The following is a 72089-nucleotide window of genomic DNA, read 5'->3' on the forward strand; positions in this document are numbered from 1 at the left end:
TCTCCATCCCGGCAGTCATATCCAATTTCCCCGAGCTCTCGTCACTCCCCGGATTCCCGAGCACCTTCCCGTCCTATTGAGGCACCTTCAAGCCATTGGTACTGAGGTATTTGATCATTCTTTCAGGGTTTTATTTTAGTCTATAGGTTGCAAATAGCAAGGGCAGCCATGGCTTCAAACCCTTGAAGCTTATTCCCCTCATATTGTGCCTTACACCTATCAAGGCTCAAAGCTTGTCATAGGCCTTTGATAGGCCCTTCTTGAGCCCCCCATTACTCCCTTTCATCCCACGTGGAGCAGCAGCAAGTTCAGCACCAACATGACAGATTGCACCATTTTTCCAGGCTGTTAGCACTCGTCTACTTCAGCTCCACACTTGGTCATTGCTTGTTGCTCTCTACCTTAATCAAGAGGGCTATTAGACTTCATGTCTGATGTCATTGAAGCTGTGGGCATTGGTCTTGATCATTCGGGGCTGATTTCTTCAGATTTGGGACTGTCATAAACTGTCATAACAAGCTGAAAATAGGGCAGCAACATTGGCATTAGCATTTGTTGCTTACACTCCATTCCGGTTGTGCTATTTGATGCCCGTATATGCAGCCTACATGATGCCTAGTGCCTTGGGAATGTATGCACATGATTATGCCATGATTTTGGCTTGAAATATTGGCTGATTTGGGACTGCCATTTATTGTTATACAGTGCTGGAAATAGGGTAGCCACACTTGGCATTGGCATTTGATGCTTATACTCTACTTCGGTTACCTTGTTTGATGCTCGTATGCGGCCTACATGATGCCTAGTGCCTTGGGAATGTATGCACATGATTATGCCATGATTTTGGCCTGAAATATTGGCTGAAATTTCTCAGTTTTGACAGTCAAACTTGGTTGTAATAACAGTGGGCTGAAGGTACTTTGGATGCTTTATCACTTACCTATTGGTACCAGATGTATGCTTTGGGATTTTCCATCATGTATCTGACATTTGGGGATGACTTTGAGCTCATGTTTGGATCTATGGAATGTATTTGAGCTACATATAAGCTCCATCTTGGTTGGTATTCACTGGCATTTGGACCGACTTGGCATGCTCTTGGACCGCTTATGCCTCATGTCTATGCTTGACAGTTAGGCTTCATACATTACATGCTTTGGTTCATGATATATGCCACTTGGTTCGTCTATGCTTTACTGACATTGGGAGCTTTGCCTTGGATGTATTCGAGCATTTTTGACTCAGTTTGATCATTTACTTGGTTGCTATCAGATGTCATTGAGTTGACAGAGATCTTATTTTGGGATTATGTATTGCTCATTGATTGCTTCCATCAATTGCTTCATGTATGTCATGCTCTTGGGATGCGTATGACGCATTGACTTGGTCACTTGTCACTGGTACTTTGTCTTGGGTTGCTTGAGCCCTTAACTCGTTTGTACGCCTTTTGTGCGAGTGAGAGCATCTTGCATGCTTACTTGACCTTGAGCAGGGATTACATGCTATTGGAGCAGTTACATGTATTGGAGCAGTCTATGTCATTGAGCAGTTACAGATGTATTGAGACTTTGGGATTATACTCCGACAATTGGATGTTGTATTGAGTATATTTCTTGGTTCACAGGATGCTTATGAGCCGAGTCTCAGTTTTGGATCCGCTTTCTTTTGAGCAAACACCTATTTGTGTCAGGTTTTGGTAGTTGGTTCTACATTTTGCCTAGATTGTCTGGGGGTGTGCCTCTTACTGGCAGATGCTATTTGACATCTCTCCGTGTTATGCTCATGTATTTTCACTATCATTTGGCTTTTCTTTGTCCTCTTTATGCCGGCTTTGGACCTAGCATTGTTTAGTTGACATTAGATCCAGTTTTGGGACAGTTTGCTCTCATTATTGCAGTTCTAAAATTTATTACAGCAAGCATTTATTGGTGGACTGAGCAGTATTTTTTATGCTGAAATATCATGATTTGGTGTACCACCTAGTACTAAGTGGGCAGCAACTTTTGGCACACTTTTCTCGCCATTTGGAGCTCATTTCAGCGGAGTTTGAGCATTTTCTGCAGTAAAACAGCCAGCAGTTTTACATTGTGTGTGCATTTCCAGCCTACATTATGGCATCCTCTTCGACTAATAATGCCATATTTAACATCACAAAGTTTGATGGTACCAACTACTCTTATTAAAAGAGTCAAATTTGGCAGGTCTTGGTGCAGAAATCTCAGATTAAGCCACTTTGGTTGAGTGGGGAGCAGCCTGAAACTATGGACAATGACAAATGGCTTGAACTTGATGAGCTATGCAAGTCCACAATTGTATTGTCTCTCACTGAACACGTACATTATAATGTATTTGAGGAAGCACAGAGTGCATGGGATCTATGGGATAAGATCAAGAATCTTTATGATAAGAAAAGTCTGGCGAGTCAGATTGTAATATTTCCGTGTGATCGTACCGTAAATATTAACCTTGCGCACGCCATGTAAACCCTGCACAAAGGGTATCTCTTGCATTGAAATTCTTGACTGCGTAATGTGTGAGCCGCGCGCGTGAAATAGGGTCCACCGCTTTGGTAAAACAAGATCGGGAGATAAAAACCGCAAGAACCGCAAAAACACCCTCTTGGGAGGGGAAATTTAATTAAATTAATGCAATTTTTTTTATATTTATCCCTTCCCCCCAGCCGATGCATGGCTGGAGGAAAGGGAGTGTGGGGGGGAGGATGGCAAAGTGGGTGTTGCATGGGGAAGATCTCCACGTGGGTGGAGACCCCCTTCCCCACCCCCAAGAGCCTATAAAAACACCCCCCATCAAGGGGGTGTGCTTAGGAAGAGGAGAGAAGGGGAGGCTCTGTGAGAGAGGGAGAAGCCGTGAAGACGCCGCCGCCGTGCTGGTCGCCGCTAGCATCCCGCCGCCAGTCACTGCCGCCTGTCCGCCCAGCCACCAGCCTTCCGCGCCAGGCCGCTGACGTTGCCGCGAATCCTTCCACCACGTCGTCCACGACCCCCCTTTTTCCCACGTGGAGCTGAAGAAGCTCAGAAGCTTCTCTGGAAGCTTCTTTAGAAGCTTCCAAAGGGGGCCTCCATAACCCCCTTTCCCACCACCTGGCCCAAAAGGCACTTTTCCACCCTTTGTCCCAAAGACCCCTTTCCAAAGGTCCCTTCCCACCCCAATTCCGGGAAAAGCCCTTCATATCCCTCCCCGGGACTTCTGAGAGGAGACGGTGGAGCCATAAAGACCACCGCAAGATCCATCGTGTGATTTCCGCAAGAAGATTTAAGCCGCAAACCGTCCGAGGAGAAATACCGTGCCGAATTCGAGTTTTCTTGGAAGACTCCTAAGCTTTCGTCGCAAGCACCATCCCGAAGAGGAACCCTCCCGCACACAAGGATAAAGGCAGAGGTCGGAAGGCCGTACCCCGAAAGTCGTCACTCTCTAGACCCCTAAGACGAATCTGAAGTTGAATTTACGTTTACAATGGCTCCAAAAAGATCCCAAGAGGCGACCGCGGGAGGCTCGACTCCGAACGTGCAAGTGGACATCACCCCGACTCCACAAAGTCCAGGTTCTTCCGTGTTAATTCTGCATAAGGAAATGATTAGGTGCGCTTAGAAAGGAAATTGCATTTTTACGCTTAATATGCATACATAAATTGGAAAGAAATACATCTCTTGAACATTAGGTAAGATTGAAATTGTCATGAATTCGAACGATTAGAAGGTTAGATGCATGTAGTAGGTACCTTATCAAGGTAAGGAATCTAAACCTAAGCAAAGAAATGGAATTTATATGTGCATTATTTGTCGTCCTAGATATGGTAGAATAAGTGTATGCTGCACATTAGGTAACATACTTCTCGTAAAGGAATTCATAGGAAACGGTTAGCACCATAAGGTATTATCCCAAAAAGAATTAATAGAGTACCAAAGTGAACGTATGGACTTGCTAATAGTTGTAAGATGGAATAAAATAACACTAGTTTTGCATAAGTTTCATCGACGACTTCATGACTAGGAGAATGTTATAAATTGCGTGTCGTCATGAGAAAAAGGTTAATCATTAAGAGTCGTAATTAGGTGTAAAAGCATAAGATGCAAAAGGGTAAACAACAAGGTTGTAGGTACGACTATTGATGTAAGACCTAGAAGGTCCTAGGAAAAGCTGTAGCTAGATTATCGTGCACCAAGGAAAGATTGCATGGTTCGCCAATGCATAAGTTTCAAAAGCATAGACTACAAAGTAGTAGGCATGATAACTAGTAAACCCTAGGGAGACTTAGGAGAGTTAGCGTACAGATTAGCAAGTAATTTTACCTTACCAAGGAAACGGTAATCAATCGCATGTTTACGTGAATTGGATCCCATTAGATTTGGTTTATCACCCTAGAAGGATCATTCTTGTCACAGAACAAGCATAATTGAATTGACTAGGTAATATAAACATCAAGGATTCGTATAAACATGACTGAGTCAATATGATAGGAATCCTAAGAGATAATTAGGATTTACTGCAAGGATAATTCGACCCCGCTTAAGACAAAAACTGTAAATCTAAGGATCTTACACGCATTCACAAAATGTCGAAGCGATTGGTTGTTTATGCATGAAAGGATCTAAGGTTTTATCCTAAGGATCAGTCGTTTTAGTGAAGGAACTCCGACGGAGTTGCATAATCTAGAATCATGAGCCAAACCTAATTAGAAATGACTTGGAGGATACTTAATAAAAACCCTGTTACTCGGCTAGGGTTAAATTCCGTGATCGGGAAACGCTAAGCAATGGATAGACGGATTCCGTGGAATAGAGGCAGTACTTGTGCACATAGCTGCAATATTGAATAGAATTGGAATTTGTCCGCAAAGAGTCTTGTCATCTCTCGAAATGAGGTTGGCAAGTTATTGAAATAATGTAACTTACAAGAGGATGAGTAATCATCCTGTTAACTTACTTTTCTTGGGAGGTAATTGCCAAGGGAAAGGAAGATTAGGTGTTGCCTTGAAGCAAATGACCGACAATAAACTAAAGCGACATGGTCGCTGGATCCTGCCACAGCAAACCTAATGTATTGGAAGGGTATGACCCTAACCCAAGAATGATAGGAATCTTGCTAAGTTGCAATTGATTCCGGATCGAATGCGGGTTGCATTCGGAGGAAAAGGAGTTACTCCTTAACAGTTTGCCAGCCAAACGACCATTGGAATTTGATTGTGCTTGTAACAGTTAGAAAAGCACTGTTTGCATTGTTTGCTCAATGAACTAAAGGAGGAAAACATATCTAAATGCTTCAGGTTGAAGGCATGAAGGGAGAGGCAGCTTCAGTTACCCCCGACTGCCTGCCTAACCCTAACCAAGGGGGTTGTGAACCGCGCCGGGAACGTGGACCGAACCCGCCGTGAGAGGTCTCTCCGTTGAGTTCTGCTTGGAGCAGGAGGACTCTTGGGTGCCAGGGGGGGCTCTGGCTGTAAATCCCTCGCCTTCCGGGTCCTGCACAAGAGACTAACGTGACTCGGGATTGGATCTCGAGGCCCGCATACTAGTCTACGGGCGGAAACTTGGATTGGAAGTCCCTGGTGGATTCCTGGATAGCATTCGGGCGGATTATGAATACGCCTACGGGCAGGAAACTCCTTGTATTTCAAAGATAAAGGATAAAATGATAACAAAGAAGTTGTTTGACATTGTTTTCTTTATGTACTGTGATAAGATTACGTGAAGGAACCAGTGCTTAACAGGGTTAATCAAGGAAGCTGTTTGTTATATGTCAAACTAATGTGGTAGGTAATTACATAACTAAAACAAACTGAGGAAAGTGCGGAGGATGGACCATGGGTCCGTCCTACGGATGGGTGGTCCCGGTTAGCCGGGAACTTTTCTCAAGGTCTTCGACGGATAGAGGATGATCGTCATCACCGAAACAAGTAAGGAGAACGACGACTTGGAAAGACCAACTACCCGATTCAGGCTGTTTTAGGGGAACGGAATGGGACTATGCCTTTTGGCAGAGAGGTCGAGCCTTGCATCCCTCTCGTTTCCCATTCTCCTTGAACCAAGTGCAGCATGAATCCGCTTCAGACCGGGCGTTCTGCGTAAAGTAGTTCGATCAGGTCTGACGCTAGACGCTGTTAGCAAACAACCAAACAATTCCGTTCGATCCTAAGTGGAAAGCGCCCAGGACACTTCCGTTACGGGGCAGACGCGGAAAGTCCTAGATTACAAAACCCGCAATATTCCATGGGAGTGCCGGGTGGAGTCTTCTAGACAACCTTTCCGATGGACTGCTAAGACGTGTCCTAGAGGATGTTAGTGGACACGTTAGAGTTGGTATCAGAGCCGACTTACAATGGAATTGTTTTCATAAGATTTCATTAGAAGTGAAGTAAAGAATTTGTTCCTGTCCAAACATTTTCTCATCTTCAATACTGTCTTGCAGAATTACGAGGCGTGGAATAAGTTCTTGGTGTTCCGGATCATGTTCATGACTGCGATGCATTCTCCGCATTATAGGCAGAGAATTGAAATGATGAACATCTTGGAGCAGATTTATAACCCATCACCTCTATATATAGAGCGAAGATGGACTGGGTCTTCAGGAATCTACTACATAGCTGCCCACCGGTTCCCCTTATCTACAGACCAACTTGAAGAGGATCAAGTGGTTGGAAGATTTGAAAGTCGTGAAGCTGTTCATTTTTGTGGAAGCTCACCTGAATTCAACTTTGCATATTCGAGGTCGTAGAGTTGAATTAAACTCATATGTATACGAGGAAGTAACCCGTGTAATTCCAGCTGATAGAATTAAGGTATTGGGCCGCCATGGGAAGTATGGTTTCCAGCGGAAAGGATATCCCGAACTTCCGATGAGTTATCGGTTCCTAAAGATACATGACCCAAAACCCTATTACTACACAGTTCCTGTAGACAAATCCAATACTATGTTGTTCGCCCCAAACTAAATGTAATGACTGGATTATCATCACTCCAGATGTTGTATGAGGCTACGCCATATAAAGATAAATAAGGACTTCTTTTTATCACTATCCGATTGTGTATCAAAGTTGTTACAAAAAGTTAAGTTGCTTCATGAGTTACGAAATAGTTGAAATAAAGATAAGATAATGTCAATTATCATATAATAACGTTAAGAACTTTTACTCAGGCGCAAACCCAGGTACAAGTTCCAAATTCACCCCCTACATCAAGTACGACTGTGATCCAGGAGAAGAAGTTCCTCCTCAAACAGATTAAGCCACCCGAGTTTGACGAGAGAGGCAGATTCGTCCAGTCAGACGCTGAGATTTGGATTGAATCTATGGAGGACTACTTCGAAGCCGCTGGCACTGCACCTACCAATCAGGCCATGCTCGCCAAATTAAAACTCACCGGTGAAGCCAGACTATGGTGGAAGCAATGGTGCAGGGATCAAGGGATCTCAGAGGGTTCCGTTACCTGGGAGAAGTTAAAGCAAGCCGTACAAGGTAGATATTTGCCACCCGCATATCGTACTCAGAAAATGAATGAGTTTTATGAGTTAAAACAGTTAGGACTCACGCTGGACGCATACTACTCTAAGTTTGTCTCACTCTTGAAGTATGCGCCACAAATGGATACGACACAACAGGTGTCCAAATTTTGCGCAGGCTTAAATCCACCTGTAAATACTCGTCTCGAATCTATGAGACCATCAGATCTTCAGGATGCACTCATTCGAGCAGCACCTATAATCCAGGAAGTGCAAGCTAAACCAAGGAGTATTAAGAGCTAGACTTATAGCAATCCAAGCAGAGGAGCATTCAGACCTCAGGTTAAGAGAGTTCAAGGCCACAATGAGGGACAAAGGAAGAAAGCAAGGGCAAATAACATCAACAACTTTGTTCCTACTCACGGTAATGGCCAAAACATCCGATGTTTCCACTGCAATGAACTCGGTCACTACAGAAGGGAATGTCCCAAACTTAGCGAGGGACACCGTCAAGGTGTTGGCCGCGGAGAGGGAACCGCCAACCGTGGTAGAGGAAGAGCTGCCTGCATCACCCATAGGCAAAGAGGTAATGCAGAAGAAGAAGAAGACCCGACTATGGAAGCGGAATTCGAAAGAGCAACAGTCCATGCCGCTTTACACAGGAAGGGTCCGAATCGCCAATTTTCGGTAATTCAAACGCCGTCGGACTATCAAGGTAAAGGGTTCAAAACCTTGATTGATTGTGGTAGTACCCATTCTTTTATCTCACCAGCGTGTGCTAGGAGATTAGGAATAGCCACAGTAGAAGCACCTACCCTACTTGTGGAATTGGCAAACGGTCGTGAGGTAACTTGTGCTAGGAAAACTGCTAAGGAGGAGTTCTAACTGGGAGGAAAGAAAACCTCAGTCAAATTCAGAGTCATGAATTTGGGTATCCATGAGTGCCTACTCGGGATGGATTGGCTTAAGCCTAATGACGCTCACATCCACTGTGGAAAGGGTCAAGTTTCCTTTCGAAACTCTGACAGAGAGTTTGTTATGACTCAAGGTGAGGCAGGAGTGCCAAGAATCCAGTTAGCCAAGGTATCGCAGATCATAAAAGGGGTTAGGAAAGGATTACCCGTGTACTTGATCAAACTTAACAAGTTAGATCAAAAGCAAGAGGCTCATGAGGGACCCTCTTGGCTAAAAGAATACGCTGATGTGTTCCCTGAGGAATTAACTGAACTTCCACCGCCAAGAGAAGTTGATCATGAGATAAGGCTAATGCCCGGAGCTGCACCAATTGCAAAGAAACCTTATAGAATGTCCATTCCAGAGGCTATTGAGTTGAAGGATCAACTCAAGCAACTGTTAGACCAAGGCTACATCAGACCAAGCAATTCACCATGGGGAGCTCCAGTCCTATTCCAGAAAAAGAAAGATGGGACACTTCGACTATGTATTGATTACCGTGGGTTGAATCAATCAACAGTCAAGAACAAGTACCCTATTCCTAGAATAGATGAGCTTCTTGATCGCCTTCAAGGTGCAAAGATCTTCTCCAAAATTGATCTCAGGTCAGGCTACTATCAAATCAGGATCAAGGATGAGGATATTCCAAAAACGGCCTTCAATACAAGATATGGGCATTTTGAATTCTTGGTTATGTCATTCGGCCTTACAAATGCACCTGCCACCTTCAATAGGTTAATGCAAGTTATTTTTAGGCCATATCTTGATGACTTCATGCTTTTCTTCTTCGATGACATTTTAGTCTATTCTAAACAGGAAGAAGATCATGAACCCCAACTACGGATTGTGTTGGAGACGATGAGATCTCATAAGCTGTATGCAAAAATGAAGAAGTGTGCATTCTTCAAACGTCAGATTGAATATCTAGGATTCATAGTATCATCAGAAGGAATATCAGTGGATCCAGCCAAAGTCAGAGATGTGCTTGAATGGCCAATACCAGTATCTGTCAAAGAGATACGTAGTTTTCTTGGCTTGACAGGATGGTATATGATTTTTATCAAAAACTATGCTTTGATTGCAGCACCTCTTACCGACTTACTAAAGAAGCAAACTTCTATTACATGGTCAACTCCCGAGCAAAATAGCTTCGATCAATTGAAGCAATGTTTGGTATCAGCACCTATTCTGAAACTTCCTGATCTCAGTAAGGAGTTCGAGGTAGTAACTGATGCTAGCATTCTTGCATTGGGTTGTGTTCTTATGCAGGAAGGTCATCCAGTAGCGTATTCCTCAAGGGAATTGAAGAGTCACGAAAAGAATTATGCTACTCATGATCTAGAGTTATTAGCTGTCATCCTTGCTCTAAAGCTTTGGAGACACTATCTGTTGGGAAACAAGTTCACTCTAGTAACCGATCATAAGAGTCTCAAATGGATTTTTACCCAGAACGAGCTCAACATGAGGCAACGTCGATGGATTGAAGTATTGGAGGAATATGATTTTGAAATCAAGTATCGGCCAGGAAAGGAGAATGTGGTTGCCGACGCACTCAGTCGCAAGGCATTCCTAAACTCTCTAATCTTGCAGAATCCATCAACGGCCAGATCTCTGGCTACGAAAGTATCTATGCCAAGCAATCCCATACTCGAACTAGCTAGAGAGGAAGCATGCCATGACTTAGCCTACCAAGCAATGATAAAAGAAATATCTACCAAGGATTAGAATCTGAAGTTGCAGGCAAAGTATCATGAATTCTCTATTGACAATGGACTTATTTACTATAGAACAAGGCTATGTATACTAGCAAGCCAGTCACTTAAGCAGAAGATATTGTGGGAAGCTCATGATTCCCCTTTCGCCGGACATCCCGGCTATGCAAAGACTCTTAATGCAGTCAGGAAGAGCTATTATTGGGAGAGGCTCAAAGGTGACGTCCTCAAATATGTCACCGAATGTTTGTCTTGCCAACGTATCAAGGCTGAACATGTCATGATGCCAGGGAAATTGCAACCACTTGACATTCCCCAAATGAAATGGGAATTCATCAGTATGGATTTTGTGGTAGGCTTACCCCAAGTCCAAGGGGGATACAACTCCATTATGGTTGTAGTTGATATGCTTACTAAGGTTGCACACCTGATTCCAGTAAAGACAAACTATAAAGCTTTCGATATTGCAAGAGTGTTTATCAAGGAAATATTCAAGCTACATGGGTTACCTAGAAGGATCATTAGCGATCGAGATTCTCTTTTCACTTCTCACTTCTGGAGAGCTATTTTTGAAGCTATTGGGACCCAACTCTGTTTTAGCACCGCCTACCATCCCCAAACAGATGGACAAACAGAGCGAGTAAATCAAATCATTGAGGATATTCTTAGGGCTTACTGCTGTCGAGAGCCAAAGAGATGGATTCAATACTTACCATTAGTAGAATTTTCCTACAATGCTTCTTATCAGTAGAGCATTCAAATGACTCCTTTTCAGGCATTGTATGGTCATGATTGTCGAAGTCCTCTAAATTTTTTTGATCCTACCCTGAGAGTGGAAGCTTCAAGACAAATGTTGGAGGACATGGATGACCAAATAAGGTCAATAAGACAAGACATACAAGCAGCCAAAGATAGACAAAAGGCATATGCGGATTTGAAGCGCCAAGAGAGGATCTTCGAAGGAGACATGGTCTTCATTCGTGTACGCCCCAAGAAGAGTTCTTTATCTCTAGGTAAATGTAAGAAGCTAAGTCCAAGGTACTGTGGACCATATAAAATCCTCAAATGCCTAGGACCCAATGCTTATAAATTGCAGCTTCCTGATAACCTAAAAGTTCACAATGTATTCCATATTAGTCTCTTGAAAAAGTATGTACCCAACCCAAATCATATACTTGATGACCAACAAATTGTAATGCCTAGTCAAGGAATCCTTGAACTAAGGCCGGAAAAGATTTTAGATGTCAGGGAGAGACAGTTGAGATCTAGAACCTTGAGAGAATGCCTCGTCCAGTGGAAAGATTACCCCGAAGAGGATGCTACCTGGATGGATGAAAGCTCTCTCAATCTTCAATATCCCCAGTTTATCTCGAGATGAGGACATCTCGATTCTTTCAAGGGGGAGAGAATGTAATATTTCCGCGTGATCGTACCGTAAATATTAACCTTGCGCACGCCGTGTAAACCCTGCACAAAGGGTATCTCTTGCATTGAAATTCTTGACCGCGTAATGTGTAAGCCGCGCGCGTGAAATAGGGTCCACCGCTTTGGTAAAACAAGATCGGGAGATAAAAACCGCAAGAACCGCAAAAACACCCTCTTGGGAGGGGCAATTTAATTAAATTAATGCAAATTTTTTTATATTTATCCCTTCCCCCTAGCCGATGCATGGCTGGAGGAAAGGGAGTGTGGGGGGGAGGATGGCAAAGTGGGTGTTGCATGGGCAAGATCTCCACGTGGGTGGAGACCCCCTTCCCCACCCCCAAGAGCCTATAAAAACACCCCCCATCAAGGGGGTGTGCTCAGGAAGAGGAGAGAAGGGGAGGCTCTGTGAGAGAGGGAGAAGCCGTGAAGACGCCGCCGCCGTGCTGGTCGCCGCCAGTCACTGCCGCCTGTCCGCCCAGCCACCAGCCTTCCGCGCCAGGCCGCTGACGTTGCCGCCAATCCGTCCACCACGTCGTCCACGACCCCCCTTTTTCCCACGTGGAGCTGAAGAAGCTCAAAAGCTTCTCTGGAAGCTTCTTTAGAAGCTTCCAAAGGGGGCCTCCATAACCCCCTTTCCCACCACCTGGCCCAAAAGGCACTTTTCCACCCTTTGTCCCAAAGACCCCTTTCCAAAGGTCCCTTCCCACCCCAATTCCGGGAAAAGCCCTTCATATCCCTCCCCGGGACTTCTGAGAGGAGACGGTGGAGCCATAAAGACCACCGCAAGATCCATCGTGTGATTTCCGCAAGAAGATTTAAGCCGCAAACCGTCCGAGGAGAAATACCGTGCCGAATTCGAGTTTTCTTGGAAGACTCCTAAGCTTTCGTCGCAAGCACCATCCCGAAGAGGAACCCTCCCGCACACAAGGATAAAGGCAGAGGTCGGAAGGCCGTACCCCGAAAGTCGTCACTCTGTAGACCCCTAAGACGAATCTGAAGTTGAATTTACATCTACAATGGCTCCAAAAAGATCCCAAGAGGCGACCGCGGGAGGCTCGACTCCGAACGTGCAAGTGGACATCTCCCCGACTCCACAAAGTCCAGGTTCTTCCATGTTAATTCCGCATAAGGAAATGATTAGGCGCGCTTAGAAAGGAAATTGCATTTTTACGCTTAATATGCATACGTAAATTGGAAAAAAATACATCTCTTGAACATTAGGTAAGATTGAAATTGTCATGAATTCGAACGATTAGAAGGTTAGATGCATGTAGTTGGTACCTTATCAAGGTAAGGAATCTAAACCTAAGCAAAGAAATGGAATTTATATGTGCATTATTTGTCGTCCTAGATATGGTAGAATAAGTGTATGCTGCACATTAGGTAACATACTTCTCGTAAAGGAATTCATAGGAAACGGTTAGCACCATAAGGTATTATCCCAAAAAGAATTAATAGAGTACCAAAGTGAACGTATGGACTTGCTAATAGTTGTAAGATGGAATAAAATAACACCAGTTTTGCATAAGTTTCATCGACGACTTCATGACTAGGAGAATGTTATAAATTGCGTGTCGTCATGAGAAAAAGGTTAATCATTAAGAGTCGTAATTAGGTGTAAAAGCATAAGATGCAAAAGGGTAAACAACAAGGTTGTAGGTACGACTATTGATGTAAGACCTAGAAGGTCCTAGGAAAAGCTGTAGCTAGATTATCGTGCACCAAGGAAAGATTGCATGGTTCGCCAATGCATAAGTTTCGAAAGCATAGACTACAAAGTAGTAGGCATGATAACTAGTAAACCCTAGGGAGACTTAGGAGAGTTAGCGTACAGATTAGCAAGTAATTTTACCTTACCAAGGAAACGGCAATCAATCGCATGTTTACGCGAATTGGATCCCGTTAGATTTGGTTTATCACCCTAGAAGGATCATTCTTGTCGCAGAACAAGCATAATTGAATTGACTAGGTAATATAAACATCAAGGATTCGTATAAACATGACTGAGTCAATATGATAGGAATCCTAAGAGATAATTAGGATTTAGTGCAAGGATAATTCGACCCCGCTTAAGACAAAAACTGTAAATCTAAGGATCTTACACGCATTCACAAAATGTCGAAGCGATTGGTTGTTTATGCATGAAAGGATCTAAGGTTTTATCCTAAGGATCAGTCGTTTTAGTGAAGGAACTCCGACGAAGTTGCATAATCTAGAATCATGAGCCAAACCTAATTAGAAATGACTTGGAGGATACTTAATAAAAACCCTGTTACTCGGCTAGGGTTAAATTCCGTGATCGGGAAACGCTAAGCAATGGATAGACGGATTCCGTGGAATAGAGGCAGTACTTGTGCACATAGCTGCAATATTGAATAGAATTGGAATTTGTTCGCAAAGAGTCTTGTCATCTCTCAAAATGAGGTTGGCAAGTTATTGAAATAATGTAACTTACAAGAGGATGAGTAATCATCCTGTTAACTTACTTTTCTTGGGAGGTAATTGCCAAGGGAAAGGAAGATTAGGTGTTGCCTTGAAGCAAATGACCGACAATAAACTAAAGCGACATGGTCGCTGGATCCTGCCACAGCAAACCTAATGTATTGGAAGGGTATGACCCTAACCCAAGAATGATAGGAATCTTGCTAAGTTGCAATTGATTCCGGATCGAATGCGGGTTGCATTCGGAGGAAAAGGAGTTACTCCTTAACAGTTTGCCAGCCAAACGACCATTGGAATTTGATTGTGCTTGTAACAGTTAGAAAAGCACTGTTTGCATTGTTTGCTCAATGAACTAAAGGAGGAAAACATATCTAAATGCTTCAGGTTGAAGGCCTGAAGGGAGAGGCAGCTTCAGTTACCCCCGACTGCCTGCCTAACCCTAACCAAGGGGGTTGTGAACCGCGCCGGGAACGTGGACCGAACCCGCCGTGAGAGGTCTCTCCGTTGAGTTCTGCTTGGAGCAGGAGGACGCTTGGGTGCCAGGGGGGGCTCTGGCTGTAAATCCCTCGCCTTCCGGGTCCTGCACAAGAGACTAACGTGACTCGGGATTGGATCTCGAGGCCCGCATACTAGTCTACGGGCGGAAACTTGGATTGGAAGTCCCTGGTGGATTCTTGGATAGCATTCGGGCGGATTATGAATACGCCTACGGGCAGGAAACTCCTTGTATTTCAAAGATAAAGGATAAAATGATAACAAAGAAGTTGTTTGACATTGTTTTCTTTATGTACTGTGATAAGATTACGTGAAGGAACCAGTGCTTAACAGGGTTAATCAAGGAAGCTGTTTGTTATATGTCAAACTAATGTGGTAGGTAATTACATAACTAAAACAAACTGAGGAAAGTGCGGAGGATGGACCATGGGTCCGTCCTACGGATGGGTGGTCCCGGTTAGCCGGGAACTTTTCTCAAGGTCTTCGACGGATAGAGGATGATCGTCATCACCGAAACAAGTAAGGAGAACGATGACTTGGAAAGACCAACTACCCGATTCAGGCTGTTTTAGGGGAACGGAATGGGACTATGCCTTTTGGCAGAGAGGTCGAGCCTTGCATCCCTCTCGTTTCCCATTCTCCTTGAACCAAGTGCAGCATGAATCCGCTTCAGACCGGGCGTTCTGCGTAAAGTAGTTCGATCAGGTCTGACTCTAGACGCTGTTAGCAAACAACCAAACAATTCCGTTCGATCCTAAGTGGAAAGCGCCCAGGACACTTCCGTTACGGGGCAGACGCGGAAAGTCCTAGATTACAAAACCTGCAATATTCCATGGGAGTGCCGGGTGGAGTCTTCTAGACAACCTTTCCGATGGACTGCTAAGACGTGTCCTAGAGGATGTTAGTGGACACGTTACACAGATGTACTGGTTGAAGCAGCTTATGGATCTGCGCCGCATGAAGGATAATGCAACTATGTCTGCTCACTTGAGCCAGTTCCATGCTATACTGAAGAACCTAACTTCGCAGGATATCACCTTTGGAGAGGAAGTAACTCCTCTTTTCTTGCTTGGGAGTCTGAATGAGTCATGTGATGTATTCCGCACTGCCCTATGTGCCTCTAGTGCTACTCTGAAACTGAATGATGTTGAGAGTGCTCTTTTGCAGGAAGAGGTTAATCGCAAAAACTTGGATGCCTCTCGTGTTTCACATGCTTTGACAATTAGAGGCAGGAATGACAAGAATGATCATGGTCATGGCCGTGGCCATGACTCGCGTCATCATTGTGGGAAAAAGGGCCATATCAGACCACAGTGTCATGAGTTGCGCAATGAGAAGCGCAAGGATAAGGGGAAAGAGAAAGTGCAGGAGAAGTCCTCTGATCGCAGCATAGTACCTGCGAAGTCCAGCGTCAAGATTGAGGAAATTAATGTCACGCAGACCTAGGATTCCGATGGTGGTGATGAGTTCATACTTGTAGCTAGTTCTTCTGATGCCTCACACTTGACCAAGACAACTAGTATGTATGCACAGTGCTGGTTATTGGATTCAAGTGTGTCCTTCCATGTGACGCCTTACCGTGAGTGGTTTCACTCTTACCGTACTGTATCTGGATCAGTCAGACTTGGAGATGACAGGTCTCTTGATATTGTGGGCTGTGGAGATATTCAGTTGTAGTTTTCCACTGGCAGTTCCTTTTTTGCTCACGGATGTACGTCATGTACCTGCACTTACGCGCAGTCTTATGTCTGCAGGACAGTTGGATGATGCAGGGTTTCATGTCTGTTTTGGGGATTTTGCCTGGAAGATTACCAGAGGCAGACTTGTGCTTGCTAGAGACACCAAGGCTGGCAGCCTCTATCCTCTTGTTATATCTGGGTCTTCTGTAGACCATGTTTTGGTAGTGGGCTCTATCCCACATGTATCACTTTGGCATGCCCGTTTGGGGCATATGTCTTTGAAGGGAATGAAAATGTTATCTGGTTTGCAGTATCTTCTGCCTTTGGACTATGCATGTTTTGACTCGTGTGATCATTGTCTTTATCATAAGCAGAATAGGTCTACACATAAGAAATCGGGTAGGCCATGCATGATGAGCCCTTGGCTTTGGTGCATTCAGATGTTTGTGGGCCCATGCCGTGTATGTCTATGGGTGGCGCGAAGTACTTTGTTACCTTCATTGATGATTTTTCTAGGAAATTGTGGGCTTATCCCATAAAGTAAAAGTCCAATGTCTTGGCAGTCTTTCAGCGTTGGCTTGCTCTTGTTGAGAACCAGACTGGGTATAGGCTGAAATGCATTAGGACTAACAATGGGGGAGAATATGTCTCACGTGCTTTTGAGCAGTTTTGTGATGACAGGGGTATTAAGTGTCAGTTGACTGCCCCTTACACCCCCACCCAGAATGGTTTGGCTGAGCGCATGAACAAGATTATTCAGGAGCGTGTCCGCTCTACGCTTAGCCATGCAGGCCTACCACAGAGCTTTTGGGCTGAGGCAGTTAGTACGGCAGTGCATGTCATAAACCGATCGCCTTCTAGTGGATTGGATTTCCAGGTTGCAGAGGAAGTTTGGGGTGGTAAGCCACCCTCTTATGCGCATCTCCGTGTCTTTGGATGTCAGCCATTCTGCCATGTGCCCAAGGACAAGAGGAGTAAGTTGGATCCAAAGAGCATTAAATGCATCTTTCTTGGTTATGGTGATTCAGGAGAGATGGGCTATCGCCTATGGGATACGCAGGCGCGAAAAATAGTACGCAGCCATGATGTAGTCTTCCATCAAGACAAGATACATAGGCAGCTTGAGAAGGTGGTGAGATCCGCAAAGTGATCTTTCAAGAGGAGCCTAGAGCTCCTGCACAGCCAGCTGGATAGCCTACAGCTGCAGCAGATGCTCATGGTCAGGGTGTTGGATAGACAACTAGGTAGGCAGCAAAGCCTATAGTGAGACGGTCTGCTAGAGATAGATGTCCACCTGATAGATTTCAACCCTCTATGCATTATGTTTTGGTTACAGATGCAGGAGAGCCTTTCACTTACGATGAGGCTATGCGTAGGGGTGACAGTCACTCTTGGGAGAGGGCTATGCAGTCTGAGATTGACTCCTTGCATAAAAATGAGACTTGGGATTTGGTTGCCTTGCCTAAGGGCAAGAAGGCTTTGCCATGCAAGTGGGTGTACAAGCTGAAAAGTACCCCTGGATACCCCAAGCCGGCATACAAGGCTAGATTGGTTGCAAAGGGTTTTAAGCAAGAGCATGGTGTAGACTTTGATGAGGTCTTTTCTCCTGTGGTTAAGATGACCACCCTACGCATGGTCTTGGCTTTGGTTACTCAGCTTGACTTAGATCTATATCAGATTGATGTCAAGACGGATTTCTTACATGGGGACTTGCATGATGAGATCTATATGGAGCAGCCTGAGGGCTTTGCAGAACCTGGCAGGGAGCACCTAGTGTGCAAGTTGAAGAAAAGTCTTTATGGTTTGAAGCAGGCACCTAGGGAATGGTATCATAAGTCTGATGCCTTTATGCAGGCTACAACAGGAGTGCTATGGATCTGTGTCTTTACATGAAGAAAGCCCGTGATGGTTCATTGCTTATTTTGGTACTCTATGTGGATGATATGCTGATAGCAGGGAAAGCTCATGATGAGCTAGATGCTCTTAAATCTCAGCTCAAGAAGAGCTTTGAGATGAAGGATTTGGGACAGGCCTCTCACATACTTGGTATGCGCATTAGACGCGACAGGCATCAGGGACTCCACTTGTCACAGAGGGAGTATATTCATAAAGTCCTTGAGTGCTTCCACATGCAGGACGTAAAGCCTATTGGCTGTCCATGGCCTTCTTATGTGAAGGTATCACAGGCCGATTGTCCGCAGACAAATGAGCAGAGGGCCGAGATGGCTCAGATCCCTTATGGTTCAGCCCTAGGCAGTTTGATGTATGCCATGATAGCCACTCGTCCAGATATTGCCTTTGCAGTTGGTGTTGTGTCACGCTATATGGCTACACCTGGTAGGAAGCATTGGGATGCCATGAAGGGTATCATGAGGTACCTAAAGGGCACAACAGATATGTGTATTTGCTATGGCAGCCAGGATACAGGGGTCGTGGGGTACACTGACTCCGATTATGCAAGACATGCAAATAGTAGGAAGTCCACTTCTGGCTATGTATTCACCTATGCTGGAGGTGCTGTGTCTTGGATGTCCAGGGTTCAGAAGTGTACGGCTTTATCTACTACAGAGGCCGAGTATGTTGCAACCACTGAGGCTTGCAAGGAGGCCATATGGCTAGGCTGTCTAGTTGCTGACCTTGATGCTATACCTAACTACATTCGGATTCTATGAGTGCCATTCAGTTGGCTAAGAATTCGATCTTCCATGCAAAGACGAAACACATTGAGGTGAGGTATCACTTCACACGTGGTGTCGTGGAGGACAAGTCTGTTGACCTTGTGAAGATCTCCACTGACGAGAATCCTGCAGATCTGCTCACAAAAAGCCTCACTACTGAGCGCTTTGCCTTCCTCAGGAGATTGATGGGCGTTGGATGAGATGTTGCCTTTCCTCATCCCTTGTACCTATGTACAGTTGTACTATCTTTTTCTTTTCTTTTCTTTTTTCTCTCACTAGGGCAGATTCACCTTTAAGTGGGAGGTTGTTGGGGGTAAAGGCGCCTCCGTCGTGCCACCCCGTATATTACTGCACTGACAGTACCCACCACTGCACACTGTAAGTGGCGGGCACCCGTCATGTCACTTTATTCTTTACATTCATTTTAGTGACTAGTAAATAAAGGAAGGCGCGGTCACACATTGTGACTGTTGGAGCTCCCATTTCTTGTCTCTCTCTTTCTTGCTCTTGCTCTCCCGCCATAGCTCGCGTGCAAGCTTTGATCCTTCTCACTCACTATGTATGCACAGTGTTGGCTCTTGGACTCAAGTGTGTCCTTTCATGTGACACCTTGCAGAGAGTGGTTCCATTCATACCATTTTGTTTCGGGTTTTGTGTGCTTGGGTGATGACATGATGTTAAGTTGCAGTTTCCTTTTGGCAATAGTACCATGTCCACTGGATAGCTTGATGATGTAGGATATCATGCATCTTTTGGAGACTGTGCATGGAAGATTACTCGTGGTAGGCTTGTGCTTGCGAGAGATGCCAAGACTGGCAGCCTCTACCCCTTAGTTGTTTTTGGATCTACAATTGATTGTGCTTTCTCTATGGGGTCTTTAAATCATGTATCTCTTTGGCATGCCCGTTTGGGGCACATGTCTATCAAGGGAATGAAAATGCTTTCTAGTTTGCAGTACTTACTACCCCTTGACTATTCTCATTTTGATTCTTGTGATCATTGTTTATGCATAAGAATTTTGGTATGTCAGGCATAAGTGAGCCCTTGGCTTTGGTTCGTTTTGATATCTCTGGGCCCATGCCCTCTCAATCTTTGGGTGGTGTGAAGTATTTTGTTACCTTCATAGACAATTTTTCACGTAAGTTATGGGCTTATCCCATAAAGTAAAAGTTCAATGTCTTAGCGGTTTTTCAGAGATGGCTTGCTTTGGCATAGAAAACTAGTCTGGGCATAGGCTGAAATGACTTAGGAAAGATAATGGGGGTGAATATGTATCATGTGATTTTGAGAAATTATGTGATGAGAGGGGTATTAAGTGTTAGTTGATTGTCTCTTACACCCCTCCCCATAATGGTATGGCTAAATGGATGAATAGGACCATCTAGGAAAGGGTTTAGCCATGCAATCCTACTCCAACACTTTTGGGTTAAGGCAGTTACAATTGACATGCATATCATTAATAGATCGCCCTGTAGTGCCATTGATTTTTAGGTCTCAGAGGAGGTATGGACAGGAAAGCCTCCCTCTTATGTGCATTTATGTGTCTTTGGATGTGAGGCATTCTTCCATGTGCCCAAGGACAAGTATAACAAGTTGGATCCTAAGAGTGTTAAATGCATATTTCTTGGTAGGAGAGATGGGTTACCATCTATGGGATTTGCAGGTGCAAAAAGTCATCCGTATCCATGATGTAGTCTTCCATGAAGGAAATATGCATAGGCCTGAGAGAGTCATGGAGATACGTAGGGTTATAATTTAGGAGGAGCCACGAGCTTCTGTACAACCAGCTAGACAGCCTGCATTAGCAACAGATGCTCATGGCCAGGGTGTAGGATAGAATGTTGGGTAGGCAGCAAAGCATGTAGTAGTGTGGCATTCTATTAGAGATAGACACCCACTTGATAGATTTGAGCCCTCCATGCACTATGTCTTGGTTATAGATGCAGGAGAGCCTCTCACCTATGATGCGGGTATGCACAGGTGTGACAGCCACTCCTAGGAGAGGGCTATGTAGTTTGAGATAGAATCCTTGCATAAGAATATGACTTGGGATTTGGTTTCCTTTCCTACTTGCAAGAAGGCTCTGCCATGCAAGTGGATATACAAGCTGAAAAGAACCCCTAGACACCCCAAGCCAGCATACAAGGCTAGATTTGTATATCAAAGGGTTTTAAGTAGGAGCATGGTGTTGACTTTGATGAGGTCTTCTCTCCTATGGTTAAGATGACCACCCTGTGCTTAGTCTTGGCTTTGGTTCCACAGCTTGACTTGAACTTTTACCAAATGGATGTCAAGATGGCTTTCTTACATGGGGACTTGCATGATGGGATTTACATGGAGTAGCCTAAGGGCTTTGCAGAGCTTGGCAGGGAGCACCTAGTGTGCAAGTTGAAGAAAGTCTTTATGGCTTGAAGCAAGTACCTAGGGAATGGTATCATAAGTTTGATGCCTTTATGTAGTCACAGGGCTACACCTGTAGTGCTATGGATCCGTGCTTGTATGCAAAGAAAGCCCGTGATGGATCTTTGCTTATTTTGGTACTCTATATGGATGACATGCTATTAGTAGGGAAAGATCATGATGAGCTAGATGCTCTTAAGGCTTAGCTCAAGAAGAGCTTTGAGATGAAGGATTTGGGACAAAAGGCCTCTCACATACTTGGTATGCACATTAGAAGTGACAAGTATCAAGGAATCCCCTACTTGTCACAGAGGGAGTACATTCATAAAGTCCTTGAGCACTTTCACATGCAAGATGATGTGAAGCCTATTAGCTATCCATTGCCTTCTTATATGAAGTTATTACATGATGATTGTCTGCAGACAAATGAACAGAGGGTTGAGATGGCCAAGATTCCCTATGCATCCGTAGTGGGCAGTCTTATGTATGCCATGATAGCCACTCATCCAGATATTTCCTTTGCAATTGGTATTGTGGCATGCTATATGTCTACACCTGTCAAGAAGCATTAGGATGCCATGAAGGGTATCATGAGGTACCTAAAGGGCACTCTAGATATATGCATATGCTATGGCAACCAAGATACAGGAATCGTAGGGTACACTGACTCTGATTATGTAGGATATGCAGATAATAGGAAGTCCACTTCTGGCTATGTGTTCACCTATGCTCTGAAGGTGTTGTCTCTTGGATGTACAGGAGGGTGCACAAGTGTACGGATCTTTCTACCACACTGAGGCCAAGTATGTTGCAACCATTGAGGCTTGCAAGGAGGCCATATAGTTAGGCCATTTGGTTCATGACCTTGGTATTGATGCTATCCCTACACTGCATTTGGATTCTATGAGTGCTATTCAGTTAGTCAAGAATCCGGTCTTCCATGTAAAGAAAAAACACATTGAGGCGAGGTATCACTTCATACATGGGGTTATTGAGGACAAGTTCTATTGACCTTGTCAAGATCTCAACTAACCAAAATCCTACAGATTTGCTCACCAAAATCCTCTCTATGGAGCTCTTTGCCTTCCTCAAGAGATTGATGAGCATGGGATGAGATGACATCTTTCCTCATCCTATTGTACATGTGTACATGTTGTACTATCTTTTCTTTTTTTTTTTCACTCCTCACTAGGGTATATTTGCCTTTAAGTGGGAGGTTATTAGGGGTAAAGGCGCCTTCGCCTAGCTGCACTGTATTACTACACTAACAATACCCACACCTGCACACCGCACGCAACCAACACCCATCACTGTCACTTTATTCTTGATTCTTTTAGTGGCAGATGAATAAAGGGAAGGCCATTCACACATTGTGATTGTTGGAGTTCCCACATTGTGACTCTCTCTCTCTCTCTCTCTCTCTCTCTCTCTCTCTCTCTCTCTCTCTCTCTCTCTCTCTCTCTCTCTCTCTCTCTCTCTCTCTCTCTCTCTCTCTCTCTCTCTCTCTCTCTCTCTCTCTCTCGCCATAGCTCTCCCATGTAAGCTTTGATCCTTCTTACCTTTCAGATAGAATGGCTATTTCTTAGGTAAAAAAGAACTCAATAAGGCTTAACTAAGCCTTGGAAAGCTCCTCAATTATATTGGAATGAGTGTTACAGGTAGAGAAGCCAATGCATACCTCAAATGGATTGAAATGGGATTGCCATGAAAGCTGTAAGTCAAGCTCTCTTCCTGAGTTGAATGCAATATCAGTGAAGCTTCCCAAATGCCTCCTCTAATACTATTTGAAATATGGAGTAAGAATAGAACCATAAGCACAAGTAAGAAATAAGGAAAGTCTATGTCCGCTCAAGTAAGATAGAGCAAGATGATATATGGAAACTCCAATAATCACAAGGTGTGTATTACCTTCCCTTATTCTATTGCCACTAAAAGAATACAAAATAAAGTGATAGTGATAGGCACCTACCACTTGCAGTGTACAAGTGTATGTATACAATGTACAAGTAAATGTATGTGGCTAGGCCTATGTGGCCTTTAACCCCCAACACCATGGAGAATGATTTAGAGAGATGTACAATCCAAAGTCTCCAAGTTATGTGGAGACAGGGGATGGTACATCCCACCCCATTACTCATATTGAAAATGCTTCCTTAACTATGTAAGATGGTAAAACTTTGCTTGAGAAGGAGATCGAATTGCATATTAAATACCAAAGGTCAGATGGAGGGACAGGGTACTTTTTCAATGAGTTTTCTAATTTTTTGTAGAAAAATGTTGTTCAGAGGTAGTTTATATGAAGTTGTACTTATCGACTCATTCTTAGACCTAAATGTTACTTGTTGCAATAATGTGTTGAAGAAAAAACATTGAAATGAAAATTGATAAATCGTACTAATATTTTGTGACACTAGATGATGTTTCCATAATATCTTATAGATTATCTGCGAGATTAGCTGTAGATATACATTTGGTAATGTTGTAGTTTTTGTGATACTTGTAGAATGTTAGCTTTTCTAAGCATGATGGTGAGGTGCAATACTGTTGAGATGGCAAGCTCAACACGTGCGGACATTGATGATAGACTACCTCACTAGATGAGTCTGCACGTCTACACTTAGCACGTTGGTGGTCATTATGATACTCACATGGCCATTGACTTATCACTTATTATATTTAGTTTATTACACCTACCTACAGCTGGAAAAGATATAGCACCAGTCGATTAGTGTAGTCGATTATGAACTGTTTGACTTAGAAGGCCACTTTCATTTATGTTATATCTTAATTATACTTTGTATACATTGTATAGTGTGTGGAAGAAGAAGAAGAAACTAGCAAGAAAACGTTTTGGACTCCATCTCTCTTCTTGTGTTCTTGAGTGAGCTTCCTCTTGTGTATACAATGTGTATTTGGTGCAGTAGCTCAAGCACGTTACCCCATCATGAGATTCTTGATATAGTATCAGAGCCACGCCACTGAGAGAGGCTGATTTTGAAGGCTAAAGTAAAGGAGAAGAAGCAAGGTTCGAGCAAGAAAGCAACATGTAAGAAGCTCTCCCATTCTTCCACTCTCTCTCTCTCTCTTGGATAGTGCTTGTGGAGGCATCGGAAGCAGGGTCGAGCAAAAATCTCAGATTGCTGTGAGATTTCGTGTGCAAGTAGATCAGTGTATATTCTGCAGATGAGCCCTTCAAGGCTTTCCCGCAGCTATTTTGGGTGTCTGAGGCCATTTCAGGCCTCGTTTTAGAGCCGTAAGGTTGTGGGCAACAATTTCAAGGTACACTATGATTTCGATTGTATTGACCGAAAGTGGATGTGGAGGTTATAGATTGTGAATCTTTAATTTTTGAGGTGTTTGCAGGAAGTAAACATAAGGTTTATCTGAAAATAGGTTGCAGATTACATGTATTTTTGAGCAATCAGTGAAAAAGATTGCTTGGTGTATTGCTATGCACATGTTGTGAAAGTTTGCAAAAGACTAGCTTGTTGTGTTGTATCCTTGTTTGTGATAATGGCAGAGAACAGTGGAAATCCCATTATTGAGAACCTCGACAAGAAGAACTACCCTTCATGGAAGTACAATTTGACGAACTTCCTAATTGGAAAGGGCCTTTATGAGTATGTCTCAGGTGAAGAAAAGGAGCCAGAGCTGGGTATCCCTCTGACTGTAGATGAGTTAAAAGCATGGAAAGAGTGGAATACGAAAGACAAAAAGGTGATGTAATAGCAATCTGTAGTCATTGATAATACTATGCTGGGACATATCAGGAATGCAGAACTTCACATGTAGCTTGGATAAATTTTGAGAGCATGTTTTCAGTAAACGCAAAGGCACGAAAGATTCAACTCAAGCAAGAGTTGAATGCCTTGAAGAAAGGAAAAATATTTGTCAATGAGTATGTGTTGAAGGTGAGGATCATTGCATATGCTTTAGCAGTGATTGATGCAATGCCGGATGATGATGATTTGGTTTCATCCACTCTGAGTGGCCTTAACAATGAGAAGGCATGGAAATCATTTGTTACTTCAGTATATGTACGGAAGCCATTTCTAGATTTTGATGAGCTGATCTCTCTCATGATTACTGAAGAGATCAATATGCATGGTGATTCTTCTTAAAGAAATGGTGAACAGGTCCAAGCATTTTACTCGAGTTCAGGAAGGGGACATGATAGATCCTCTTCGAGAGGCCATGGTATCGGACATGCTGGCAATAACTAGCAAAACATGTTCAATCAACAGTTTGGTGAAATGCAAGTTTTTGGAGGCAAAGGAAACTTTAGAGGCAGGGGGAGCTCTAGAGGAAGAGGTGGATGGCAGAATAGAGGTTTTGGAAATTCTGCTATTGTTTGCCATTATTGTGGCAAAACATGTCATATTGCAACCCATCATTATGCAAAGAAGGATGATATTTGCAGTGGTAAATTGCAGCAAGGAAACTATGCATCGTCTTCACGATAGAATGAAGACAAAAATGAGCGTTTGTTTGTTATGCAGCATATGATGAATGGAGTTACAGGAAAGGGGACACATGATGATGTATGGTATGTTGATTCAGGTGCATCTAATCATATGATCAGTCATGTTGAATGGTTTGGAGAGATGCAAGACTTACAAAACCCAGGTTATGTGCAAACGGGTGATGATTCATGTCACCCAATTTCACACATTGAAAAGGTTCCCTTATCCTTGTATGATGGCCAGACAAAGAGTCTCACATATGTATTACATGTGCCATCAATTACAAAGAATCTAGTATCTATTGGCCAATGGGATATACCTGCAAGTAAATTGCCCTCTTCTGCCATCCCATGAGTCCAACAGACTCACTGAACTCACTAGAGAGGTACTCTCCCCCTTCTATTTAATCTTAAGCACTTCACTTTTAAGCCTATTTTTGTTTCAACAAAACTTGTGAAACAATTGAAGTGCTCAAAATACATCACTCTTTTCCTTCATGAAGTATACCCATAGCCTTCTTGAACAATGATCAATAAATGTGACAAAGTATTTGCTGCCACTAAGATATTTGTGTAGGCTCCCAAAAATCTGTATGTACTACATCAAGTATATTCATGCTCACTTCTCTATCATGCGAGACAACACTTCTCGCATGATAGAGAAGTGAGCATGAATATACTTGATGTAGTACATACAGATTTTTGGGAGCCTACACAGAATATATCTCTTAGTGGCAGCAAATACTTTGTCACATTTATTGATGATTGTTCAAGAAGGCTATGGGTATACTTCATGAAGGAAAAGAGTGATGTATTTGAGCACTTTAAATCTTTTAAGGCAGCTGTTGAAACAAAAATAGGCTTAAAAGTGAAGTGCTTAAGATTAGATGGAGGGGGAGAGTACCTCTCTAGTGAGTTCAGTGGCTTCTTGAGGACTCATGGGATAAAGAGGCAATTTACTTGCAGGTATATCCCACAGCAAAATGGTGTTGCAGAAAGAAAAAACAAGAATATTGCAGAAGTTGCACAAGCATTAATGGCTGAAAAAAATATGCCCAAACATTTTTGGTATGAGGCTGTCCATACTGTTGTCTACATTGTAAACAAAACTCCCACAGCTGCAATTCATGGGATGACTCCCGAAGAGTGCTTTACTGGCAAGAAGCCCAATGTATTGCACTTGAAGGTATTTGGATGTGTTGCATATGTTCATGTGCCAGATGAGCTATGGAAGAAGCTTGATCCAAAGACTAAAAAATGTATTTTTATTGGGTACTCTTTAGAGTAGAAAGAATATCACTGTTATAACCCTGTCACACGTGAGTTCAGAGTGAGTAGAGATGTTATCTTTGATGAGATGGGTAGTTGGTATGCACCTACTGGTGATGTATTGGATGATGATAATGATCACGACATTTATGTGCAAAGAGAAAAACAAGAATCACAGAGTCTTAGTGGACCAGAAACATCATCTGATACTATACCTACAACCCTTGGTTTGGGACACTAAGGAGTAGTCCCACATCTTCAGGTGGATCTATAAGTGTTGTAGGGGAGAAAGGACAAAGGAAAGAAGAAAGTGCTTGATGGTAATGATGCATCTACCAATCATTTGGGATTTGATGGAGATTCTAGTGGTTTGGAGAGTTTGGATGATGAGCTTGGCATTCGTTCAGTCAGGACACTAGGTATACAGAGAGCTCATAGTAATGTAAAGGCTCCATTGAGTGATCCAATGGTACGCAGATCTAGCAAGGTTAGATACCCTATTGAAAGATTTTTTTTTGAAGGTTATGGAGCTCACCATTATGCTTATATGGTGAAACTAATTGAGGATGTTGAGCCCACCTGTTTTGAGGATGCTATTGGTCATGCTCATTGGGATGCAGTAATGGATGAGGACATGGCTACATTAGAACCCAATAAGACTTGGGATTTGGTACCCTTACCTAAGGGTAAGAAAGCTATTGGCTGTAAGTGGGTTTACAAAGTCAAGCATAATGTAGGCAGTTCAGTTATTAGCAGGCATAAGGCTAGGCTGGTTGCAAAAGGCTATGCTTAAACATATGGCATAGATTATGACGAGACATTCAGTCCAGTTGCTAGGATGATAACTATTAGGTGTGTGATTGCCTTGGCAGCAACCAAAGGTTGGAGTTTGCAGCAAATGGATGTTAAGAATGCCTTCTTGTATGGTGAATTGCAAGAAGAAGTGTATATGGAGCAGCCAGCAGATATTAGGATTTAGAGCATCCCACATATGTGTGCAGGTTAAAGAAGGCACTCTATAGGCTGAAGCAAGCACCTAGAGCATGGTCTGACAATATTGGAGAGTATCTTGTCAATATTGAATTTTGTATTTTGATGCTAATCACTCACTTTATGTGAGAAAGGGAGATGCAGGGTTGGTCATCATAGTCATCTATGTGGATGACTTGATTATTACAGGTGACAGTGACAATGAGATTGCTGAAGTTAATGACTTCTTGAAGAAGAAGTTTGAGATGAAAGATTTGGGTGAGCTGAGTTACTTTCTTGGTATTGAGGTGATCAGATGTGATGATGGTATATGGCTATCCCAAAGGCAGTATGGCTTGGATATGTTATCCAAGTATGGTATAACATCATGTAAGTCTCTTTCAGTACCATTGGAGTAAAATGTGAAGCTGAGTGTTGATGTTGGGGATGAGATAGAAGACCCTACTATGTTCAGGAGGATAGTAGGGAGTTTGATTTACATGACTATCACAAGGCCAGACTTGAGCTATGTTGTTGGCCTTTTTAGTCAGTTTATGTAGATGCCTAGAAAGCCTCATTTGGATGTACTTAGACGTATATTGAGGTACATGAAGTCCACTTTACATTATGGACTTTTTTATGAGGCAGGTAAGGATGTACAGGTCTTTGGATACACAGATGCAGATTGGGCTGGTAGCATGTCAAATAGAATATCTACAAGTGGATTCATATTTTCCCTTAGTAGTGCCACAGTTACATTGAGCAGCAAAAAGCAACCTACTATTGCTTTATCGAGTACAGAGGCTGAGTATAGAGGTGCTGCTATGGTAGCATGTGAGGTGGTATGGTTGCAAAAGTTATTAGGTGATTTGGATGTGCAGGGAGATGGTCCAGTTGCTATTCATTGTGACAACATGAGCAGCATACACTTAGCTAGGAATCCAGTGTTCCATGCTAGGACAAAACACATTGAGGTGCACTACCACTTTGTGGGAGAGAAGAGGTACTTGTAGGAGAGATTGACTTGGTATACGTCAGCACACAGGATCACATAGCTGACATTTTCACAAAGGCATTGGGTGCAGAGAAGCTTCAAAAGTTTCGAAGCTTACTTGGAGTTGCAGAGATAGAGTTGAGCTTGAGGGGGAGTGTTGAGATGACAAGCTCAACACGTGCGGACATTGATGATGGACCGCCTGGCTAGATGAGTCTGCACGTCTACACTTAGCACGTTGGTGGTCATTATGATACTCACATGGCCACTGACTTATCACTTATTATATTTAGTTTGTTACACCTACCTATAGCTGGAAAAGATATAGCACTAGTAGTCGATTAGTGTAGTCGGTTATGCACTATTTGACTTAGAAGGCCACTTTCCTTTATGTTGTATCTTATCTATACTTTGTGTACATTGTATAGTGTGTGGAAGAAGAAAACGAAATCAGCAAGAAAACGTTTTGGCTTCCATCTCTCTTTGTGGGGGTAAAGGCGTCTCCACCTAGCCACCCCTGTATTACTACACTGATAGTCACCACCACTGCACACTGCAAGTGGCGGGCACCCGTCAACCGTCACTTTATTCTTTATTCTTTTAGTGATAGTTTGAATAAAGGAAGGCCCGGTCACACATTGTGACTATTAGAGTTCCCATTTCTTGTCTCTCTCTTTCTTGCTCTTACTCTCCCGCCATAGCTCTCAAGTGCAAGCTTCGATCCTTCTCACCTTTCAACTGGTATCAGAGCTTGGCTTTCGACTCTTGAGCTTGGCTCGTGGCATTCTCAGCTTCCCGTTGACTCCTCACTCGCATTGGGTCTCCTTCCCGCATAGCCATAGCTCATTTCGTTGAGCTCCCATCACTCCCTAGCTTCTTGAGCTTCTCCCTAGCGTATGGAGACACCATCAGGGCATTGACATTGAGGTATTGCTTCATTATTTTAGAGTTTTATTTCAGTTCACAGGTCTAGGTAAACTGGGTTTTCACAGGTTGTGGGTAGCCATAACTCACATCTCTTGGAGTTTCCTTCACTTGGATCTTGCTTCCAGCCTATCAAGGCTTGCTGAGGCTTGGTGTAGCCTCCTTGGGCCTCCATTTGTGCCCCATTGTTGACATGTGGGACATTAGACCCCCCATCTAGCTCACGTTTTTTTTGCACTTACTTCAAAATCTGGCCCAAAAATCACTCTTTTTGTCATATCTCTAGCATTCGGAACCCGATTCAGGAAAGGTAAGAGTCTAAGTTGGGTTTTGGCACACTACGGTCGCGATAATGATGTCAAATTTCCCAAATTCTATTGAGAGAATATTCTGCAATAGATTTCAAGTCTGAGACAGCATGTATTTGTATGCCTATGGCTTATGTGATGCTTCTCATGATGTCTATTGATACCGGATCACTTGTGGATGTTATGCCTCTTATGTGAGATGAATTTGGAGCTTATTTAGCTCAGCCATTGACTATTTTGAATAATCCTAGATTTGTCCAAAATAGGGCAGCCACCTGCTACTTCAATTTTATGCTTACAAGTCTTGGCATTTGATGCCCGATTATGCCCGATTGGTGCCTATACATACAGGAATGTATGCCTATGGTTTGCCTATGGATTTGAGATTGGATTGAGCACTGATTTTCTCAGTTTACAGAGGTTATATGCTACTAAAAACTTCAGCGCTGAAGCTATTTATGCTACAGTTGGATTATGCCTATTGGTCACGGGGTGCTCTCGGCTACTCGGTATGATGTCATGATGTATTTGGACTATGCCACATGTCTTGTTTATGCTCCGGAATTCTTTTAAGCTAAGATTAGAGCTCGATTTGGGTTTTACTGTCACTTCTTTGTAGCTGACATTTCATCTATGACATGATTTATGCCTAGGCTACCTAGTATGAGTTACGATGTCTTGGTGAATGCTTTATGATTTGGCTGTGGATGGCAGCAGCTGTTTGAGCTCATCTTCACATTCATTTGAGTATTCCCTTGAGCAGTTGGACATTGACTTGGATTTTTCCATTACAACTTGGCTTTTTCCATTATGACCTTGGATGCTATTGAGGCATTGTATTGGTTACCTGTCTTTGGTACTTTGACTTGGTTTGATTGAGCTGTTGAGCTCGTTTATCCGCCTTTTGTGCCAATGGGAGCATCTTGTATGCTTGACCGACATTGAGCAAGAGGTTTATGCTATTTGAGCATTTTGCAAATACTTGAGACTTTGGGATCTCTTACACTTACATGCTACATGGTTCACGCACTAATATCTTGGAGTTGCTTTTTGACTTGAGCTTGGGCTTTGCACTCTTGTCAGGTCTTGCCAGTGTTATCTATACTTTTCCCTACTGTCCACGGGATATACCTACTCATTGACAGATGCTTTGGTGACATGTTTGGTGTTTGCTCAGGGACTTAATTGTTGAGATTCAGCAATCACACTCACTAACAGCCTCTTTGTATGGAGCTTCAGGGCCAAGGACATGCAGGCTTACCTATCCCATATGCACAGTGGTGCCTACTGCAGTTTCCTACTTTCCTATAAAGCATTGTACTTGCTTCCTTTTCTTAATGCAATGATAGTACTCTTTTCCTTCCACTAAAGTGTTAGTATCATTGTCCATACAAAGATTGTGTTTATGAGTTCAAGTCTCAATCTTGAAACCTAATTCACTTGTGTGACAATCAGTGTCTAAGTCTATGTCTACATGAGTCTTCTTCCTGTCTTTGAACCACCATAGCCATGCTCTAGATCCATGTATTCTCACATGGTATCAGAGCTCAGATAAGCATGGCACTACCTCTCTAGTCTCATCTTACCTCTGATCATCTCTACCCAGCTCACTGTCAGCTCAGGACTTCATTTTCAACTTTACCCTTACTTGAGCTTCTTGTCTGCCATAGCCAAATCTGCACCCTGCCTCCTTGGAGCTTCTAGATCTCTCAAACCAGAGCATATCTTTGAGTACTTTATTTTGGAGAACTTCTCCTCTAGCCTGGCCACTCCTCTGTACCACATCAAAGTTTGACATTGCTCATCGTGTACTCCAGCATTGCATGAATACAAGCTCACTATCGAGACTACATCGTCTACTGTTCGTACGTCAAATTCCACCTGTACACATCGCAATGATGACGAAGATCATAGGTCCTTGATAGGCCTTGAAAAGAGCTACCTTTCCATAAAAAAAGTTTTGGAAATGATCAACCATAGCTCCTGCAATCTGCAAAAAACCAGGCCGCTGTCTGAAACCCTAAACTGTCAACCATAGCCAGTTTCATCAAAGCTCAAAAATCTCATCATTTTCTCTCTCCTGCCACCTGGAGCAACCCATTGCCACTCTGATCTATGGTCCTAGCACCAAATCAAGGAGGGAAAGGACTTGAGAAGATTGAAAAAGGATTGACGACCCCCAGCAAGGAAATTCAAGCTCAACATCAAGTCTCTACATAGTGTGTTTTCACAATACCATTACTTGTGTCTCTTGACACATTGTAATCTACTCCTTCACTTGTAACATCTGAGAATCTTGGAGCTGATTTGCTGCTGCTCTAGCCATCCAACATGGGAAAGGACTCTCCAAATGCTCGATTCAAGGGAGTTGGGTTTCACACCTAGCAAACCCGCATCAAGCTCATCCTAATGAAGAAGGGACTCTGGGCCATCACCAATGGCAAAGAAAAGAAACCTCGAGATACGGACCTTGCAGTTACTTGGCAGAAGAATGATGACAAGGCACAAGCCATCATTAAGTTGGAATTGGATGACAGCTACATCCATCATGTGGATGCTTGTGACATGTCCCATGACACTTCCGACAAATTGGATCCCTTGTTTGGTGCACAGTCAAAGTCATCTAACTATGGTCTATTGATTGAATTTTTCTAACTTGATATGAAGCCTCATACATCCCTAGCATCCCATCTGAACTACATGGAAAGCCGGCTTACTCAACTTGCAGGGATAAAGCTAAAAATGGATGAAGATGTTTGCATTGGTGTCTTGTTAAAAAGTCTGCCTCCTGCCTATGATAATGTATCAACCACTCTAACCAATATGCTTGATCCTAAACTTGTTGATACTAAAGCCTCTCTGCTAGAGGAAGAAAAGAAACTTAAAAGCAAAGAAGAGCCTAGCACTTCAAAGGATGAACAAATGTTATATGTAAACAACAGATACAAAGGTAAAAAGGAAACACTCTTCTATGACTTGTGCAAAAGGACCGGACACACTGAGAAGTTCTGTCATACTAGGAAGAGGTTTCAAAAGGCCTATCTTGTAGCTGTAAAAGAAGAAGAAGACCATGGACCAAAAGATGAAGATGAAGACCACCAGAAATGGAAGGACAAGCCTCATCAGTCCTTCTACACTCATTACTTTGATAGACTATTTTAAAAGCCTTGTATTTCCTTGCCCTAATGCTTCTTGTCATAAGCTTTGTAAAATCCTCATGTAACCTGGCACTACAGTCCCTGTACGCTTTGTGCGGCCCCTGTTACAGCCTCTAGATGTCCATCATGTTTTGGTGCCCACACTTATCCTTTTGTTGCGACAGCCTCTAGTGTCTACCATGTTTGTGGTGTGCCCACACTTTGCAGGTGGTTCTCATTACATCCTCTACACACTTTGTGCCTTTCTAGTTGTGATTGACGAGGGGTGTTGAGATTCAGCAATCACACTCACTAACAGCCTCTTTGTATGGAGCTTCAGGGCCAAGAACATGCAGGCTTACCTATCCCATATGCACAGTGGTGCCTACTGTAGTTTCCTACTTTCCTATAAAGCATTGTACTTGCTTCCTTTTCTTAATGCAATGATAGTACTTTTTTCCTTCCAGTAAAGTGTCAGTGTCATTGTCCACACACAAGATTGTGTTTATGAGTTCAAGTCTCAATCTTGAAACCTAATTCACTTGTGTGACAATCAGTGTCTAAGTCTATGTCTACATGAGTCTTTTTCCCGTCTTTGAACCACCATAGCCATGCTCTAGATCCATGTATTCTCACATTGATGACTGTTTGGTATTGATTTATGCCCGTTTATGGCTGGTCATGTCTTGGCTATCATTTATTGATTTGGTGTAGTGATTTGGTCAGCAATTGACTCTCACAGTACCTTGCTATCATTTATTACAGCAAGCATATAACTCTGGACTGACATGGATTTTTCATGCTGAAATATTCTGAAATGATGTACTTTCACTAGTACTTGGTGGGCAGAAGCTTTGGTTACAATTTTCTTGCCATTTTTCTCTCAATTTTGGTGATTTTTTACAGTAAATAGCAAGTAGTTTCAAACTGTATGCAGTCTTCCAGCCTTCATTATGGTGAGTTCGTCCATTGATCATGCTATTTTGAACACACTAAGCTTGATGGTATGAATTACTCTTATTGGAAGAGTCATATTTGGCAGGTGTTGGTGCAGAAATCGTCGATCAAACCTTTGAGGTTGAGCCGGCAACTATGCCAGATGAGGAATGGCTTGAGCTTGATGAGTTATGCAAGTCCACTATTGTATTATCTCTCACAGAACAAGTTCATTACAATGTATTTGAGGAAGAACAGAGTGCCTGGCAGTTGTGGGATAAAATCAAGAATCTCTATGACAAGAAAAGTCCAGCGAGTCAGATGTATTGGCTGAAGCAGCTTATGGATCTGGCATGAAAGAGAATGTGACTATGTCTGCTCACTTGAGCCAGTTCCATGCTATACTCAAGAACTTGACTTTGTAGGACATCACGTTTGTAGAGGATATCACCCCTCTTTTCTTGCTTGGTACTCTTAATGAGTCATGGGATGTATTCCACATTGCATTATGTGTCTCTACTGCTACCTTGAAATTATCTGATGTTGAGAGTACTCTTCTGCTGCAAGAAGAGGTTAACCATAAGAATTTGGATGCCTCTCGTGTGTCGCATGCTATGAAAGTCAGAGGCAAGAATGATGGATATGAAAAGCATGGCAATGGCAGTGGCCGTGGATAGGATTCTCAAAAATCTCGGTCCAAGTCTCGTGGAAAGTCATGTAGCGAATCTTGTGGCAGGAACGTAGATGTTACTTGTCACTATTGTGGGAAAAAGGGCCATATTAGGCCACAATGCCACAAACTATGCAATGAAAGGTGCAAAGATAAGGGGAAAGTCAAAGTGCAGGATAAGTCTTCTGATTGCAGCATAGTGCCTGCAAAGTCCAATGTTAAAATTGAAGAGATCAATGTTATGCAACCTGAGGATGTTGATGATGATGATTATATCCTTGCAGCTTCTTCTAGTGCTTCGCAGATGACTGAGATACACTCTATGTATGCACATTGTTGGCTCTTGGACTCAGATGTGTCCTTTCATGTGACACCTTGCCGAGAGTGGTTTCATTCATACCATACTGTTTCGGGTTCTATGTGCTTGGGTGATGATAGCTCTCTTGACATTGTGGACATTGGTGATGTTAGGCTGTAATTTCCTTCTGGCAGTAGTTTTGTTATGTAGGATATACATCATGTACCTGCTTTGACACACAGTCTCATGTTAGCTGGTGGACAGCTTGATGACACTACTTATCATGTATCTTTTGGAGACTCTGCATAGAAGATCACTCGTGGCAGACTTGTGATTGCGAGAGGTGCCAAGGCTGGCAGCCTCTATCCCTTAATTGTATCTGCTTCTTCCCTTGATCATGTTTTGTCTGTGGGTTCTATCCCACATGTATCTCTTTGGCATGCCTATTTGGGTCATATGTGTTTGAAGGAAATGAAAATGTTTTCTGGTTTGCAGTATTTACCGCCCCTTGATTATGCATGTTTCGATTCATGTGAGCATTGTTCAATTTGTAAATAACCCCTTTGTAGTACACCCTTCTGTATGAAAAAATGGTATAAAATGGTATTTTAAAAATACCTTATTTCGAACCCACATGATGCACACATATATTTATGAGTAACGTACCCGAGCTAGGAGCACATACCCAAGAGCCAATGGACTTGTGGTCACCTAGGACTCATTTCTTCACATTGCCCCCCAAGAGGGAGCAAATAAATGGAGTTAAGGCTGACCTGAGATGCACTGAGTGTGAAATCACTCACCTCTTTGTTGATTGCCCTAGGTGGAGGCCATCCTCTAGTTCAACAAATGAGTCATGGGTGGTTCCATTGGGGTTGGTTGGTGTCAAGACTCTCGATGGAGAGGCCACACCTATCCCATTGCATGTCATGACCCATGCACAAACGAAGTAGGCGGACATATCATTGCTAGCGCCTAGCAACCTCAACATAGCCTTAGTTGGAAAGAGGAGTTGGAGACGAAGGAAGAGAAGACCAGAGGCTAAGGTCACCCTCAAAACTGAAAGTGCCACAACACTACCTGTGCGGAGAAAAGTCATTGACACAGAGGAAGAAACATCATCGAAGCCATCAAGAAGGTGAAAGAATGGGTGAAGGAGGCCCAGGAGTACCTAAAAGATGCTGAGCCTATACTAGAAGATGAGATCAATGATCTCCCAAGCATGAGTATGCCAATCTCTCTCCCTCAACCAAAATCAAGGGAGGCGATGACACCCGAAGAAGGACCACCTAAAAAAGTCTAAATGCTCTAGGCCAGCAAACCAATCAAGACCATTGGCCAAGAACCCCTGACTTAGGAGACAAGCAAGTGACTAGCAGCCTCCTTAATACACTAGTGACCACCGTTGTAACTCTATACTTATGTGACCTGCTTAGGCACCATCCAACTCTATGGCTAGAGTTGAAGCAATGGGTTGAAGAACCAAATGCACCAATTACCATAGACTTGCTTGAGCCTGATGCAAAAACTCAAATACCAAGTCTGATGTTGCATTCCATGCCTAAATCCTTGCACGTCAATGCTTTTTGGGAAGGCATGGAAATGCATGTAGTCTTGCCAGTCCTAGCTCTGGGGGATGTCACAAGAAAGGGAATTGTAGACATGGGGGCAAGAGTGAGTGTGTTGAGCCATGCAGTACTCCATATTTGGGATAACCCATCAGTTGAGAATGCTAAGTTCAATGTCACTCTCGCTAATGGAATGAAGGTGAAACCATGTGGAGTATAGAAAAATTGGCCAATGAAGATTGCAGGAATCCAATTCTTGATTGACTTTATAGTCACGAAGGGAGTGGACTACGACATCTTGCTAGATCAACCTTGGATGTGCAATGCGAGATTCGTAGAAGATTGAGGCAATGGTCTTATCTTCTTAGGCAATCAAATATAGGTTGTGAGAGTAGATATGGACACTTGGAAGACTATGCCAATTGACCTAGATACTATCTCCACCATGATGAAGGGCGATGGATATATTAAGGGATCCTATGGGGCCCTTACCAAGTATATCCCGTGCCCTGAGGATGAGGAAGATTAGATGCATGTTCTTGCTACCTGTTCTCGGACACTGAGGAGTATGAACAAGCCAACAAGGAAACTAGCAAGTTCAAGGACACTTCTTTAGTGCCAGTCTGCATGATGAATGGAAGCCTACGTGGAAGACCCAACCCGAATGCATTCCAAGTCCCAAACAATAGGCGAGAGCTCTTGGATATCTTAGCATATCTAGCAGACAAATTGAATGGAAATCCAGCACAAATCTCAAACCACTCCAAGACCTCTTAGAGACAAGCTTGAATGGCAATGGTCCAAAGTGCATGATTTAAACTTGAAGTACAATTAGGCTTTAATCCTTGACCAGCAAGAAGAGATAGGTCAAAACCTGGAAAAGGATGAGCAATCAGACAAAGATAGATGTGATAGTGAATATGAGGACTGATGTTCCTTCAATCATGAGAGTAACAGGAAAATAGATACCTTGGAATATGACATTGGGGGTCGTATGATTGAGCAGATACAAGTAGACCCCAGACCATGCAAGCAAAGTGCTCTTAGAGTAGAGAAAGGAGTCCAATACAAGAAATGTGATCAAACTCACATAGGTGCAATTGATTACGAGCAGGCAGGCCTAGCCCTGCCAAGTGATGCAACACTGCTGCGAATGGACTCACCTTCTGAGCTATAACCACCAAGAGAGAGCGCCTCTTCTAGGGAAGACGGCGAGTTTGATTCTGAATTGGAAGTTAGATCAGATAGTGATCTTGAAATTCCTCGACCTCCCAAGACTAGACGCACTAAGGGGGACCTACCCATCCACCTATGACGCCAATGGTTAATAGAGGAATGATGGAAGCTACCTAAAGAAACACAGATAGAAGAACACCAAAAATCGCAAGACTTGCCAAAACGATTCACAAAGTTTGAAAAGGGAGATAGGGTGGTAATCTTGTTGGGAGCCAAACGACAAGGGTAAGCAAGCAAACCAATCAAGGGACCCGCCAAGGTTAAAGAGATCAATTTAGCCAGGGAAGGGGAGATCCCACAACCTATCTTCATAGCCGATGAATTGGTAGAGCAAGATGAAGCAAGTCTCATTACTCTCTTGCGGGAGTATATAGAGGTCTTTTCTTGGACCCTAGAAGAGCTCAAAGGGGTGGACCCGAGTGTTGTGACCCAAAACATACCCATGACACCTAATGCAATGCCGGTCAAGTAGTGACCATATCCCATGAATCCAAAGCATGTCCATGCTGTCAAGGAAGAAAGCGACAAGCTAATGAGAGCAAGATTCATCTACAAAATTGAATACACAGACTGGGTTTCCCCCATAGTCATTGTAAGAAGAATGGAAAGATTAGAGTGTGTGTCAATTAGAAGAAAGTAAACGCAGCTAAAAAGAGAGATAACTACCCATCGCCATACACCAAGCATATGTTAGAGAGAGTGGCTCGCAAATTGGCCTATAGTTTCCAAGAGGACTTCTCTGGATACAATTAGGTGCAAGTACATCCTAACGATAGGCATAAAACCGCATTCGCCACGGAATGGGGCATCTTTGCCTACATAGTTATGTCTCTTGGGTTGACTAACATGCCAGCCACCTTCCAACAACTAATGTTGTATACAATATTCAAAGACATGCTGAGGAAGGAGCTAGAGGTCTTCATAGATGACTTGTGTGTTCACTTTACCTAGCAAGAACACTTAGACAGACTCTGAGTGGTCTTTGAACGATGCCGACTATACCGTCTCTCCTTGAACCCCTTGAAGTGCCATTTTTGGTTGAAGCATGGATGTATCCTAGGACACATGGTATCAAAGAATGGCATTGCGACCAATTTCTCAAAGATCAAGATCATTGTCGATCTTCAACCCCCATCATCTGATTTCAAGGGTGTTCAGTGCTTATTAGGATATACATGGTATTATCGACAGTTTGTGTTGAGCTATGCATTGATTGCCAGACCTCTATACAAGATATGGATCGTATTCAAATGGACTGAGGAATGCCAACGCGCTTATGAGGAACTAAAAAAGGCTCTGACCACATCACCAATTCTATGAGCCCTAGATTGGACACTCAAGTTTCATGTGCACATCGATGCCTCAAGATTCACCGTAGGAGCTATACTGTGCCAACCTGGTGAGCATAACCTGGATTACCCAATGAGATTTGCTAGTAGACAACTCACTAAAACCAAAATAAATTACTCAACAATGGAGAGAGAGAGCTTGGCCATGGTGTTTGCTGTAAAGAAATTTTCTTTTGGCTATGCCTTTTACTTTCTTTGTTGACCATCAATCCTTGCTATATCTTGTTAACAACCATGCACTACAAGACACATCGCTAGATGACTTCTTCTGCTTTTGGAATTTAAATTCTCCATGGTAGTGCGTAAAGGGAAGCAACATTACATGGCTGACCATCATTCTCGTATCTCCACAGGAGAAGCAACTGGAAAAGGCATCGTGGATGAATTTCCAGACACACATCTCTTCCTCTTATCCAACAAAAAATATTTTTTTAGAGCTGACATGATGCCGTATTGGGCAGATGATATAGTTCAAGTGCTTGAGTATGGACTACCAAAATGACCAATAGAAAAGGCCCATTTAGACAGCTCATCCTGAAGATCCAACCCTATCAGTTGATAGCAGGCCAACTCTACAGGCTGGGGCAAGATAGGTTACTACACACAGATGTGTGTGTGAGCATGAGATGCATGGCGTGTTGCTAGAGACACATGGTGGAATTGCAAGAGGTCATTTCAGTGGAGACTCAACAGCCCGCAAAGTGTTGTGGTCCTAGCTGTGGTGGCCTACCCTCTTCCGAGATGTGGCATGATTGGTGAAGCATTGTGATGAATGCCAGAGAACTAAAGTTTCAATTCATAAGTATCACATGGAACTAACCCCAATTATTGTATGACAACCTTTTGAGAAATGGAGAATTGACTTCATCAGACCCATTAGTCCTATGGCACAATATTCACAAGCCAAATACATCATTGTGGCTATTGATTATCTAGCAAAATGGGCAGAAACACTAGCTATCAGAAAGAATGATGCTTGCACCACTGCTAAGTTTCTATGGGAGCAAGTAATCTCACATTCAACTGCCCTATCAAACTAGTTAGCAACCAAAGCCGCACACACTTCATCAATGAAGTGATAGCTCACCTCTTGTCCTCCTTTCTAATCATCCATTGGAAATCCTCACCCTATTACCCTTAAGCAAATGGCCACGCTGAATCCACAAATACAATCTTAGTAAACATCTTGAACAAAGTCATATCTTCTTCGTATAATGATTGGGATAACAAGCTCATGGCAACCTTATGGGCCTACCACACAGCTTACAAGATAGTTGTTGGTCAAACCCCCTTTAGATTGCCATATGGTGCAAAGGCAATCCTTCCCTTGGAATTCCTTGTTGAGATATCGAGCTCCACTCGTGATATGCTAGGGTGACCGTTGTGCATTTATGTCACCGACTTGTCAGTGCAGATGTGGTTGGTACACCACCCATGAATAATAGCTAGATGACAGCTATCCTTATCTACTCTAGTTCTTGGCTCAGTTAGTATGCCACCTTAGTTAGTTGAGTTTGGCTTGAGACCAATATATAGGGTTCTTCTATTTCTATGTACTTGAGTTCTTTTGGCTTACACAACTAAGAAGAGGAAACTGTTTTCAGCCTCCACCTTTGTGTGTATTCCCCCATTGTGCAAGCAAGAAAGCTACAAGTGAGACTCCTTCCTTCTCTCCCACAATCTTGACATGGTATCAGAGCCTTGTTCGTGGTAAGGAGCTCTGAGAGCGGAATTTAGGTGACGGGAAGTGCTTAAAAATAGCAAAAAATTATGAATATCAAGGGAAAAATATTCACCGTCAAAGGCGGCGGCTCGATCTAGGACGATTTTAAGCATCAGCAGTCGACGGGCGCCCAAGTGACAACTCTGGATTTTTAGTAATTTTTCTGTCAGTCAGGACAAGATGTGGGAGTTGCATGCCTGTCCGGGATGCCGAGAGGGATGCCTAGAAATTTACAGCACGTCAATCACAGCTCGTATGCGGAAATTTGAAATTCTAAAGGGTGTGAAGAAGGGGGGGGTGACCTTTAGCACCCCCAAAGGTCACCCCCCCTCTCAAAAAAATGTGATGTAGCGGGGGGGGGGGGGGGGGGCTGTTTTTCAGCCGCTGAAAAAAACGCGCCCCCCCCCCCCCCCCCTTCCCCCCCAATTGAGAGATGGTGGCTACACATAAGCCAGGGAGATGAAGGCACAACCGATCTACAGCATGATTTCGCTCTCCATTGCCGCCCTTTGCGCGAGATATGGTGGACTGTGCAGGAAGCCCCATTTTCAGTCTTTCTCTCTCCTCCTCCTCTCTCCTCTTAAACCCCGTTCGTGCGTAGAAGGATAGAATGGAAATGGACGGTCGGACGGATGCCGATTCTTGACAAGATTGAAGGGCAATGCCAAATCATTATAGATTGCTGATTCCAAGCAGAATTCATGGCTGGAAATCAATCATGGGACGCGTCAAATGAAATGGAAAAAACCCACAAGTCATGGTAATAATCGTTTTTTCAAAGGAAATGGTCTCTTTATGCAAATTTGGTTGACAAAAATGTGTTCATATGGATTGAGTTTTGATTATGTCGTGGTTTGAGTTGTTTTCTGTCCCTTCATCATTAAAAATCAGAAAAAACATGTGTCGGGTGGCAGAAAACAATAAACCGAAACACGAAAAAGCATAAAAATGAAGGAAAAATGGGTTTTTTAGGGCTAAAAATGATGAAATAAATTAATCCACATATACTGAAATTCTAGTCTTGCTGAAATGAACTAAGGGCCACAGCCCATAACCTGTTTTGAATTTTCAGTAATTAAAAATTGCAGGAAAATAAGGGAAAATACAAGAAAAGGGTGGAAAAAACCCTAAAAATAGGGGAAAAATACATTTTGGGTTGCGAAAAATAAGGATAAATAAGAGCAATGTTTGTGAATGTTTGTGGGGACTGAAGCATGAGGATTTTCCTCAGTTCAACCCCACCTTCTTGTTCTAGTGTGTCTTTTTCCACTTTTTCCACATAAAATGATATCAAAATGCCCATAAACCTATCCAACGACACAATATTTAAACAAGGAAGGGTAGAGGAGTTGAAATATGTCTAAATGCCGTGTGAGATGATGGGAAAGTTGCTGATTTCTATGCATAGCATTTAGGATGGATGATAATTAAAATCAAGAGCCTAGTAGCACGAGGATCACCTCGGTGCTAGGCCCATGCAACGAAGCACGAACGGTAGTTGGAAACCATTAAAATAATGTTTTTGCACTTGTGCACGATACTATTTTGCTAAATGGTTGAGCACTAGGCATCCATCAAATGCATAGAGCATGAAAAGAATTTAAGAGTATTAGTGATCAGCTCCTGGACATGCATTGCAATTGGTTTATTAGAATATGACCTACGATGAGAGGCAGTGAGGTACCCATGCTGTAGGTAGATGCGGATCCTAAAGGGGAAATCAAGTAAGGACAATGGTACATTCCTGGACACGCTTATTTGGTACCTTGAGCGACGTTTGTGCGAAATGTCTATATGTTGAGCGACGCATCAAGGGGCCAATCCCCAAGGTGTAGGAGAGTCGCAGAGGGTTGACGGTATTCAGCCGTAGGAGGAACCCCATGTGTATGTGATTCGAGCCTTTTGGCTATGTGAAAGGGACTCCCTCTGAGGAGTAATATTGGGTTAGGATCAGTTGGACTATAACGTATTACAAACGCAATGTTTAGGAAGGCAGAGATTTTGATAGACGCTCCTGGCCGCGAGGCCGAGGGGTTGTCTTGTGCGTAGTGACGAGGCCCGGCTAGTGCATGAGCCAGTCTCGGCCCGTTTTTAGGTCCATCACTAGTGCGTCTGCTGGGAGCCGATTAAAAGTGGCGGTTCTCGAATCCTGGTTGTTTAGGGACCAACTAGCAGTTTATGCCAAAGGATACTGAGATTGATCCGTTATTTATTGATATTATTTATAAGCATCGTCTAGTAGAAATCCAAAAGCAAGAAAGAGACGAAAGAGCTAGGCGACGTGCTAAAATTTTTAGGAGATATTCTCCTAAGCGTAGCGGCGCTGAACCCTTACGAGGGAGTGGATCTAGTGGTCTTAGTACCACAGGCATTAAGTTAGGAGAAGGCGGAAGCTCTAGTGCTCCCCTTCCTTCTATAAGCCAGTCCACGTCAAGTACGGGAGGTGTAACCCCACCGTCCCCTATTCTTAGTGCAAATCCAATCCTTGTCATGGCGCAGCCTATTGCAATTCCAGCAGGAACGATGGATTTGCCAGCTCTAGGTTACCCGCTACCCATTTTTAATGGGCTAGTTGAGGAAGATGCAGAACTCCACATTAGGGAGTTTCAAAATCTGATGTTTAACTGTCGCATTCAAGAGGAAGGACATTTAATGATGTTCTTCAATATGACTCTCAAAGGAAGAGCCGCTATATGGTATCATGGTTTAGAAGCCGGAACCATATTGAACATTGATGCATTTTATGGAGCTTTTCGAAGGGATTTTGCCCCTGAAAGGGGTGGGCAATATTGGTTGCGTGTACTCAACGTGACCCGCCAAGAACCACACGAGGATATTCGTGCTTATGCGAAGAAGATAAAAGAGGTTTTCCGTAAGTTGGACACCTCTATTCCCATCCCCGCAGCTGCCCAATTGCAATATTTCCTATATGGTTTGGACTTTAATATCCAATTGCAGTTGAGTAGTGTCCCCTTGGGGGATATAGATACTGCCATTACACGAGCACAAGAGGTGGAATCCGGACTACAAGTAGCCTATGCTTCTCGAGGCAATTCGAACATGGGTTTAGTATTGGGAAACAATATGGCAGTCAAGTGGCTCCAAATGGTGGAGGCCAGGCGGTCAATTCTAACACCATGCCTGTCGCTCAACAACCAGTGCCTAATCGAATTGTTAGGCCGATGGAACGACATAGTAATGACCAAGGCTATGAGTCGAGTTCTTCCAATGTTCTTGGCGAGGTTAAGGACATGATGAAGCATTATACCGACATGATTACGGAGCAGTATTGACAAATAGCCATGGATGTCAACTTCCTTAAAAAACAACAAAATTTGATAGGAAGTAGATACCCAGAGGAGGGTGCACCTTCGAGGTTTAGTTGCAAATGGTGTGGCGGGCAGCACTATCCAAGAAATTGCCCAAATGTTAAGTGCGACATCTGTGGAAAATACGGCCATTTAGCAGCTACTTGCTAGAGTAAGATCAGTTCCCTCCAGCGAGGTAGTCGGCAACCAGGGCCTATTAATCATCGTGCCCAAGGAAATGATTCCCAGCAAGAGGACGGGCCTAAACAAATACTTCAACGACCAAAGACTACAGTGGAGGAGCTACCAAGTGGTAGTGGGGTTAGTTTGATTGAGGCTGTACGCATTAACGATGGTGAAACCTCTAATCTATGAGCTGTCCTTACAAGAGGTCAAAAGGGTAGAGGAGCCGACAAGGATAAGCCTATCGACGGAAACCCTAAACAAGGCGACAAAGGAACGCAAGTTTTGGATCCTGCCATGGAAGGGGGACCTTTGAAGCCCGTAGAAAGTAAAGGCGATAAGAAACCACCAAAGAAGAAGGTGAAAGTTAAGAAAGAGGCAATAAAGCCAGTTCAGCGACCTAAAGAGCGGATGGTTTGGCGTGAAAAGCGAGCTCTATCGAACTATCATGAATTCGATTTGGCGAGCTCTCTTTGCGAAGTCAAGCCGGATGTGAATCTTTTACAGCTTATTAAGCTTTCCCCAGGAGTATGTAAGGAATTTAGAAAGATTCTATGTACCGGGTATATTGTAGAACCTTTGGGTATTGCACGAGTTGGTGATGACTGGTTTGAGCATGCTGAGAAGCCTTGCCCAAGGGTTGCAGTCTATGTCGATGGGATATTAGTAGATTATGCCATTGTCGACATGGGATCATCTGTTAACATTATGAGTTCTGAACTGATGGAAAGGTTGGGTCTTGCGATCCAAAAAGATACCTTCACAATTCTCAGAATGGCAGATGATAGTTTGAGACAGCCAGAAGGCTGCATTACTAAGGTCCATGTCACTGTTGCAAATGTAGAATGCCCGTTGGACTTTAGGGTGATTCGTTTTGCAGGCCGTCCAAGTTACCAAGTATTACTCGGACGACCTTGGATCTTGCAAGCGGACTGCCAAGTAGATATACCTGCCGGTCGACTGATATTCGGCAGAGGTGCCCAGCATGTGGTGGTTGATGCTTATCCTGAGTCCCCGCAGAGTGAGAGAGCTCCTCTATCTTCTACAGAATTGGAGACATTAAAAGATTTATCTGCCAGTGAGACATCATCGAGTGATGAGTCCAAAGAGGGATCCACCACAAAGGACATCTATCAGATCACTTTGAACGAGCTGATAGAGGGCCAAGATTGTATAAGAGATGCAGATGTTATCGAGCTAGACCTTGGTACGCCTGATGATTCGCGGCCAATCAAATTAGGTTCTATGCTCAGCTCAGAAGAAAGGGAGGACTATGTGGCCTTGATCCAGGAATTCCGTGATATCTTTGCCTGGAGTTATGATGAGTTGAGAGGCATCCCTCCTAGTCTTGCTGTTCATACAATTCCGTTGAAGGAGGGCACTCGTCCTGTATGGAAGAAAGTAAGGCGTATGCCTTTCGAACTGAGGGACGGGTTGTTTGAAGAGTTACAGAAGCTTCGAAAAGCGGGTTTGATTTTTCCTGTGCAACACACGAAATGGTGTTCGCCGGTTGTGATAAGAAAGAAGAAGAATAATCAAATCCGATTATGTGTAGACTTTAGGGAGCTGAATAAGCAGACAATTAAGGACTACTACCCGTTGCCATTTATTGACCAGATTTTGGATCAATTAGCGGGTAGGGAGATATATTCGTTCATGGATTGCTTTGCAGGATTTAATCAGATGGCAATTGCAGAAGAGGACAAGTTGAAAACAACTTTTATCACTGTATTTGGTACTTTTGCGTACCATGTGATGGCCTTTGGTTTATGCAATGCGCCTGGTTCATGGCAACGAACAGCAGATAAGACATTCGGTGACATATCCCCTGAAGAGTTGAAGGTGTTTATGGATGACTTAGGGGTTGCCACCGTCAGAGAAAGACAGTTGATCATTCTAAGAAAATGCTTTGAGCGCTGTAGACAATTTTGCATCGCCTTAAACCCACGGAAGTGTGTTTTTGGAGTACCTTATGGGCTATTGTTGGGTCATGTGGTCAGTTCGGTAGGAATTGCGACGGACCCCGAGAAGGTCAACGTTATAGTTGCCATGGGTCCACCAAACACTCCGAAGGAAGTTCATAGCTTTCTATCTTCGGTTGGTTACCACCGTAGATTCATCAACGCCTTAGCAGAAAGAACGTTGCTGCTTACAAATTTATTATCCTTTAGCTGTTCGTTTGTATGGGGTGACCCTTGTAAGGTAGCATTCGAGGTGTTTTATATATTTTCAGCAGCCACCATGTATTGTATCAGCTGCTGTTTAGCCCAAATTTGGGAAGAGAAGTGGTACCACCCGATTACTTTTGCTAGTCGGAAGCTAGGGGTATCCGAACTCAATTATACCTACATGGAGAAATTGTGTCTAGCAATGGTCTTTGGGACCAAGAAATTCAGGCATTACATTCTCTATGAGAAAGTTGTGCTTTATACGAAGGCAGAGGGACTTCGACTATTGATGAATAAGTTACAGCCGCCTGATCGTCTAGCAAAGTGGTTTATCACTTTGTAGGAATTTGATTATGAAATCAAGAGTAAGCCACCAAGGTTGCAAGGCATTGTGGAATGTCTAGTGGACTTTGGGGAGCCGAAAGAATCTGTGGCTGAAGGTAGTGACATGGAGTTGTTATTTAAAATAGATACGGCATCTATTCCCTCGTGGTACGCTGCAATAACGCATTATTTATCGACGGGAGAGGCTGGATCCGAATTATCTAAAGCTGAGAAAAGGAAAATTAAGCAGCAAGCATTAAAGTTTGCCTTGATCGCAGGTACATTATATCGGCAAGGGGTTGATGATATCTATCGCCAGTGTGTGATGCCTGACGAGGTGCCATTGATTTTGGAAGAGTGCCATGATTCTGCTTGCGGTGGCCATTTTGCTGGATGACTCACAGCACAAAAGGCTTTAAGAGTAGGTTATTGGTGGCCTACCATCTTCCAGGATGTGTTTGCGTATGTTAAGCGATGCGATATTTGCCAACGACATGATAATCGAGAGAACAGGAAACGACCACTCACCCCTATTATGGCGATACTTCCATTTGAGAAGTGGGGAATAGACTTTGTGGGTCCTATTACTCCGTTGTCGACTACGCAAAAAAGGTACATCATTGTAGCAACTGACTACTTCACAAAGTGGTCACAAGCACGTGCAACAAGGAAAGATGATGCCAAAGAAACTGCTAGTTTCCTTTTAGAGCAGATAATATGCCGGTTTGGTCCGCCGAAAGAATTAGTGTCAGACCGCGGAACCCATTTCCTGAATAAGGTGATCAAAGGTTTGACAGAGATGTGGCAAATCAAGCATAACAAGACAACCCCATATAATCTGCAAGCCAATGGGCAAGTTGAGAGCACCAACAAGCAGCTTGTGGGCATTCTGTCCAAAATTGTGTCGGAAAAGAAACGGGATTGGGATAAAAAATTATACGTGGCAGTGTGGGCCTACAATACGACTTTCAAACGAGCCACTAGCCATACCCCGTTCAAGTTAGTATATGGGGAGGAGTGTGTCTTGCCTTTAGAGATTGAGCTGCGACTATTCGGTTTGCCATCAATCATTCTTTGAGCGATGAAGATGCACTTTTTGAGCGCTTGACGACACTGGCACATTTAGATGAGCTTAAACTACAAAGCTTATTGCACCAAGAAGTGGCGAAGCGCCGAATGAAGCAGTTACACGACATCAAAGCCAAGAAATACACCTTCAAGAAAGGATAGCTTGTTCTGTATTATGATGCACGACGTGAATTATTTCCAGGCAAGCTAGAACCCAAATGGGATGGGCCCTATAGGATCGTTAGAATAGGAAAGAATAAATCCACAGTCTTGTTAGCTGACCTTGAGAGGATAGAATTTAAAAATAAGGTTAATCTTAATAAGATTAAACCTTATTACTTCTGATTGCACTAATACTATGACTGCCTTGCAGGTCTAGGAGAGATCGATCAAACATCTGCAAGGAAATCGTGATAGAGGTTGATGGGTCGTCTGATCCCTTATTTAGAACACCCATATTTGGAACAAAGGTATCATCAGGGAAAGCTCATTTGGTGGAGCAAAGGATACAAGGTGATTGAGCAAGAAGGCGCGACATTTATTTGGGAGATCAAGGTCTTTTGCCATCACTGCCTACAAATTTTGACGAGCATCCCTGTTGAATTCAATGACGATGGAGGGATGGAACCTACAGTCCACCCGTTGAATATGCTGAATTTCGATTACCATAATTACGAGTAGAGTTCAGGATGGTGGGATATGTAAACCCTTTATGGACGTACACCTTGTACTTTGATGGGGCGTCTAGGGGTGCATGCAAAAAAGGAAGTGTAGGAGTTGTCATCCGAGACCCCCGACGACGCATTATTATGAAGTTAGCTGCTTATCTCGAGGTGAATTTTACCAATAATATGGCAGAATACAAAGCCCTGATAATGGGTTTGAATATTGCAAAGAAGGGTGGTATTCGCCAGTTATTGGTGAAAGGGGATTCTCAGTTGGTTTTAAATCAACTCAATGGGATGTACATGGTACGAAACCCCATCCTTTGTATGTACCATCATACTGCCATAGCCCTACTAGACGAATTCGATAGAGTGTCTTTTAAGCTGATTCCACGGAATTGGAATCAGTTTGCCGATTCTTTGGCTAATTTTACGTATGAAGAAGACCTCTTCTTTAATTGTGGCCCTTGTCCCGATATATCTATTGATGGTGAGACAGAACCTGGTCGTTTGTGGGGTATGCTTTCTGAACATGCCCTCTTTGGCAGACGATGGTTGATTTGGGTGATGCAGAGGGTAAGTGATTCTCATCTGCCTTTATTATCTTGGACCCATAGACTGATTAGACGACATGTGATGCGAACACCTCTTGCAATATACGCAGGAGGGATAGGTCATAATCTAATGCACCTAGTTTAGGGCTATGATGCCCTATTCCCCTGGGAATGGTATGCTTTGATATCTATCATAGTTGTTTCCAGGAGGATGTTATGCATAGTATTGTTTGATTTCATTAGGCCAAGAGGGTCGATTCAGTTCTGTAGCAAAGTCATGTCTGGTTTCATTAGGCCAAGAGGGCCATTTGCCTGTCTAGTGCAGGTGCGTGTAATTGGGTTTTTGTTTTAAGTGCTGTGCTAGACAAGTTTGAAGGCAAGCTTGGAGGGAGCCGTTGTCGCGGCATCGAAGGAAGCTTCTTGTGGCAAATCCAGGTGATACCTCTCCTTTACGAGTACCTTTCTTTCTTGTTATATGTGTATTTGTACTTGTCGAGGGGATACATTTTGTTGGGGACCGGCGACCAAGGCATGAAGTCCCAGGTTGAGGCTAAGTATGTTTGAGGGAGGTCAGAGTAGTCATTGCCTCTTGTAAAGACATTGTTAGACATCGAAAGACTTGTTTTAGAAGGAAGTCTTAGTGGCCCTGTTCTGCTAGCCTGCTAGGCAGCCGTTCTAGGAGTTCTTGTTAGTAGTGAGGCAGTTAGAGAAGCCTGCCCGAAGATAATAATGATGATGCTAGAAACTCTGTACATCCTAAAAGATGAATATAAATACGAAGGTGTGTAAAAAGGGATTCTAACCCCTCTTAGAGAAAAGAAAAGAAATGAAAATATATAAGTAGTTGATCATTGCCTTGCGAAGGCCTGGTAGGTTCCTAGGGACGAATCCGACCTGGGGCCGATACCTTGTCTTCCTAGGGGTGGCTTCTTGCTGGAAAAAAAAAAAAAAAAAACAAAACAAAACAAAACAAGGAAGGTTGGAGCAAAAATAAAAGTGAGCGTTAGAAAAGGATTAAGTGTTGCCTTGAGAGGGCTTGGTAGGTTCTTGGGTGCCGAGACGGGTCCTGAGGCCGATGCCCTATTCTCCTTGGGTCACTACGCTCAGCTCCCTCCTTTTTACATGCCCAAGTATGTTCATCCAATAAAAACCCTAAAAAAAGAAATGGAATGAAAGACAATACTCTTTGATCAGGCTATAGGAGTCCTCGCCTTGTCGGAGCTCCTAGTTATGTTGTCTGTAGTTGGTCAGTAGTTCAGACTACCATCTAGGGCAACCGCTTGGATAGGTTTTTTTAGTTTGGCTGTGTTGGAGCAGCTGGTTCGTGACTCACTTCGGATCTTCTATTAGACGATGCTAGGCCTACTCCTTGTGGATGTCATGCCTTGGTTCTGTCCAGGGGGAGGGGGGGCATTGTGCTGAGTTTTATTATATAATTGTTTTGTATCAGTTTGATGCTTCGTTGGTTGTTTATGTGCAGATATGTTCGTGGATTCGACGGGCTGAGTTGCCCTATCCCGTAGTCGCCAATGAGAGCGGAATTTAGGTGACGGGAAGTGCTTAAAAATAGCAAAAAATTATGAATATTAAGAGAAAAATATTCACCGTCAAAGGCAGCGGCTCGATCTAGGACGATTTTAAGCATAAGCAGTCGACGGGCGCCCAAGTGACACCTCCAAATTTTTAGTAATTTTTTTGTCAGTCAAGACAGGATGTGGGAGCTGGAGACCTATCCGGGATGCCGAGAGGGATGCCCAAAAATTTACAGCACGTCAATCGGAGCTCGTATGCGGAAGTTGGCCCGAAACCGACCGGGGTGCCCAAAAAGGGGGCCAAATTTGAAATTCTAAAGGGTGTGAAGAGGGGGGGTGACCTTTGGCACCCCCCCCTCTCAAAAAAACGTGATGTAGGGGGGGGGGGGGGGGGGGGGGGGGGGGGGGGGGGCGGCTGTTTTTCAACCGCCGAAAAAAACGCGCCCCCCCCCCTCCCAATTGAGAGATGGTGGCTACACATAAGCCAGGGAGATGAAGGCACAGCCGATCTACAGTATGATTTCGCTCTCCATCACTGCCCTTTGCGCGAGATATGGTGGACTGTGCAGGAAGCCCCATTTTCAGCCTTTCTCTCTCCTCCTCCTCTCTCCTCTTAAACCCCGTTCGTGCGTAGGACGGATGCCGATTCTTGACAAGATTGAAGGGCAATGCCAAATCATTGTAGATTGCTGATTCCAAGCAGAATTCATGGCTGCAAATCAGTCGTGGGACGCGTCAAATTAAATGGAAAAAACCCGCAAGTCACGGTAATAATCGTTTTTTCAAAGGAAATGGTCTTTTTATGCAAATTTGGTTGACAAAAATGTGTTCATATGGATTGAGTTTTGAGTATGTCGTGGTTTGAGTTGTTTTCTGTCCCTTCATCATTAAAAATCAGAAAAAACATGTGTCGGGTGGTAGAAAACAATAAACCGAAACACGAAAAAGCATAAAAATGAAGGAAAAATGGGTTTTTTAGGGCTAAAAATGATGAAATACATTAATCCACATCTACTGAAATTCTAGTCTTGCTGAAATGAACTAAGGGCCACAGCCCATAACCTGTTTTGAATTTTCAGTAATTAAAAATTGCAAGAAAATAAGGGAAAATACAAGAAAAGGGTGGAAAAAACCCTAAAAATAGGGGAAAAATACATTTTGGGTTGCGAAAAATAAGGATAAATAAGAGCAATGTTTGTGAATGTTTGTGGGGACTGAAGCATGAGGATTTTTCTCAGTTCAACCCCACCTTCTTGTTCTAGTGTGTCTTTTTCCACTTTTTCCACATAAAATGATGTCAAAATGCCCATAAACCTATCCAACGACACAATATTTAAACGAGGAAGGGTAGAGGAGTTGAAATATGTCTAAATGCCGCGTGAGATGATGGGAAAGTTGCTGATTTCTATGCATAGCATTTAGGATGGATGATAATCAAAATCAAGAGCCTAGTAGCACGAGGATCACCTCGGTGCTAGGCCCATGCAACGAAGCACGAACGGTAGTTGGAAACCATTAAAATAATGTTTTTGCACTTGTGCACGATACTGTTTTGCTAAATGGTTGAGCACTAGGCATCCATCAAATGCATAGAGCATGAAAAGAATTTAAGAGTATTAGTGATCAGCTCCTGGACATGTAGTGCAATTGGTTTATTAGAATATGACCTACGATGAGAGGCAGTGAGGTACCCATGCTATAGGTAGATGCGGATCCTAAAGGGGAAATCAAGTAAGGACAATGGTACATTCCTGAACACGCTTATTTGGTACCTTGAGCGACGTTTGTGCGAAATGTCTATATGTTGAGCGACACATCGAGGGGCCAATCCACAAGGTGTAGGAGAGTCGCAGAGGGTTGACGGTATTCAGCCGTAGGAGGAACCCCATGTGTATGTGATTCAAGCCTTTTGGCTATGTGAAAGGGACTCCCTCTGAGGAGTAATATTGGGTTAGGATCAGTTGGACTATAACGTATTACAAACGCAATGTTTAGGAAGGCAGAGATTTTGATAGACGCTCCTGGCCGCGAGGCCGAGGGGTTGTCTTGTGCGTAGTGACGAGGCCCAGCTAGTGCATGAGCCAATGCCGGCCCGTTTTTAGGTCCATCAAGCTCAAGGAAGCAAGCCAAGTTCGCGGTGTTCTGGTAAGAGGACCAGTGCTGCTTTCATTTTTCTGTTTTGGGAGCAAGTCTCTGCAGGTAGCATAGCCGGAAAGTGCAAGAGTGCATTGTCTCAGATTGAGATACCCTTCGTAGCAGGAGGGCAATATATGCTATGGAAAGGGCTTTAGCCCTTGATTGCTCTATTTTTTTTATTTGAGGCCATTTCGAGGCCTGTTTTGGAGGTGGAAGTTTTCTACACGCACTCAGGAAAAGGCCATATTTTATGCTGTGGGACCACTGTTCTACAGGTCGGTGAAAAGTTACTGTAGGAATTGCATCATATGCCTATGCGCAGAGACATTGGGAGTTACAGAATCATCCTTGTTGCCTGTTGATGCAAAATCGTCACTAGGAAGTGACTGTGTAGTCAAATACCACTTTTGTCAGTTTTGCAGATTTGCCCTTGCGAGGTTGAAGCAATGTTCTTTGTAGTGACAAAATTTTTTGCAGTGTTCTGTAATGGCGTCTGATTCTCTTTCACAGGTTGTCACTGAAAAGCTTGACAAGAACAACTTCCAAGCATGGAAGTTTAGAATGACGAATTTCCTTATGGGAAAAGGATATTGGGAATTTGTTGCAGAAAATGAGGAAGAACTAGTTCTTCCTGATGTTCCCAATCAATAGCAAATGCAGGCATTTAAAACATGGCATGAGAGAGCAGGAAAGTTATGTACTAGCTGTCTATCAGCATTTTAGACTCTATGATTGTGCATATTCAAGATGCAAGTACGCCAAAGGAGGCATGGGATACTTTGTCAAAAATGTATAGCACAAATACGCAAGCCAGGAAAATGCAGCTCAAGCAAGAGTTGCACAATGTGCAAAGAGAAAGTATGAGCATCAATGACTACCACATGAAGGTGAAGAAGATTGCAGATGCACTTGCTTCCATTGGGTTGCCAATGGAAGATGATGATTTAGTTTCTATGACCTTGAATGGTCTAGGAAAGGATTATGCACAGTTCCAAACATCCATTTTCATCCATGAAAGATTTCCTGATTTTGAGGAGTTGATTGCTCTTCTAATTTCTGAGGAGCAGACAAATGGTGGTGCATCTTCTTCAGGAGGAACTTCAGAAGAAGCTGTCTTCTACTCAAATGCTGGAAGAGGTAGAGGCAGAGGTAGAGGAGGCCGATCTGGAGGCCGTGGTAGAAATCAGAATGTGCAGCAAACTCAAGAAAACTAGTCCTATGGAGGAGGACGTGGTAACTCTAGAGGCAGGGGGAGCCAAAGAGGTCGTGGTGGATGGCAAAGAGGCCAAAATGCAAACAGCAATGTTGAATGCTACTATTGTGGTAAAATGGGTCATATGGCTAAAGACTGCTAGAAAAAGCAGAATGACATCATGAATGGAAAATTGCAACAAGGGAATTATGCATCTTCTAGTAGACAGGGTGATGACATAAATGAGCATTTGTTTATGGTGTAGCACATGAACAATTCTGTGACAAGTGCAGAAGAAAGCAACGATGTATGGTATGTTGACTCAGGTGCATCAAACCACATGACAAGTCATGCAGAATGGATGGAGGATGCAAGGAAAATGGAAAAACCAGGATTTGTGGAGACTGGTGATGATACTGCACATCCTATTGTGCAGATTGAAAAAATTCATTTGTCTATGTAGGATGGAAAAAAGAAATACCTGTCCGATGTATTTCATATCCCGAATATCACCAAGAATCTGGTTTCTGTTGGTCAAATGGTTGAGGAGGGCTTGCAAGTCAGATTTAATCCTCATGGATGCTTTGTTGAGGATATGAAAAATAAAGGTCGCTTGATAGCAAAAGGAAAGAAGAAGGGCAGAATGTTTACATTGGATGCAGACATGCCTGAATTGAGTGCAGCAATGTTTGCACATGGGACCGGTGTAGTTGCAAATATTGATATCTGGCATAAATGCATTGGTCATATTAATATGCAGCGACTTAAATCAATGCAAGCCCAAAATATTGTTGCAAGATTTGCCTAAATTCAAGGTTGCAGAAATGTATAAGGTATGTGAAGCCTGTCACTTTGGAAAATAGGCAAGGAAACCATTTCCTAGACATGTTCAAGAGAGTAAGAAGCCATTGGAATTAATACACTCTGATGTGTGGACTACTAAAGCTGCATCTCTTGGAGGCTGTCATTATTTTGTCACTTTTATTGATGACTATAATAGAAAAGTTTGGGTATATTTTATGAAAAAGAAAAGTGAAGTTTTTGGACATTTCAAAACTCTTAAAGCTATGGTTGAAAAAGAAAGAGGCCTGCAAATAAAATGCCTAAGGTCAGATGGAGGGGGAGAGTACCTCTCAAATGAGTTTGCAAGGCTCCTATAGGAGTATGGCATAAAGCAGCACTATTCATGCGGTCATACCCCACAACAAAATGGAATTGCAGAAAGAAAAAACAGGCATATTGGAGAGGTATCTCATGCCATGCTCAATGAAAAAGACTTGCGAGATTATTACTGGGCTGAAGCAGTTGCTACAGCAGTCTACATAATGAACAGGACTCCCACTGCAGTAATACATGGGATGACTCCAGAGGAGAGGTATACTGGTAGGAAACCAAATATTTCTCATTTGAAGATTTTTGGTTGCATTGCCTATGTTCATGTGCCAGTTGAATTGAGATCCAAGTTGGATCCAAAAGCTAAGAAGTGCATCTTTATTGGTTCCTCTTTGCAGAGCAGAAAGGGTATAGATGCTATAACCCTTCTACTCGTAAGTTCACAGTGAGCAAAGATGTTGTTTTTGATGAGATGAGTAGCTGGTATAAACTAGTAAATGTGATTGATGATGTAGATGCACAAAATGTGAATGCAGGTCACTCTTATGTGGATGGCGAATCCACTGGCTCAGAACAGAGCATTGATGATGAGTTGGGTATTCCTTCTATTGTTACACCTGGAGTAAGGAAGACCAGGGATGTTTTGAGAGCACCTAGGAGTGACCTATTTTGCGCAGGTCTACCAGAGCTAGGTATCCTGTGGATAGGCTGAAATATGATGGATTTACAGCCATTCACTATGCCTATATGGTCAAAGTGATACAGGAACCAGAACCCACTTCTTTTGAGCAAGCCATGGGAAAAGAAAAATGGGAGAAAGCCATGGATGAAGAAATGGATGCCTTGGAAGCAAATGCTATATGGGAATTGGTACCTTTGCCTAAAGGTAAGAATGCAATTAGTTGTAAGTGGGTTTATAAGGTGAAGCACAATGCAGATGGTTTTGTGAACAGATATAAGGCAAGATTAGTAGTCAAGGGGTATGCACAAACATATGGCATTGATTATGAAGAAACATTCAGTCCGGTTGCAAGGATGGCAATCGTAAGAGCAGTCATTGCTATGGCTGCATCAAAGGGATGGTCTTTACATCAGATGGATGTAAAGAATGCCTTCTTGCATGGTGATTTGCAAGAAGAGATCTATATGGAGCAGCCACCAGGTTATGTGCATGTTGTTCATCCTGAGTTTGTTTGCAGGTTGAAGAAAGCATTGTATTCCTTGAAGCAAGCACCTAAAGCATAGTCTGACAAGATAGGACAGTATCTTGTCACTATTGGCTTTCAGATTTCCAAGGCAGATTTCTCACTTTATGTAAGAAAAACAGAGAAAGGTATTATGCTACTTGTCATTTATGTTGATGATTTGATTATGACAGGTGACAGTGATGAAGATATCCTTCATGTGAAAATGCTATTGAAGCAGAAGTTTGAGATGAAGGATTTGGGAGAGCTGCGTTATTTCTTGGGCATTGAGGTGATTAGATCACCAAGTGGGATATAGCTCTTGCAGAGGCAGTATGGATTGGACATGCTGTCCAAATATGGGATGACAGGCTGCAAGCCTATTTTAGTTCCTTTGGAGCAAAATGTGAAGCTGAGCGCAGATGTAGGTGAGCTTTTGGAAGACCCTACTATGTACAGACGCATAGTAGGAAGTTTGATTTATATGACTATTACCAGGCCAGATTTGAGCTATGCTGTTGGTTTGGTAAGTCAGTTTATGCAGGCTCCAAGGAAAACACATTTGGATGCGGCTATACGCATACTCAGATATGTGAAGTCCACATTGCAGTATGGACTATTTTATGAGACTAGGGTTCAGATACAGTTGCATGGATACACTGATGCTGATTGGGCTGGTAGTATTTCTGTTAGACAATCTACCAGTGGATATGTGTTCTCTTTTGGGAGTGCTGCAGTCACTTGGAGTAGCAAGAAACAACCTACAGTTGCCTTGTCAAGCACAGAGGCTGAGTATAGGGGTGCAGCAATGGCTACATGTGAGGTAGCTTGGTTGCATAAGCTACTTTATGATATGCATCAGCCTACAGATGGGCCAGTTGTCATTTATTGTGACAACATGAGTAGTATACACTTGGCAAATAACCCAGTCTATCATGCTAGAACAAAGCACATTGAGGTACATTATCACTATGTGCGAGAGAGGGTTTTACTAGGTCTTATTGATCTAGTTTATGTTAGCACAGAGGATCAGGTAGCTGACATATTCACAAAGGCATTGGGTGCAGAGAAGCTACACAAGTTCAAAGACTTGCTTGGTGTGCAGGAATTGGGATTGAGCTTGAGGGGGAGTGTTGAGATATCGAGCTCCACTCATGATATGCCAGGGTGACTGTTGTGCATTTATGTCACCGACTTGTCAGTTGGATGCAGTTGGTACACCGCCCATGAATAATAGCTAGATGACAGCTATCCTTATCTACTCTAGTTCATGGCTCAGTTAGTATGCCACCTTAGTTAGTTGAGTTTGGTTTGAGACCCATATATAGGGTTCTTCTATTTCTATGTACATGAGTTCTTTTGGCTTACACAACTAAGAAGAGGAAAACTATTTTCAGCCTCCACCTTTGTGTGTATTCCCCCATTGTGCAAGCAAGAAAGCTAAAAGTGAGACTCCTTCCTTCTCTCCCACAATCTTGACATTCCTCATACCAAGCCTCTAGATAGCCCTTCAAGAAAGATGGGATGGGAAGGAGGCATGGACGGAACACTTGATTGAACTCAAACGCTTAACGGAAACCTGACTTCTAGCCACCCATGCGCTCATATGAGAGAAGGAAAGATGCAAAAGTTGGTTTGATGAGCATGTCAAGCACCGCAGCTTCAAATAGGGAGACTTAGTACTACTATACTTAGTCAAAGGACATAAGCAAAAACTGAAGTTTTGGGGGCTAGGACCTTTTAAGGTTTCGACCATCAACTGAACTGGCAACGTAGAACTCAAAACCCTAGAGGGTGAGGGCATTGGCTTCTTCAATGGTAGCTACATAAAGAATTATTTCCCTCCCACAAACCCATTGCATGAGCCCCTAATGCTAGCACCCCCCTATCCACATACGAGTAGCCACTATCACTGAGGTGGACAGTGAGGATAAGGAAGTAGTGCCACCAGCCTACATACACATGATAGTCACTACTAAACACACATGCACCATTGACACATTGATCAATAAGGGAGTTGATTTTAATGTCTTAACCCATGACCATTGGACCCAAATTGGCAAACCACAGTTGCAGCCCATTAATGCTAAGCTCACCCCTTATGGAGGCCAACCCTAAACACTTCTGGGAAAGTGCAAGGTTGTAGTTTTTATTGAGTTTTAAAGCATGTCGATAATCTTCTATGTGTTTCCCAACACTAAGAATGCAGGCACAAAATCTCTATTAGGACAAATTTTCAAGAAGCAAGCCCCTTCCACTGTTGACAATGAGTCGAAACGTATCCACCTAGCCGTGGGGGGCAATGTTCGCATTGTTACAGCTTTCATCAAGGCCGGCATGACTCTTTTCAAGTTCGTAGGGCCACTGATAGAGAAACCCATAGTCACATCTAAGGAGGAAGGTCATGACTCATCACAACATACCAAGGGGTGATGCCAGCAACTCACTACTGGAACCAACACTGAAGTCCATGAACCCCAACTCAAATGGGTACCTAAATAGAGAGTGCAACCTAAGAATAGAAATCCACGGCCTCGCAAGGATAATGATCCGCACTCGAAACCTAGGAAGCCAAGATGAAACTATAAACATCGATGTATGGTCAAACCGTAATGGGTTCCCAAGGCCTTATTGCAAACGCAAGGCTACTATGCATGTAAAACTTGGATTTGGCTACCTAAAGCCAAAACAACCAAAGACCCTACACAAACGCCACCCTCAAGCTTGATCAAACGAAACATCATGCCAGAGACACTCAAAACATAAGATAATTAGGCCACTAAGCCCATAGAACCTCCAAAGCCTAGCTCAGCAGGGCTTGAACCAATTTATCGCCCAAAATCGTAGCCTGCTACTAATAAAATGCATTGTTCTAGCGCTGATGATACCCCTCAAATATCAAATGCATCTAGTAGCATGAAAACTGCCACTACCACCAAACCCATTGAACATGAGGCCAAGCCTCAACCTAAAGAGCAAACCAAGCTGTGACCATCATTAGCTACTAAACTCTCTAGTCCTATCAAGCCTCAACCACCCACTAGCCTTAGACCCTCTTATGAGTGATGATCCATTCTAACCCTAGCCGGAAGACTGAGCCAAAAATAGGAGAGATGACTTGGTTTCTTGCTTGCGATGCTTGAATGCAACTTTCATGTCGCTTGCTAAAAGCTATGACCGCTTAGACTCGGAGCTCTTGGAGGAGGAACCTTTGGCAATAGAGATATGAACACTCCCTTGTTCTTGGGAAGAATCAAAATTTTTGTTTGCCAAGGCTTCTAAAGCAACTACGATGCTAATCACCATCGAGGTCTTTCACGAGCAAGCGCAGTGACAATGCCTCATCACTACATATGACAAGTGCACAGCTTGTGCCAACGATCAAGAAATTGACGACTTGAAATAGCTTACAGCCAACAACTCCCCTTTCTTGAAAAAATGGTACACTCTTCATCTCCAATGGGAGCTTGAGGGATGCCAGTCATGTCAAATGCCAAGTAATGATGTGCAATCAAAACATCAGAGTATGACCCAGCTTATGTTGCTCCAAGATCTTATAGGGTATTAACAACCAGTCATGACTGACCCATGAAAGAACATGTTTAGGGACACCCCTACTTGGATCACATCTTGACCGAGGAAGAACTCCACATCGCTAGCCGTATGGTCTTCGGTGACTTCTTGCTTGATGTCCTTACCTATATCACCCACCTTGGCATCTGACCTTTCAATATGGATAGCTATGCTAAGTTAAAATATAATCTGAATTTCTATGCCTGGCTCATGTGAAAGTAAAACACTAAGATTGTGCTTTGAAGGCCCTTCATCCTCTACCCCTTTAATCCTAGGCAGGATTCTACTCATTTCCGAAGGGGGAGGAGATAAGGTGAATCAAACCAATTACATAAGGAAAACAACAAAGGAAAAGCACACATTCAAGGGTAGAAGGCAACAACCTATGATTGGGGAAAATATCAATAAAATTTGAATCAATTAATTATTTGGAGGAAAAAGTCTACTTTGTGCTCAAGCATTTCAGTTAGCAAGTATGTAATCGTTCCCTTTTGTGTATGATTATTTTGAATAACACTAATGGCAAATATGGTTTCATGACAGGCACCCATCATGGCAAGCCAAGAAAGGGCTAGCAAATTGCCCTTTTCAAAAGAGGAACATGCAAAATATGGACTTTTGGTGGAAACATGAGCCTTAAACTAGTTCAAGTTCTGTGACATATCTTCAACCTAGAAGATGTGGTCAATGAAGAGCCCGGGCTGTGAGGCAAATCATTGAGCAATGCAATTTGCATAAATACATGGAAGCAGTAAGCCAGGGGATGGACTACTTCCATTGTGCAGAGTTTCTAAGGACTTTCCATCAGGAACCGCGACACCATAACGATGCATGTGAGGGAGAGGGAACTCGTCAGGTACAAATTGAATTGACCTTGGAACTGGTGGAAAAGGCATTGGGCTTGGCAAACAAAGTAGAGAGGAAGCTGAAAAGAGATGTATATGCATTGCTAGGAATGGACAAGGTAAAAGTCCACACCATTGATAGCATCAGCTTGGCAGATATCCCTTACCCTGAAATCCAACTCCAAGCCAAAATGGTGCACACATTGTTTTCTAGTCAAAGATACAACACCATCATGAGTCGCATCAATGTCCCCCTGCTAGAGAGAATCCTAGCAAGATATTTGGATGAGGTGAACCTCAATGTTTTGTCAGGAAGACCATTGATACCTCAGAAAAAGCCTTGGCAATGGGAGCACAAATTGCCAAAGTGGAATCTCCCACCACCAAAGCTAAAAGGAAAGCTTCATCTTCAAAGGCTGCAACCATTGGATTCAGTGGGGTCCTCACCGCAATCATCATGGAAGCCTTGGGACAAGGGTAGGAAGAAGAAGAAGAAGGGGTGGATGAATCACCAAGTAGGTCACCACCTCACCAAGAACAGGAGAGGCAAAGTCCAATGAAAGGACACTGAGTGAGGAAGAAGAAGACATGGAGCAACAAGAGTAAACTAGCCGAGGAAAGACTAGGAAAATGAAGAAGAAAATTGCACAACAACAGGAAGAGGAGAGGAGGAAACAAGAGAAGGAAGATTTGCAAAAGGCTCGTACAGAATCCAAAAAGGCCAAGGAGGAAAGAAGGAGAAAGCAATAAGAGGAGGAGGAGGAGGAGGAGGAGTTGAGAAAAAGGAGAAGGAAGACATGGCCCTCACCACGCGTAGGTCCATTGAACAATAGACGAGGTGTGATGAGTTGGAACCTATGAGCCCAATCAAAGACAAAGGGCTGAGCTTGAGCACCCATGTGCTAGAGTTCATGCCACTAGCAGTGCAAGAAGGCAAGGGCAAGGACCCAATTACCCCCATTCTCACACTCCTAATACTCGCCACCACCACCGCTATCTCCACCCCCATCTCTATGAGACCTAGGTGGACACGAGAAATCTAATGGCTTGGGTCCAATACTTTGTCAATAAAGAAAAGGACCAAGGAGTAGGAGAAGGAACCCCCTTGTTCGGAACCAAAAGGCTGGCCAGAGCAAACACCAACTTGAGGCAAGACCCAAAGAGGTAGAAGGTGGTAGGCTTCGTAATCTCTATCCTCCCCACAATAGAGAAGCCATCTAAAGACTACGACGAGCATGTCAAGGAGCTTCTTTCTCAATTAGAGAAAGCCAAGGAGGAGAGGAGAATCATGGCAATAGAGCTAGAAGCAGCAAAAGAGGCCATGGCTACATCATAGTTGCAGTGAACACACAAAATAGCCATGGGCCAAAGGGAAGTCAATGAGTTGAAAGAGCAGCTACAAGCTAAGGAAGAGACAGAAGCAGGACGGCAGGAGTGCTTGAACGAAGAAACCGAGGCCATACAATACCTACAATGACACAATGAGGAGATTGTAGGGATCTACGAGGATCTATAAGCTGAAATGGAGAAAATCACTAAAACCATAGAGGAGCTAGAGGAGCTGAGGGAGGAAAGAGCTCATAGGTATGAAAGAGAGGTGGAAAAACTAACCCAAGAGGTTGCCGCAGCACAAGAAGAGCAGCAAAAGCTAAGGACGGAGATGGAAGACCAAGAACATAGACTGAAAGTGCTGGCTCAGAGGTAGGGGGAAAGCCTCAAAGATATGAATAGGAGGGCAGAAGAATGGGCTAATCAGAATGAAAAAAGAGTTAAAGCCTTGGCAACCCACCTCACTCAAGTAGAAAAAGAAAAAATACTTGTTGAAAGCATAGTAGAGGCCACCCAAGTGAGCTTCCAGACCCAACAACACGCCTTCTTAGACACCCTATTGGATGTCACCCAAGCAGAAGAAGGAGAGTCCATAGAGGCAATGAAAAAGAAACTGGGAATGGCTTGTAGAGCACTGAAAGCAAGACTGTAGATGCTGCCATAATCTAGCAAGGTCGGCCCAAGCTTGGAAGAGCAATGTCATTATCTCCTATTGGCAGGCCTAACCACGCAAGAAGTGGATGCACTTGGGTTCATCGAAGGAGAGTAGCAAGAGCCAAGCCATGAAAGAGAGGTGGATGTGAATTTGGAAATGGAACCATGCAAAGAAGAGCTTGTCCCACCACCTCCTTCCCCATGGCCTAAAGAGCAATAACATGCAGACACTTCTGTAGAAAGAAAGGCAGCACTGAGAGGAGAAAAAAGAAAACAAATGGTGGAGGAGACAAGGAGAAAATGGAATGCCAAGGGAGTGAGGGCATCCCAGCCACCTATCCCACCATGTGAGGACAATGCTCCAACAAGCTTCCATGCCGACCTTATAATCTGGGAGAGGCAAGAAATGTCTAGAAGCCCCTTCAAATTTACCTTCCAGTTCCCCACCACCTTGTGTAGGGTTTTGCCCATCAAGATGGTGGAGGAAGCAATTAACATCGCAAAAGCATGCTCAAACCAAAATGGCTAGAGGAGAGAGCACAGAAGCCCACATTATGGGCCAAGATGCCAAATTTTGGCAAAATAAAGTTTTTGAAGTACCAAGGTCTATGCTCGACTGCGAATGCCAACCTACATGGAGAAGAAGGGTATGCAACACCAACCTAGACACTTGGATGGCCTTTTGCAACACTCAACCCTTCGAGCGGAATGACCCAACCTTTATGCCCTACCAAGGTGCAAGTGTTTCTCAAGATCCATGACTACATCAGTAACTAAGTGTGAAAGCCCTTGTTGCTGTAACAAGGCACGCATAGCTATACATGCTCGATTGCAAAAGTTAACAAATGCAATATCGTTGCTATTAATGAATGATATTTGCTCTTCTATACTAGATGATATGGCCTCTATTAAGAAAATGTGCAGTGCTTTGGCAATGTTAAGAGCCATCTCAACAAGGCCAATTCCCCCAGTGTCTGACAAAGGAAAAAAAGCATATAAGCATGGCACCCGAGACCTTGCCTTCTAATCATAAGTTAGACTACATCACTTGAATAAAAGAATTTGATATACAATCCTTGTCTTTGATTATACTAGTGTTGTAGACTTCAATTGAGTTAAAATTACATGATATCATTTAGACATTGAACAATGAAGATACAAAATAGATTTCAACAAGTTGTTTTCTCATAAAAGCATAAATACATAAAAAGATTGCTAGAGTTTTAAAGATCTACACACGCGAGGACACTTTATGGTCGAGTGCATGACCTAAATGCCCATCCCATCAAGCAACACTAAATAACTAGCATGTCAGGACATTATGTAGCCAAAAACACGACCAAATGACCACCACTTATTTATTCATTTATAGCCCATCAGGACACTATCTAGTCGAATTCACGACCAAGTCCTCATCTATACCCAAGGGGGAAGGGAGGGTGTCACAATCAAAAGGACACATCTATGCCAAGTTCACGACACAATGCCAAGTCAATTGTGACATACTTGTCAAAAGACACTCACTTTCCGACTTCATGACTGAGTGCCTTCTTGGCAAGCACCTTTCAGCCCTACACACACACGCCCATCACGAGACAAGTATCATGACATGTATACATCGAATACACAACACATGCCAATCCACGTATCTCACAAGTGACCGCAAAATACATACTCACAAAGAATCACAGATACAAATAATGCATGGCAAGAGACCCATCTCATGACAAACATACATGCCAGCCAACGATCCCTTGCCATACATGTGCATGTGAAGAGTATACACCTTCGCATAGTGAGTGATAAGAGAGGATTTCCTTATCAGTTCTCTTGACATGCATATCCCAAATTCACGGTGCATGCCAATCAAACGGCCTCTTCTATCAAACATGTGGATATGTGCACACATACACGCACACACATACATACACACATCGTGACAAGAAAGGACTATCTCATGACATGCATACTCCTAATTCATGACACATGCCAATCAATGGGCCTCTCTCTTGCCATACACACCATACCACCTACTCTCTAATCTTTTTTTAATGGTATCCTTGAAAACAATTGGCATGTGGTAAGGTATCCTACTATCAATGGTAAACACCACCTCGCATTAGCATTAAGTCCCAATTCAATCCCTATGTGCTTTGCTCAGGGGGTTCACTATGTATGAATCCTATATATGAGGTACGTTCATGGCATGTTTTATATATCCCTATGTAACCTTTTTGTGTTTTTTAAAAAACCCTTTTGTAGCTTCTTACCATAATTTATAAATCCCTTACTGTAAATTTATTTTTTAAAGAAAATAATTTAGCAAAGCCTTATGTAATAAATACAAAACACTATTTTTATCACAGAATTGATCACATTCATAAAAGAATTTAGCTTTTTAGTGATGATGAAGCTTTGCAAAAAATATTCATGATATATGACATGCAAAAAAGTGTACTATACATAGTAGAAAATACTTATCTCACTCAAGTAATAAACTACAAAATGCTCACCATATTATTCAAAGCAAGCTCCTAAAGTAGGAACACCAGATTTACCATGTGCATACTAATCTCTATCTAAAAAAATCCCCAAGAAAGTTCTTAGTACTCTCACAAACTTCATAAACATGCCCACTATGCAAATCATGGCTTTACAATGTCTAATATTTATGACATTTTACCACTTGAATCAGCTATCTAAAGATAAAACACAAGCTCACATACAAAACATTCATTCAACACTATAATTAATTGTTGTGCCAATTCATAACCTAAATTGGAAAGAAAAAGTATACAAATAATTGCAAAGACGCATGCTATATGATTCAAGAAAGAATGCCTTTAAACAGACTAACCAGGAACCCAGTGATTGAGACTATTAGACTCCCCCAACTATCTACCTAAATTTTCCAAACAATTAGACAATCTGGTACTATTTTTTGAAATAAGATACACATCCCCACATTGGTAGGGCGAAGGGGCAAGGAAATTGCCAAGCTAGCATTGTTTATATATGTAGATATGATAACCACAAACAAAATGAACATACAGAGCTTAATCAAATTGGGATCCTTACCCTCAATACCCCTACTAAGAAGTTCAAGTGTCTGAGTGGGCAAGAGCCCACGCTTACCAGCCAAGTGACAAATCAAAGAAGACTCAATTGAAACCACAATCTTGCATTATCACCCAGGTTTTAATACTAGACATCACCTTTGAGACAATGTCTAAGATGACAGCTAGTCAATAATGAGAAACTGAATAGTTGTTGGCACCTCAATCTAGACACTAGCAGAGCATAGCCCTTTAATCCATGAGCTTTGCTAGTTAGAACTTAGAAGATCCTAACATATGCTATCATTTTTATTTCAATCATTCTAAACAGAGTGAACCAATTGCTTTTTAATAAGAACAATTCCATCAACCATAAAACTAAGTGCACTTTGTTAAGAGGTAATGCTAACAGATATTGCATAAAGGGTGATGGAGAGCAATACCCCAAAATAGACAATAAGCAAAGTGAAACTCCATATGTAGAAACCATTTAAAAAATAGTAAGCTTATCAAAAGTTAAATCATGATATAGATTCTGTGAATTTGAGAATGAAGAGGATTATGCCATCAAAGACCTATATGGAACTGCAACATACTATGTGTAGTACTCAAAAGCAAAGGGTACCTAGAGAACAACGTCATATATCAAGATAGACAAACATTAAAGAAATGCATTATGCCACAACCTGAGCCCGAGCAGCCAACCATAGTGAAATTTTGGATAAGCCCTAGTGGGATTTTTGACTCACAAAAAGACACAACAGTGGCTTAATTTTGTAAGCGATGATCATGTGCACCGGACTAATGCAGCAGTACAATGGGGGGCTACAGTAAAGCACGCACATGAAGCACCTTCCTGCTAAGGGAGGCAATGGGTCAATGCTATGCCAGGCAGAAGGATGCATTGGACGAGGAGTTAGAACTTAGCAGTAGTTGAGGCTCAAGGTTTTATGGCTCCTGAGTCCATGGATGATCATTGATCAAGCTGAAGCTATGCTCCGTGGATGGCTATTGCTCCAAGAATGTTCACGCTCACAGGTTTGTTGATGCTGGAACAAGGAGGCCTGGTTTAAACGATGGGCTTTTTTGATGCTAGAAACACAAGCTGACTAGATTTTGAAACATCCTTCCCTGTTCATGCATATACTCAAACTCCAAAAACCAGGAGGGAATGCAGGCTATTCAATGCGTGTGATCATAGAGCAGACATGCTATTGTAAGTCTTGAAAATGTCAAACGTGGGGGACATGTAAGTACCCAATGGCCATTATTACTAGTTAAGTCTATTCATAGAGTCATTGAGTTTAGAGACACACATACAACAAGAGAGAGAGAGACTGTTCAACCATGTGAGCACTCCATGTAAGATTGAAATATTGAAAGTCTTTGTATACCTAGCCATAAGGGTTCCCGGTTTACCTTCCAATCATTTTATAGAACAAGAATGAACAGAAGAAATGGGATTCTCTTGTTGGAAAATTCTTATGGGACCTCAATGCAAAGATGATTGGAATTCTACTATGTAACAAAGATTTAGCTATTGCAAGTTAGGAAGAGTGTGGGAAATCCCAATCGCTAAAGTCCATTTCACTACTATAGTGAAGAGGAACTAGAAACTAGATCGACCTTTAAAAGAAAGGCTCTTTGCAGGGAGGGTAAAAATGGACACATTGTCAGATAGCAGGCATGGGGGGTGGAAAACACACATCTAGAAACAAAGAACCTCTAAGGCATTTGTTTGGGATGGGTGCTTGGAAAAAAATGCATATAGAGCAGTCCTCCCAAGATTGGGCTTAGGAGAGTGGGATGAGAGTCTCATGATGTTGTGTGTATTTGGTACACAAGGATTAGAATAAGTAAAGGGATTGAGCTTTTCAAACAATTAGAGTCTCTACCTTACACATTAAATTGAGAGTACGGCTAAATCTTGTTTTTAAAGACAACAAGGAGGAGGTGAATTAGGAAAAAGAAACATACAAAGTGAATTGGTAGTGGAGTATGCCAAGCATGATTGCTAAGTTAGAGAAAGAGGGAAAGGAAAAAGGAACTAATGGCTTGGCCAAATATGGCCCACTTTGCATCTCGTTATAGTATTTAAATATAATATAAGCTTTCCCCATCTAAACACTTATGTGGTGGTATTTGATTGGTGATATCTTAAATATAAGCCTAGCATATGGATGAGGATCATGCTCCTTGTGACCATTATGTCAATGCAAAGCTCACAAGGTTATGCTCCACATTCTTCTCAACAAAAATGAAGATGGTATGTATTGCATGACATGATGACATGCCTCTTAAAGCTTTGTTCCCCTTCTCAATGTGTATGCATGTCTGTGTGTATGTGTGTGGCCCAACCCTATCAAAGTCATCTCACATTCTCCATCCTCAACATATATAAGTTTAGAGGCCTTATTTGTTCAGTATGTGCATGCATACATGCACACAGACACGCCAACATGCATGTGCATGCGCGCGCACATGTGCACGCACATTAAAAAAAAACACACACACACACACACACACACACACACACACACACACACACACACACACACACACACACACACACACACACACACACACACACACACACACACACACACACACACACACACACACACACACACACACACACACACACACACACATCTCTTTCTCTTTCTTCTACATACACTCTATGCAACTAGGGTTTATGTGTATATTGTTTTCCATAAATAAGTACTAGTAGTAAATAAGATTGGGTTTGCAAGCATGTGCATGCTCTCATACACGTAGCACAAAATATATATGTGTAGGACTTTCTTATATTCTTGACTTTTCAAAAATGTGCACATATACTCTTAGAGAGAGAGAGAGAGAAAGACACAGAGAGAGAGAGAGAGAGAGAGAGAGAGAGAGAGAGAGAGAGAGAGAGAGAGAGAGAGAGAGAGAGAGAGAGAGAGAGTGTGTGTGTGTGTGTGTGTGTGTGTGTGTGTGTGTCTAGACATAGGCATGCAATCATGCATTAGTTAGCAATAGTAGTACTGATAATATGTAAGAAATCCTCCGTCATCTTGATCTAAAATTGAGTGTTTGTTTCTACATTAGTTCCTTCTTCATCAAAGTCTATTGGTTTGAGGAATCGATTTCCTAGAGTTTAATGGCACTATTGGTTGTAGATTGTGCTTGGATTCCATATTTAAGTCAAATCAATGAAATAATCAAAATCAATGGGTAATTTATAGAAACTTGACTAAAACACAAAAATATTATTAGCTTTTTGTCATTTCATCCTAATACATCATGTAATGGTCTAGAACTTGAGTAAATAAACTCAAGAAGAACATTTGATAGTTGATTAGTGACTCATCAAGAGGAAACTTTGAATCTACTTGTAACATATGTGGCTTCTTCATTTTCCCTACCCATGGATCTAATCTAATGTTCAAAGTTGGCTAGCACAAAGTTTTATTAATAGAAAAATCTGCCATATTCTTTACCATTAGAATTTGGTCATTTGATACCCCTATGTATTGGGCTAATGAGGGTTCCACTTCCATTCTAAGCAAGAGTAAAAGATTACTTGCTAGAGCCAAACTAGATTTTCACTCACGATAAGAGAGGATATCATACTCATGGAGGCCTCAAGTACCACCAAACTCTTACCAATGCCCCATGTAGCTTATTTATTCATCACCTTAATTGATGGCTCATCAAATGATGTTGGTGAGTCTATTGTTGAGTTTGTTCAATTAGTTCATTTAGCTAGAATTGCATGGCATAAGTTTTTGAGAGACCTCCCATGTTTGGTGTTGGTGCTAGCACTCAAAGCGAACAGTTTCCTCCTAGTGAGGGAGCGTGATGGCTAGCTGACTTTGGGGGAAGTCAAGTGCATCCCTCAAAATCCTCTTGTATGGATACAATATCTTTTAGAAAAATACATAACAAGAATCAAATAGTGCTCCAATGCATCAAGCAATTATTTCTATGTAAATCCATGCATCAAATAAATCTAAGACAATAGCCATTTGACATAAGGTCCTATTCAACTTTCAGTTTTTCATGAACCTAAGGTTAGCCTTGATCTATCTCTCTTGAAAGGGACTTAGGCCTTGGGTCCACCTAATTCCTAATCCATCAACTCGGATCCCTTTTGAAGGATCCATTCTAGGGTTTAGAGGTTCCTTTTTGTAAATGAACATTGGGAAAATTTCTCCCTTTTCAGAATTTCAACTTTCCTTGTATCTTTAACCAAACCTTGCTTAGGCTCCATGAACAAGATAATATCTAATCTAAATAGTATTTAATCTCTAAGTGAAAAGAAATTTCTAGCATAATTTTCAATTTAAGGCTCACGATTTCTTGATTATTCTTGGAAGGGATTTAAATATAGAATAAATGTGAAAATTCTTGTATCACATCTTTTTTACACTAGTCTTCCTTGTGTGACCTCTTGAGTTTCAATTCCAATGCTTAATTTCATAATCTGGCAATAACAAGTTTCGAACTAGAGCATTAATAGGTTACCCCTTTATTTCTACATGTAAGTTCCATTATTCTTATTGAGACCTTTAGACATATCTATAGGTCCTACTTGATGATTGTGTCCATATATGATTGTAATCCAAGGGCACCTATTGAGAATGAAAGTGAACAATAACTCGAGAGCTTATTTGATTTTCCAATTACAAATCCTTGCATACTAGGGGGAATCAGGACCCTAAAATTATTAAATTTGCAAAATACCTCCAAAATACTAACTTGAGAAAAAAGATGCTTTCTTAGAGACTAAACATCCATAATAGGAACTAGAGGGCTTGAAGATTTAGAGTAACAAGCTCTAAAGCAACCCTTGACTAGTAAGACCCTTAGATTTCTTAGACCTAATCCCTCTCAAGGGGAAAAGACTAACATCATTGCAAGGTAATAAAACACTTGGATAGGTTAAGATATGGTTACATAAAGTTTTTTCAAAAGGATAAGGGCTATATGTTGTTTGGAAATGATTGTTGTTTTGTAATGTTCTATGGAGTTGGGAAATCAAAATATATTTTTTCAAGGATTTGATTAATGTTTGGTCACAATACCATATTCTTGAATCATGCAAGACTCTTTCTTGAAAAGCTAAAAGGCCAAACTGAGTAAAGTACAAGTGCAGGTGTACAAAGAAACATAATGGGTGTGAAAGTGGGGCTAGTGAAAAGACAAGTAAAACCTTAGGAATGAAGAAAAATAATAAAATGTTATTTATTTCTTTTATCCCCACCATCATCAACATCACGCACCACCATGAGGAGAGAACAAGGTCAACAACCATCAATAGAAAGAGAGGATGAGGTGATCAAACTGAAGCAAGCATCATAAATTGGGAAAGAGGGAGCACTAGAGATTGAAGAGGAGGTTGAGAGGAATGGGAAGAAGGGGCTAGAAAACAACCTTGAGAAGGTGATATAAATTACTTTCATAATTCATAAGGTTTTGATCATTCCATCCCCATTCCACGGATTCACACACATATAGAAGGTTATATAAGTGGCTTTCATAATCCATTAAGGTTTTGACTTTACAAAAAAAGAAATAAGAAGGAAGAAGAGAGGGCTGTGTGTGTGTTTCTATATGTTTGTGAGAGAGAGAAAGAGAGAGAGAGAGAGCTTTTACTTCATGTTTTTTAATTTTGAGAGAGGGAGTGTGTGGGTTGATTATCATATAGAGAGAGAGGGTATTTGCTATGAATCATGATGAAACAAGATGATATTATGGCACCCATGTGGTGGGTTGTGGATAAATACATGCGTGGATCGCGACTCCCCCTATGTGTGCTGGTCATGCTAGTTACGGGCCCATGTTGGCTTTGAGATGGAGGAAGGTAATGCTGCATCTTATCAAAGAATTTTAGAGCTTCATCACCCGTGACCATTTTGTGCATTTCTTGCAACAATCAGTGCAGTCCAAGAGAATCCATCATGAACAATATATTTGTCAAGAACTTGTTATGCTTTTGCAAGAGCACCACATTTAGCATATGTAGTTATTAAACTGCTTGCAACATAGGGCTTCTTTCAAGAAATCCTCATTTGAAAATGTCCTCATGTAGCCTTGTGCCCATGAATAGATCCTTTTGCTTTGTACAAGCCTTCATC

The sequence above is a fragment of the Lygodium microphyllum genome, chromosome 15, assembly GCF_053477565.2.
Source record: "Lygodium microphyllum isolate KBCC chromosome 15, Lygodium_microphyllum_v1.1.10, whole genome shotgun sequence".
NCBI lineage: Eukaryota > Viridiplantae > Streptophyta > Polypodiopsida > Schizaeales > Lygodiaceae > Lygodium > Lygodium microphyllum.